Raw genomic sequence first — 72,089 nt, 5'->3', positions numbered from 1 at the left:
GCAGCAGCCGTTTCCCTCCCCCCTCAACACCTTAGAGGGTGTATTTATAGGACAAGGGGGGGGGGGGGGGGGGGGGGGGGGGGGGGGAAGAGGAGAGCTCCACCACGTGGCCACTGCATGGCTTCCCCCCTCCTCATGCAGCCCACAACTCCACCAAGCCCATCCCCCCACACTTCCTCTCCTCCAGCCGTGCATCGGCTGGGGGAAAGGGATAAATATAAAAAAAATTGCTTTAATAATATCCATTTTGCCCCTCCCAAGAGGTTGTTTACGTGTGATTTGTGGATTTGAACCCTTGGGCTTGCTTTGCCAATGCGGAGGTCTCCATTTCTCGCGTGCAGGTCACAGATTACACTGCCGGAAATTCCAATATGAAAGATAACCTTTGTACGAGGTTTACGCAGTGTGCGGAAAGTCAATATTCACGAGTGGGAATATTACACCTCTTCTTCTTCAGGCGATGAAAAAAACGCAAACCAACCCCCCCCCCCCCCCCCCTTACGTTTTTGGATTTTGGGCTTCCCAAAGGGAGCCCCAAAGGTTCACACCCTTTGGTCTCTCCTAAAGTCCATTCTCACACTTGCCATTTTGGCCTTTGGCCTTCCGGGCACTCCCTTTTCCATGTTTCATGTCCGATTCTTGGTCTGAAAAATCCTGGGCATCCATCTTGAAGTCTTCCACTGCTACGCATCTCCCAAGGTCTTGTCTCACATGCCAAAAAATTATGAAAATTCCCTGACCACCATCAAGTGGCTCTTTTAAGCACTTTTCGAGCATTGCCACTTAAAATGGTACTGATTGCCACCGCCACCTTCGACGAAGTCTATTTTTAAGAACTTCTCGGTATTAAAAATCATCTGTCAAATGCATATAGTCCAACATAACAATGTCTATACCTCCACCATTTTTAATTTATGTGACTTGGAAAATTTATACAATTTTAGAAGATTAGGTAGCCTTATAGCATGCAAGGTGAAGCAAATGTGAAGTGTGAGAAATTGTTACCTTTCATGCTATCATCATTTATGAGAAAGGGTCTCATAGTAATGAGTTTTCAAATATGTGTGGATAATCATGAAAGATTATGTCTTTCAAGGAAGTCGATTAGTAATGTGTATATGTGTATGTGACTATGAGAAAGGTAGGGGAACACAAAAAGTGATAAACAGGTGTGGCTATGTGTCCATGTATTTTGAGATGTCAAGCATTCCAGCCATCATTTTAGCATTCTATCAAGCCACTCCACTTCTTAGTCACATTAGAGTTCTTGAATGATCTCCAAGGAGAGCGAGGATGTGCCATTTGGGTTCGTTTCTCCAATCACGCGGGCTTGGAGGAAAATGTTCTTCCACTCCACCAGTTACACTCTGCTCTTGATATCATCACCAAATTCCATTTGTGCATGTTGGCATGCCTGGAGCCTTTGTCCATGCTCCCAAAGAGTGATGTCCTTTTACCACACCTGCTTGAAGTGGGAAGTATTGGCCTCCTTAAGGTGATCCACTTGGGCTATGAGGTCCTACTGGTGTTGCTCTTACCTCGTCAAGAACCCATTGATGAATTGAAATGATTGGTGGGCCATCTCCTAGCTAATGAGCTCAAATGAGATCAACATAAGTTATTGGGACAAGTTGGCACAAGCTAGCGAGGGGGGACATAGTTGTAGAGGAGGTGCCGCTAGACTGATGAGAAGAGAAGTGAGAGTGGTGGACTTGTTGTTATCAGTGGTCTCCTCCTCCCACTGTCTCTTTAGCCCTTTGACTTGAGGAGGGAAACTTTGGTAGAGAGGCTAGTGGTAGAGGTGGATTTCTTGGGGAACCTAGGAGGCTAGACTTCATGGGGTGGCGGGTCTTGTTTGGCAGGGGCTCATGCACAATGGTGCTAGTGGTAGTGGGCTCCTCCTTTTTGAGGACTTAATCTTTCGCACTCTCCATGGCATCCTTAGCAAGGTTGTAGGTAAGTTCTAGGGTGGTTCTTGTCTTGTGATGAGAATAGAGATCATCAACCACGATTAGTAAGGAAACTGGGCAGGCAAGGTTAACAAGGGTGGATGGGAGAAAGAGTAGGGTGAAGTGGTGGCTACACATCACCTTGATAGTCCTGATGGAGGACGTCATGTGTGATAGGTGGTTTGACTCGATGAAGAGGTAATCTAAAAGGACATGGAGCCAAATGATAGGGGTATCAAAAGGGGATAAGAAGAGAGAGGCTACCTTCTTGGAGGTGTTAAATGCCTTAGCCTATAAGTACAAAACCTTGAGCAAGAACTTGAGGATGTCAAGTTTTTATTTTGAGGATGTCAAGTTTTTATCAAAAGGGGATAAGAAGAGAGAGGCTACCTTCTTGGAGGTGTTAAATGCCTTAGCCTATAGGTACAAAAACTTGAGCAAGAACTTGAGGATATCAAGTTTTTATTTTCGGTCACTCACAAGGTTTTTTGGCTAGTACTCCTTGCTAAGGATGGGACCAAATATGTCCTCCATGGTGGCGGTGGGGAGAGTTGGCAGATTGACTTCACCCTAGGTGGGCAAGTAGAGCATCTTCTGTACTCTCTTTGCAGAGAGCTTATATATGTGGCCATGTATATTAATGGTGGAGCTTTCTAGAAGGTTCTCTAGGATGCTTTGGGTTTTGAGGTGAACTAGGCTATCATTCCATGGGAGATCGGTGAATTTGGTGAGCAATAGGGAGTCGATCCAAGCTTGGGCATTAGTAAGAGCTATAGGGCTAATGGGTATGACCTCTTCAATAGTGAGTTGAAAGGATGTCACGGCAAGGCGAAGCTCAAGGAATTCCTGATATGTATACCCTTTATATCATGTGCATTAAAGGCCTATTTATAAATATCCTTATCTTTGAATTTTTCATAAAATATAACCCTCTTCTATTCAATCTGTACGTAACCCCTTTATGTATGTAAAAAATGTATAAAAATGGTATTTTAAAAATCCCTTAATATGTTCATTCCACATGATACATATATATAATATGATTGATCTCCTCCGGAGGAGAAGGAAGGAGGGCAAAAGACAAAGAATACGAGAAGAGAGGTGCACAGAAATGTTGGGTAAGAAATAAGGGTGCTCAAGAGGAGATTCTTTCTTAGAAGATGACGTGGATAATGCAAAAGGATAATGGTCAATGCTTGTGCACAATATTAGCAAAATAGTCCATGAGAAGACATGATTAGGATGGGTTTTTCAACATACCATGGCCTTATCAAGCATATGAGCTAATAAATGGGGGTTCATGAATGAGTGCCACATCAACAATGGTGGGGACTTTAGAGAGCCATTCAATCTGGAGGCAGGCAACCAATGGGGAAGGAATGCTGGAATTTGAAAGAAAATGAGGGATGAGGGGATTTGATTTATGGGACCTAAAATGGGCCAGCACTGGCTATAGCACTAGCCGTACCTCTGACATACACAAGACAACCCCGTAGCCTCATAGTCAGGAGCATCTATAGGACACATTGCCTTGCCATCATACATACAGTTTTCATTTGTATCCTGTTTATAGTCCAACCCTTAACCTTCTCAGACTCCTCAGAGGGAGACCCTACACATTTCGGTGTAATACACCATGTAGAACCACATAGGAGCCACCCCTCGACTGATTTCCACGGCCCCACTACGACCCTCCTACACCTTGGGGATTGGTCCCTCGATGCATCGCTAACACATAAAAAAAAGACTCAGCTCTTGGTACCAATATTATATCATTCCAGGAATGTACTGGTCCTCACTTACTTGTCCCCTTGGACCCACCGTCCAGACCTACAGCTTGGGTGCCTTACTCTCTCCAGCATGAGTCATTTATAATACAACCAATTTTTATGCATACCAGGAATAGATACCATGTGTATATGATTCATGCAATGGTGGATGCTTTATTGTGCACAAACAATTAAAATCAGCCCATGTGTCGTGCAAAAATATCCCTTTTAATGAATTTCCGCTAATACGCAATGCTTCGTTGTAGGAACCTAGCACGAAGGCAAACCTTGTGCTGCTAGATCCATTATTTTCAAATAAATTGCATCCTAAATTTTATGCATAAAGAGAACAATCAGACTTTGTATTATTTCAGCATTTAAATGATTGTATAACATCATCCTCCCCCTCACCGTTTAAATTTTGCTGCAGGTGCATAGGTGTAGAGGTTCTTTTAAGTCATTTTTTGTATGTAAAAGCAATAAATATGCACTTTAACACAAAGTATAAGGGCCAAAATAAGGCTTAACCTCATGCTTCAATCTCCCTTAGACATTCACATACATAGATCTTATTTTCCCAATTTTTTCAAATGCAAGAAACCCATTTTTCTCCATTTTTTCTTATTTTTCCAATTTATTCTTAATAAAAAATAGGTATTTTCTAGTTTTTTTTAAATGGCTAATCATTGGAACTAAAACTCATCATTTTCTCTTATTTTATCGCACTCAAAATCAAAGAAACTATCAATTTCCATCAACATTAGTATTTTTTCGGGTTTTGAAAATTTATAATTGCTCTAAATCAATACGGGTTCTATATAACAGTGATTGCAACCCTCAAACATAATGCAAGAAACATTCAAATAAAATTTTAGCCCATGTGCACACCATTTAGACCATGAACGATCAAAATCAAGCAAAATTCTTTCATAAAATAGAGCATACCACCTTTTTGCGTGTTTCGGGTTTTCTGAATATTTCATTGGGACTATGTATCGACTAAGGATGCTCCTAATTCTCTTCTTGATTCTTGCCACATGAAGTGCCTCTTAAGGGGAGAGAGAGGGAGGAGAGATAAAGATTGGTTTTTGATCTCCACAACCGGGCAGCCATTCCACATGCGGTCTGGAGCGATGAGGAGTGAAGATTGAATGTAGATCAGCCATCTGGTCAGTTGGGAGGGTTGTTTGCAGCCCCCATAGCCTATCCTCCATCCAATAAAAAAATGGCACCTTCTCAGACTGCGCTGAAAAAAATGGATGCCCCCCTCAACAATTTTGATTTTTTTGGGCTCCCCCAAAAGGTATGACTCTTTGGACCCCCCTAAAGTCTATTCCCACTTGGCCTTTGGTCCTTGGCCTCCTAGGCACTCCCATTTCCTTGTCCAGTGCCGAAATTAAATTCTAAAAAATCATCGCAGTCTATCTTGAAGTCCTGCAATGCCGGGTGTCTCCCAGGGTCTTGTCTGATACGCTAAAAAATTACGAAAACTCACCAAATGTTGTTTAATGGGTCTTTTAAGCACTTTCGGGCATTGCCGCTTAAAATCATACTGATTGCCACCAGCACCTTTGATGAAGTCTATTTTTTCCCAAAAATTCAGAATTTGTGGCTATTTTTAAGTACTTCTCGGCATAAAAAATCATCTACCATTGGTGACCACGGGATAGGGTGACTCAGCCCGTCGAATCCCACGAACAAATCTGCACATAAACACAACCACAAAGTGCATCAAGCTGATACAAAATAGATACACAAAAAAACACAACACAGCTCTCATCCTACCCCCTTGTCAAAACCAAGGCATGAAATACATGAGGAGTAGGTCCAGCATAATTTGACAGAAATCCCAATGCTAGTCACTAAGCAATTGCTCCAACATATCCAAGCTAAAAAGAACTATCAAAGATGTCATCCTAAGTGGCAGTCTGAACTAACTACCTAAATAAGGACAACTCAACTAGGAGCTTCTACTAGGTGAGAACTCCTATAGCCTGATCAAGAAATAGTTTCTTTTAGCACATTTCCCTTTTAGCCTCTTATTTTCCATACTCGGGCATGTAAAAATGAGGGAGCTAAGCATAGTGACCCAATGAGAATATGGCATCGGCCTCAGGTTTTATCTCAGTACCCAAGAACCTACCAAGCCCTCTTAAGGCAACACTATTCCTTTTCTAATGGTCTGTAACGTGTCCACCTGTTCACTTGCAAGACACATCTTAGCAGTCCATCGGAAAGAGAGTCTAGAAAGCACCGCCCGGCACTTCCACGGAATGTCACGGGGTATGCGATCTAGGTCCTCACGAGTCTGCCACAAAGTGGAAGCATTTCAGCCGTTCCCACTTAGGACCGACCTGAATCAAGGTTTTCCTAGTGGTCAAATTCCTAGAATGGCAGCTAGCTTCGAGCCCCAGGCGAACTACTTTACGCAGAAATGTCAGGGTCGAAGTGGATTCATGCTGCACTTGGTTCAAGGAGAATGGGAAACAAGAGGGATGCAAAGCTCGACCTCTCTGCCCATAAGGCATAGTCCCATTTCATTCCCCTAAAACATCATAAATCGGGGTTCTAGTATCCTAGACTCTAGGCCAACGTTCCTTGCCATTCATTTCTTCTGAGAAAAGTTCCCTACTGTCGATTTCGTTTGAGAAAAGTTCCCGACCAACCGGGACCACCCATCCGTAGGACGGACCTATGGCCACATCCACCGCACTTTCCTCATGGTTGCTTTAGTTGTCTAATTACCTACCACATTTAGTTGGACACACATAAAACAGCTTCCTTAATTAGCCAATTAATCACTGGTTCCTTCACGTAATCTTAGCACTTGACATAGAAAAACAGTGTCAAACAAGTTCCTTTTCAACATGTTATCTTATTAATTAGTCTTTGAAATACATCATAATAATCCAGCCCATAGGCTAATCCATAATCCTGTTCGAAGGCAATCCATCAATCCACGGGGATTACTAATCCAATATTCCACCCGTAGACTAGTATGCGAGCCTCAAGATCCAATCCCGAGTCACGTCAGCCTCTTGTGCAGGGCCTGGAAGATAAGGGATTTACGGCCAGAGCCCCCCTCGCACCCAAGCATCCTCTTGCTCCAAGTAGCGCCCAACAGAGAGATCTCTTGTGACGAGTTCAGTCCACGTTCCCGACGTGGCTAACAACCCCCTTGGTTAGGGTCATGCAAACAATCGGGGGTAACTGATGCTGACTCTCCCTCCAAGCCTTAAACCTGAAGCATTATTTATTTTTTCATCCTTAGATTCTTTGAGCAAAGAAATGCAAATAGTGCTCCTAACTTATACAAACACCAACAATCCAGTGGTCGTTCTATTTGGCCAACTGCTAAGGTGTGAATCCATCTCTCCGAATGCATCTAGCATTCGATCCGGGATCAATTGTGACTTGGAAAGATCCCCAAGGGTTTGTTTGTTTACCCTTTTATCCTTGGGTTAGGGTCATACCCTGTCAACCCAAATTAACCAACACCTTAGGTTTCTTAAGGTAAGATAGTAAATCCTAGCGACCATGTCGCTCTAACTTGATTGATCCTTTGCTTACTGAGCAATACATAACTTCCCTTAACTTGGCAAATCAGCCCAAGGAAGGTGATGTAATAGGATGTCTACTCATCCTCTTGCAAGTTAGACTTGCACTAGAACCTGCTAACCTTGTTCCAAGGAGTCGCAAATCTATCTTGTGATTAAACCACAAATCCATGCAACGTTGCAACTTGTTGCACAAGTATCACACCTAACTCATGGGATCATTTCACCCATCAAATGGTGTTTCTTGTTCAAGGAATTTGTTTAGTCAAGATGTAGGGTTTGGGGTGTCTTCTTACCCAACCCAACCCTAATTGTACCAGGTCCTAGAGTTTCTAAACTCAATCGGAGTTTTAGCATTAGGTCGATTGATCCTTAGGGTAGAAACCCTAGATCATTAGTGTATGGGCATCTGATTAATCCCAAACATTCCGTGAATGTGGGTAGGACCTTTGGGTTTGAAGGTCTCGACTTGGCTTCCAAGTGCGATACTAGGCAGAATTTCTAATGAGCTAAGCCCTAGCTAGCACTTGAGGTGTTCATCGTATCGACTAGTTATGCTTTTAGGAATCCCTTGAGGGTTATAACATTACAAGTGGTTTAGCTAAACTGGTCTACTTGTCTTGCATCAAGGAAAAATCCTTTCTTAGAGATGCTAAGCTTGTTCTAAATGTGTAAATAGTTTCAATACATCATGTCATTACGTGTAAATATGCAATTTGTTACCTCTATGTACTATAAGGTGTTCATCATATCGACTAGTTATTCTTTTCTTGCTAAAGTCATGATGAATGACAATTTGGAGAATAACTTGTATAAAACCTACAAGGATCAAGGAACTATGCCTACAACCTTTTGTTTAATGCAATTGAATTTCATGCTTTGATATGACACACAACCTTTTCTAAATGCAACTTCGATGAATGAAATTTACGCATGATGAATATGTAACATGCAACCCTTTTCTAGATACAACATCATTAATAAAGTTCATGCAAGACTAATGTTGACTTAATCCATTTGCATGCAACATGCAAGTCCATGGTTTCATTTCCATTGTATGCAATTTTTCAGACAACATCAAATGGATGTTAATGATTTTTCCTCATGCGAATCACAACAAGGAAGTTATTGCCTAAATGCAATATATGCTTATTCTTTCCATGGCCAATCAAAGATGCACTTAACAATTTCATCTTTTAACCCTAAGCAATATGCATTTATGCTTGTCACTTTGAAATGCACGAAAAGGCAACATGCTACTAAGCTCGTAAGATGGATAAGTAATTTACATTCATAGCTTTGAAAATGCATGCCATGCACAAGTTTTCATAGATCGTCCAAGGTAATAAACTCCCAAATGTATTTTTAACTAGGCTACGTGAATTTGAACATGAGTAAATGCTTTCTTCCCATGAAATTTATCGTGCTTAATGCATTTCTTTTACGTGGAATTAAACTTGTAGAACCTGGGCTTGAGGCCTCCTGGGGATGTCCATGTGTATGCTCAGGTTTGAGACCTCTGCGCATGCGCCTTGCGACTTTAGCTTTGGAGCCATCGTAGACGTAGAGGATTTGGACTCCGGGTTTTGTCCTCACCCTTTACGCGATCTCTAAATTCCCTCCAAGCTTTGGCAAACAGCCTCAAAATTTGTTTACTTCTCCCTTACGCAAGAATACCCCTTTACAGGGTGTGGGTTTTAAGACCCCGAAAACGCTCGTGGAAACCGGGCTTATGGGAGCCCAAACTTAGAAGCTTCTAAGAAGCTTATGCTCTTCCAAAGATTATGTGGGAGGAGGGATGTAATGATTGGAAGGGGGAAAGATTGAGGACGAGGGGGGAGATTGAATTGATGAGGTGGTAGCAGGCGGCAGTTCTGGGCGTGGCGGCATTTGTCACAGACAAAACGACAATCTTTTTTCTCCTCTCTCTGATCATGCCTCCCCCCCCAAGGCTAAGGGGGAGGTTATATAATGTAAGGGAGGGGGGAAGATCCACCATGTGGAGGCATTTGTGCCTCCCCTCCCTCATGCATCCACACCGCACTCCTCCTTAACTCACTTCTCCACACACCCCCTCTCCCCCTGCCATGCATCGGCTGAGGGGAGGGGTAAATAATAAAAAAAGTTGCATGACTTTAATCATTTATCCTTTTGCCTTTATGTAAGGGGTGTTTCTTGTACAACTTGTAGTTTTTAAGCATCGGCCTCATTTGCACAATGCGGATGGGCTCATTATTGCGTGTGTGGGGTGAGGACTTTGTCACTATCATTATTTCGTTGCGGGAGATGACTTTGCACGGCTTTTGCGCGGGCGTGTGGTGATCACAGTTCTTTAATATTTTGAGTGGAAATATTACATGCTCACTTTTATTTTCACTCCAACCTTCTTATATTCTTTGTTTTTCAATTAGATACCACCCCTTGGAAGACAAGGCATTGGCCTCGAGTCTTGTCTCATCCCCATGAACCTACCATGCCTTCGCAAGGCGATAAACAACAGCTCAAGGATTGTTCTTTCTTTCCTTTTCTATTCTTATAGGGGTTAGAGCCCCTTTTTGCACACCTACGTATATTCATATATTGTCTTTCAAATATTTAAGGTTTTGCCTCTTTACATCGTTATTTTAGTAGGCTTCTCTAACTGCCTCACAACTAACAAGAACTCCTAGAATGGCCACCTAGGAGGTCAACAGAACAGGGTCACTAGAGTTGCCTTCTAAAAGAGGTCTTTCAATGCCTGACAATGCCTTTGTAGGAGGCAATGACTACTCAGACCTCCCCCAGATATACAGAGCCTAAACCTGGGACTTCATGCCTCGAGTTCCGGTCCCCAACAAACAAAAGAATGTAACACTTACATGCATATATATCATTAATTGCTAAAGGAAAAATACTCGAAAGGGGACAAAACCACCTAGAATGGCCACAAGAAGCTCCTTCACAGCAATAGCTCCCTCTAGCAACTTTGTTAACCTATATGATGCAATCACTACAACAAAAAACCATTAAGTGTACCTGCACCAAACAGACATAGGGCCCTCTTGGCCTAAAGAAATGGCACACTCCACTGCAAATTACCTGGCCCTATTGGCCTAAAGAAATGGATCATTAAAACCTTAAAACAATTGGCCCTCTTGGCCTAAATAAATCAAGCAAACCAGCTCATATAGATCCCTCCTTGGAAGAAGGAAGATATACAAAATACGTTCCATTCCAAGGGGAAAAATAGGGCTCTCATCCCTAAACTAAATGCATCAAGTTGTGACCCATACCTCCTACATATATAGCAATAGGCATATGCCTAACATGTCATCTCATCAACCTATGGGTCCATGATAATAGTGGTAGATGGGTCTCGGCCACTCTTCGCATTACCCATATCAACCATCGCCTTCCACATAACACGTGGTCTGATAACATTCCCCACAAGCGACCAGGTCCCAACGTCTCGTTATCAATAGCAACATCTAAACTAGGACCACACTTGAAGAAGAGGTCCTCTTTATTACCAAAATTGGCTAAGTAATCCGCAAATTGATTCCAATAACGTGGAATGAGCTAAAGAGATACACTCTCAAATTCATCAAGTAGGGTTATAGTAGTTCAATGATATATACAAAGGATGGGATTTCGGATTGTATATGTCCCATTGAGTTGATTTAAGATTAGCTGGGAATCCCCCTTTACCAACAACCACTGAATACCACCATTCTTGGCAATATTTTGTCCCATAATCAAGGCTTTATACTCGTCCATGTTGTTAGTCAATCCTACATCGAGATAAATAGCTAATTTCATTGCAACCCTACGTTGGGGATCTCGGATAACTACTCCAACACTCCCTTTTCTATTAGGCCCCCGGGACGCTCCGTCAAAGTATAAAGCATACATCCATAATGGGTTTATATAGCCTGCCATCAAGAAATATTATGATAGTCAAAATTCAACATATTGAGAGGTTGAACTAATGGCTCAAACCCACCTTCTTCATTAAACTCAACATAGATGCTTGTCAAAATTTGTAAACAATGATGGCAGAAAACCCCCACACAAAGGTACCATCTTCTTGCTCAATCACTTGTATCCCTTGATCCACCAGATAAGCTTCCCCTAATGATGTCTTTTCTCGAGATATGGGTGCTCCAAATAAGGGATTAACTACCCCATCAACTAGTTTAAGCTCTCCTGCAGGTCTCAAATCAACCCCAACATAGACCTACAATGCATTTAGTGCATTAGCATACTCAGAAATAATAAGGTTTAATATTATTAAGGTTAACCTTATTCTTAAATTGCACTCCCTGTAGATTAGCTAATAAAGCCGTGGACTTATTTTTACCTAACCAAACTATCTTATAAGGGCCATCCCATCTAGGTTCCAGTTTTCCTGGAAATAGCTCCCTATGTGCATTGTAGTATAGAACTAACTGCCCTTTCTTAAAGGTATATTTCTTCTCTTTTAGATCATGTAACCGCTTCATCCAACGTTTAGCCACCTCCTGGTGAAACAAACTCTGCAATTTAAGTTCATCCAAGTGTGCTATAGTCGTAAACTACTCAAATAGAACATTTTTATCACCCAAAGAATGATTGATTACGAATCTTATGGTCTGCAACTAAATTTCCAAGGGAAAAACACACTCCTCCCCATAAACTAATTTGAATAGGGTATGGCTAGTGGCTCGCTTAAATGTTGTGTTATACGCCCATACCACCACGTATAATTTTGTATCCAATCCCGCTTCTTTTCAGAGACTATTTTGGATAGGATATGCACAAGTTGCTTATTGGTACTTTCAACTTGTCCATTGGCTTGCGGATTTTAGGGGGTCATCTTATTATGTTTAATTTTCCATACTTTAGTCAGGCTTTTAATCACCTTGTGTAAAAAATGGGTTCCACGGTCCGATGGATGACCACTAATATCTAGCTCTTAAAACCTTCTACGCCTTCAACCACCGCCAAACTGTCAAGTTGCTGCCGTCGACGCTAAGTGCTGATGTTGAGCCCACTTGCCGCCATCAAGCCACTCCCATTCATCGTCATCCAGTCCCTTCATTATTACCCCCTCCCTCTTCCACGTGGATGCTGCCTGTAGCCAGAAGCTTACTAGAAGTTTCTTTTAAGAAGATTCTAAGGGGCTTCCTTAAACCCCCTTCCCACTAATCCCCCATAAGTCCATTCCTACCCTCGGGATTTTGAAGAGAAGAAGAAGAAGCTCATAAAGCCTCCTTTCCCGCAAGACCCATTCGTACGAGGCTTTCTGCAAACTAGCTTCAAATCCCACAAGCCATCCGTAAATCCATTCCTAGACACCTTGGGTTTTCCCTAAAGAAGCTTATAAAGCCTCCTTTTCTGCAAGCACCATTCGTAAGAGCCTTTCTGCAAAACCCCTCGCAAAGCTCCAAATCCCATACACCCAAATCCCATAGGCTCAAGTCTCACAAGCCTGGCCTTTTTAAGATCTGAAGTCCCATGAAGGTATCTCCTGTGTACGAGGGAGAAGGGAAAGATCTTGAGGCTGCATACCAAGGTGAGTAAATTCTAGACCGCGAAGGCAAACTGGAAGCCGAAATCACGCCTAAGATGGCCCCTAAAAAGTCACAAGGCACGCCTGCAGGAGGTTCATCTCCTAGTATTCACGTGGATATTTTCCCAAGCCCACAAGTTCAAGATTTTTTTCTATTTTGATTTCATGTAGAACTATTGCGTTATGCATGATATGTTCATGGAATAGGATGCACCTATGCATGTCAAATCCACCTAGTTAAATGCAATTGGAAATAAATTGGCTATTTGAACATTTACAAGAATTAGCTCAAGATATGAAAATTGGTCATTGGTACTTTTAATTGAATGAACGAAAGAAAAACATAAGGTGTCTATGCATTTTTAAGACCTTATCAGTAAGTTGCCTTTTGGTCATTTCAAAGTGACGAGCCTAGGACAACTGTTGCCTATTATTATAAGGTTGAAATTATTAAAGTACACCTTTGACTAGGCATGGAAAGATTAATGGCATGTCACATTTTTAGACAAATCTTCTTTGTAATGATTCATTAAGGAAGTCATTATCAACCATAGGAAATAGCAAAGCATGGAAATGATTCTAAGGGCTGCATGAAATAGGTTAACTCTAGCTTCAATTGGCATGAATTTCATTTAACTACGTTGTAGTTAGGAAAGGATTGCATGTTGCACATTCGTCGTATGCAAGAATTTCATTCATCAAGAGTTGTATTTAGGGAAAGGCTGCATGGTTCATTTAAGCATGAAATCCTAAAAGCTTAGAAAAAGAATTGTGAGCATGATCCTTGAATGTAAGACCTAGTAGGTGCAATGGAAGTTGTGTCGCAATGTAACATGCATTTTTGTCTTAACAAGAAAAGTTAGGGTTATTGCAAATCTAGTCGTACATAGAAGCAATGAATCGCGTGCTTACGTGAATTGTGACATAATGCAACTAGTCTTCTCCTTTTAGATCAAGTTAACATCTCTAAGAATGGTTCGTCCTTGTCACAAGACAAGTAGATCGAATTACCTAAATCACCTAACCCGCAAGGGATTTGCATAGGATGGTTCAAGTGATACGATAAATATCCCATGTGCTAACTAGGGTTTAGCACGATAAGGACTCAACCTAGCTTTGCACGTGTTTCCAAGTCGAAACCCTCATACCCAAAGATCCTATCCACATTCACGGAATGTAGGGACAATTGGACGCGCATGCTAATAATGATCTAGGGTTTCTACCCTAAGGATCAATCGACCAGGTGTTAAAACCCAATTTGAGTTTGGAATCCCTAGGACCGGCCTAGTGCAAATCAGGATTGGATTGGGTAAGAAGACACCCTAAACCCCACTCCTTGTCCAATCATAATCCCTTGACCAGAAAAAACCATTCAAAGGGTGAAATAATCCCTTGGAATAGATGCGACACTTGTGCAACAAGTTGCAACGTCGCATGGTCTTGTGGTTTGGTCACAAGAAAGATTTGCCATTCCTTGGAATGAGGCTGGCAAATTCTTGCACAAGTTTAACTTGCAAGAGGATGAGTAGCCGTCCTGCTACACCACCTTTCTTGGGGAAAGATTGCCAAGATAAGGAAAATTAGGTATTTGCTTGGAAGCAAAGGATCAATCAACAATTTGGAGCGACATGGTCGCTAGGAGTTATTGTTAATGTATGAAACCTAAGGTATTAGTTAAGTTGGGTGGTTAATAGAAAGGGAATGGCCCTAACCCAAGCACAAAAGGGAGAACAAAAACTTGGGGATCTTGCCAAGTTGCAATTGATCCTGGATTGAATGTTGGATGCATTTGGAGAGAAGGATTCACTCCTTATCATTTGGCCAAATAAATGACCACTGGAATTGATTGTGCTTGTAACAGTTTAGAGATAACTGTTTGCATTGTTTGCTCAAGGAACTAAATGATGGAAAGTTATTTAATGCTTCAGTTGAAGGCCTAAAGGGAGAGGCAGCTTTAGTTACCTCCGACTATTTGCCTGACCCTAACTAAGGGGGTTGTTAGCCGCAGCGGGAATGTGGACCGAACCTGTCATGTGAGGTGTCTCCATTGAGCACTACTTGGAGCATGAGGACGCTTGGGTGCCAGGGGGGCTTTGACCGTAAATCCCTTGCCTTTCGGGCCCTGCACAAGAGGCCAACGTAACTCGGGATTGGATCTCGAAGCCCGCATACTAGTCTATGGGCGGAATCTTGGATTAGTAATCCCTGTGGATTGCTGGATAGCCTTTGGGCGGATTATGGATTGCCTTCAAGCGGATTATGGATTAGCCTGCTGGCTGGACTTTATGGATGTATTCCAAAGATAAATAAGATAACCTATTGTAAAGGAATTTGTTTCACATTTCTTCTCTATGTCAAGTGCTAAGATTACGTGAAGGAACCAATGTCTAACTGACTAATTAATGAAGCTGCTTGATGCATGTCCAATTAAATGTGGTAGGTAATTAGTGTGGTGGATGTCGCTATGGGTGGTCTCGGTTGGCCGAGAACTTTTCTCAATCAAAATGGACCGCAAGGATGCTCTTCTCAAAGGAAATGAACAGCAAGGGCACTGACCTAGAGTTTAGGTTACTATAATACCGATTTCAGTACAAGATATAGACATTATACTGACGTTTAAAGCGACAAAAATGCAAATAACAAAATTTGCCCCCGTCGTCGCAAAAAGCATCATTATTGGTGACGCCATAGAACAGTTGGTATCACCATCGCTATCAATGTCAGTATTGGCATCGGTATCAGCGTCGGTATTGGCGTCGGTATCAGCATCGCATTTGCGATACTGATGTCGTCGCCAATACTACCGCTGATAGTGACGGTTTGCGACGTATATAACGATGCCAATAACGATGCGAGCAGTAAAATTTGCGATGCTAATAGCGACGGTAACAAGGAATTTATTTATTTTTGGCAAGGCAGCTTGCCATGCTACATATAGCACTGTGTGCCTTATGAGAGCCATACAAAATAGTTTCTGCACTGTGTACAATGTGCTTGCAAACAAAAAATGTATACTGAAATCATAACACTGATACATGAAATAAATACATGATCGCATAATAAGCGATTGGTACAATCATGACAAGATATCATTAATACATAGAAAATGTCTACATAGATCAGGCGACTAAAAAAAAAGGTGTGTGAGCTCCAGGGATCCAAGAATGAGCTATATATCCTCGTCCTCCGAAAGCTCGTCCCACCGCAAAGGAGCATCGAACGGACTCTACAGAAAAAGAAACAACACATCAGTCCACCATACAATAATGCATTCAAATATCTCATGGTAACTACGAACAAGAAAGATGAGTGACTTACAGGGCCGCCGCGTCTATACAATCGGTCGATCAATGAAGTGAGACCATGTCTCTTTGCATATCGAGTCTCAAGGCCAGTCACATCGCGATTTGTAATGGAGTGCTGCAAAGAAAAAAAATGCTAACTGTTAGAAACATGATTGTCAGTACAAAGAATATCTAAAAAAAAACAAGCAAAACAAAAGAAAAACTTACAAAGTCCTTCAAATATGTCCTGTGGCCGCCACTCCCAAGATGATGAACAACTCTGGCCTCGAGTCGTGCCCTCGCTGCCTCGCGCTATTGACTCCAACGTCCTGGAGAATCTGTAGCCTCCTCCCTCAGTCAGCACCAGTGGTCTGTATCGAACCACTCGGGCTTTGCAACCCCACTCTTGATTGCCTTGCATGCATCGGATCGTCTATGTGACATGTATGCACGCATGCAATCCATCATCCAGCCCGTAGAGAATCTATCTACTGAGGCTGGCATCGGAAACTCCTCGTGCAAGGATGCTACTATATAGTCCTTGCTCCCCTCCAGTATGTTCTTCCAATCATCCAAGACGTTGTGCCGAAAAACTTGTTGCCACAACTCTCTCATGCAAGCCATCACCCTCCTCCCCTCATCATTCATGATGATGGCTCCTGACCAACTATGGACTAGATATCCATAACCCCCTGGAGGCTTCCTAAGATGGGTCCTCTCCCATTTGCCTCCATGCTCCTAGGCATATCCAAGAGACCCCTGTACATCCGGTGTACCAACCAGGGTAATATCTCTTGGAGTGGCACCCACAGGGGTGCCACCTGCGCTGACGGCTGAGCAAAAGCTGGAGTAACTGGAGTAGACATCTCCATAGGTCTGACAAATCCCTGAGGTGATGCAGCTCCAGCTGAACGATGAGACGGAGACACCATGTCCCTGCCTCCATAGCATCCACCTAAGCCTGAGCCACGCTCCCTGGAAGGGCCACGAGAGCGAGGAGTTGCACATGTATCCCGTGTCGACCGCGGACTCACTACCTATGTATCTCTGCAGCATTCCCTTGATCTCAATGCACTCCCTCCCTCTGGCCCAAGTCGTGAGCATCAAGCTCTTCTACTCGAAGCCGAAACATCCGATCGTACTGAAGTAGATCTAGTAGAGCGCCCTGACAAAGACCGAGACAGCTCTTGGACTGCCATCTCTCTGAATCTCGTGATCTGGAGGCTGGAGACATGCGTATGAAGATGTCATGTAACTCCTCATCGCTCATCCCTCGACTCATCCTAAAAATGTCACCTGCACAGATAAAAAATGATGTTAGAATAATCAATTTAAATCATACATAGCATAGTAATATAAATCATTTAAAAAAAATCTCACTCAAAATGCATATCTTATGTACCCTTATAAGCTATTGGTCAACAAATTGAGTAAGTGGATACTCCAAGTATGAAGTATCCTATGGTCCCATGTTAATCTCCTGACACAACTCCGCATACACTGGAAGGTCGATAGACATGTCACCACAAAAGAATGAGTCCACCTCATTCTCAAAGAATTCTTGGACTCCTATATTTCCATCATTGTTAGCTGATGCTGACTCCAAGCTTTCGATAGCCTCCACCCCTTGCAATATCGACCCCTCTATTTGCATATTATCTTTATCTATGCTCGAAACATCACTTTGATCATATACTCTCACACTTCCGGGAGTTGAAGGTATAACATACCACCATCAAGGTTGTCGAGGGTTTGGATAGAAGATTACTTGTTCACAAACATGTACAAGAGAGTTCAAACTATTGTGACATAAACCATGTCGTAATACAATTAGCAAGCAAATGAGTCCACGCACTTGTTCATAATGGGCCGGCAACACAAAGGTGTCGCGCAAATCCGTCCATTTTTTTTCGGAATCTATTTCGAGAAATCCAGATGGACCTCATCGAACTGTTGCTCGTGCTCCTCCAAGTACCACTTTGAACCACTGCACATTGAATAGTATCATGGAGAAGCTATAGTAATCCACCGTAACAATACTTTGCAAGTTCCCAAAATACTCCATCTCATCCACAACCGTGTTTGGATTTGTTGCTCATCGCTGGCTCTCTTGCTTGAACCTTTCCATGATACCACAGTCCATTGTGGAGCCCATTTTGTCAATACGCTCCATGCAAAATTGTCGTCCGGGCGACCACACTGCACTATATATTTTGTACTATACATTGAAACACTCAAATTAGATGTCGCATATAAAATTTAGATACGACAGATTCTAAACCCCTCATTACCTTTGGACTACATCCCCTCGAGAATTCCCACTCCTCCATTGAGACCTCTGTCCTGGACCTCTGTCCCTTCGCGAGACGCTGCGGTCAAAGCTCCATGCAAGCATCACCTTGACATGAACCACAACATCTCCTCCATGCCTTTGGGATATCGAATTAGTCGATGACGCTGAAGCCTATTGATTATGGAGCTAGTGATGATATAGACAAGATCAAGACATCAGGCTGTTTTAGAACAGTTTTTATCATGCCTAATTTTAAAAATTAAGCTATCTACATGGGCTTAAAGTACTCTTCAAGAGCTCTGTTTTGATATATGGTACGCCTCATTCGGACACTTATACTAGAAGTTATGGCAGATTTGGTCTAGCAGGGTCTGTTTACACAGCAAGCTGTCTACTTCATTTTGAGATTATCTATTGAAGATTTTATGGCTCAATATACTTTCGAAGTATTCCAGATCATGTATATAGCTAAGGCCTACTCTTGTTCTTTAATTTTCGTCCATATGGTTGGTCATACTTCATTCATTTTCCCATTTGTAAAGTTATAAAAATAGAGTAGTACTATGTTCTATCCATCCTTTTCTAGTCTTTCAGGTTTGTTTTTTAGGACAAATTTTTTTGGGAAGGGATGGATTGTAAGAAGCTGGGAATAAGGACTTAGTGTAAATAATATTAATATTATGCCATGTCACACTATCATTGGTATAAAAGGAGAGGACATGTAATTTTTCATATATTTTGACACAGTAATACAATTATTGTCCTTTTCTCCCATTTTGCTCACAACTTCCATGGCTTCTCTCTCTTTCATCTCTTTCTCTCTCCGAATCTAGTCTTACTCTCTCCTCCTCACTCTTCTCTCCCTTCATGCAGTCTTTCTCTCTTTTGAAGTCTTCTCTCTCCTCTTTCGCTCTCCCTAGTTCACTCTCTGACAATCCACAACAACATTCTCCTTACCTAACTTGTACTTGATCTCGAAGTCATACTCCTACAAGACTTCAATCCATCATCATTGCCTCATATTTAGATCGGGTTTAGTAAAGATCCATTTGAGACTTTTATGGTCAGTGACAAAGATAAACTTGTTGCCAAGAAAATTTAGTAAAGATCCACTTGAGACTTGTATGGTTGGTGACTAAGGTAAACTTGATGCCAAACAAATAGTGTTTCAATTGGGTTTAGTAAAGATCCATTTGAGACTTTTATGATCGGTGACTAAGGTAAACTTGCTACCAAAGCATCTCCATAGTTTGAGAGCATGAATTGCAGCAATTAGCTCCAAATCATGGGTACCATAGTTCTCCTCACCAATCTTCAACTTTTAAAAGATTAGGCTATTGGATGGCCTTCTTGCATAAGCACAACCTAATGCAAAAGAGCTTGCATCAATGACAACTTCAAATGTTTTGTTCAAGTCAGATAGTTTTAGAATAGGAGTTATGGTCAACTCTTTTTAAGCTTCTCAAAGCTAGACTTTTCAATGGAAGTCCATATAATGGCAATTTGCTTCTTGAGGAAGTCAGTCAAGGATGCGGCAATTAGGGCATAATCTTTGATAAAAATCTTGTATCACCTTGTCAAGCCACTCGTAAAACTTTGGACTTCCTTAAATATCATTGGGGATGCCCATTCTTGTACATCTTTAACCTTGGCAGGGTCTACAACAATCCCTTTATGATAGACTATAAAGGTACTCAATTTTTCTCTTATAGAAGGTGCATTTCTTCTTCTCTTGGCATAAATCTTATGTGTCTTCATTGTTTTAGGGACAACTCTAAGTTACGATTCATAAGCTTTTTCGTCCTTTAATTAGGTCAAGTTATCATCAAAGAAGACACAAAGAAACTCATCAAGATAGGGTTGATAAATGTTCTGTATCAGTCTATTAAAGATTGCGATGCATTGGTTAATCCAAAAGACATTACAATGAGCTAATAATTGCCATACCTTATATTAAATGTAATTTGTGGAACATCTTCTTCTTTAATATTATTGGGACCTAAAATTGGCCCGACACTTGCTCTCTAGCACTAGCCAGGCCTCTAAGACACACAAGACACCCCACACAGCCTCCCGGCCAAGAGCGTCTAAGGCTCACACTATACTAAACCCTAATATCGATTTTACATTTGTAATAGGACACAATCCAACGTTTACCTTCCCTTCTCCTTAGAGGGAGATCCCATAACATATAGGTACAATACCTCGTATCACATACACAGGATGCAACCCCTCAGCTGAAACACTGCAGCCTCACTGCAACTCTCCTACATCAAGGGGATTGTCCCCATGATGCACTGCTCAACATAAAGAACAAGCGTACAAGCTCCATTCTTTGATTTATCGAGCGATCTAGGAGTTGATATTTCCTAAGTGAACTTACCCCAAGGAACCACTCGTCTAACCTAAGCAATGACTTCCTCACACTCTCAATGTTGGTCAATGTTTAACATACATGTCCTATGCATCCAGGAGATTATGACATGTGACATGCAAAATGAAAAGGTGGATGCCTATTTTGCACAAACATTTTATTTTAAAACAAATCAGCAAAGTGGAGTGTAAAAATCAATCCTTCAATGATTTCCAATCTATTCGTTATTGCTACATTGCTAGAGACTAGCACCAAGTTACCTCGTGCTACTAGCCTCTTAAAACTTAAAGATTATCATCCTATATGATGTGCACAAACAAAATATCAGACTTTACTTCATTTTTCGCACTTAAACACTTCCATGATCCTTCTTTTTCCCCTACCGCTTATGTGTTGCATCGTTGCATAGGTGTAGGGTATATTTTTTGTCATTTTCAATGTATAAAGCAATAAAAACGCACTAAGACATACGAAAAAGGGTGAGCTGAGGCTATACCTCATGCCTCAACCTTGCCAAACATGCACGGATATTATCCATATTTTTCCACATTTTTATATCTCAAAAATCCTAATTTTTCTATTTTCACTATTTATTTATCAAGAAAATAGAGCATTTACTAGTTTCTCTGATTTTTTTGATTATGAAAACTGAGAATCACTCATTTTCCACATTTTATCCCTCATACATCATTTTTATCTAATCCAAAATTACAAAAAACCCCATTTTCTTTGTAAAAATGCATGTTTTTCAGGTTTTAAGTATATAGTTATGACCATAAATTATTACAGTTTTTGCATTTTCCCATGTGCAACCCTCAAACATGATGCAAGCAAGGCTTAAACAAATTTCTAGCCCATGTGCACATTTTTTTCCCATCCGAAACATGCAAAATCCCTTTTTTCCTTTGTAAAATGCGGTTTTCAGGTTTTAGAAAATTATTTTCAGCATTATGGCATTATGTATTCTAATTTTTCTAACATAGAATCATCAAACATACAACAAAAAACATTCTTACCAATTTTCATCCAATATGAACATCATTTGGCCAACCAAACCTCAAAAAGAAACATTTTTTCTTTATAAAATAGAATTATCGATTTTTTAATGGTTGTGGGTTTCTAAAACCAGATTTGGGACAACAAAATTGTGCACCATTAATGCTCAGCCCATCTCCAATCATCCATCTCCAACCCCAAATTGACTCGGAAGTGATCCGATACCATGCCGGACAAGCATTCACCACCCGGGCTTCATCTCCCTTCACATGTAGGAACTGCCACTTGCAGGAGAGAGAGGGAGGAGAGAGAAATACTAAAAATGGATTTCTCATTTCTCAATCATATGACATGTGCTTACAATGAAAACAGAGAGCGCTCTGTGTGGATCAGTAATCCATCTTCATCTCTCTCACCCAGCCCAGCATCGGAGAGGCACCAATCATCGGAGCATCATGGAAAAATGTGCCCCCTTATGTCTCAACAGTTTCACAAGTTTTTTCCCTTTTTAATCCTTCATTAAGATTTAAAGATTAAAATAATCATTTCAGCCTTTCCTATTCACATTGCCTAACATATGGATTTTTCGATTTTGAAGGCCCAAACAAACTCCAATTTGCAGTCTGATTGGACAAGCGGCTTCATGGCGTCGAACTCCATCAATGTGGTCTCTCCCATGCACTCTATGGCTTCCCGATCTGTAGCTGCTTTATAATATCAAACCTTGCGAGGATTAAATGGGGGGTCAAACGACCTCCGATCGACTATCCAAGACGCGTTGGATTCCTGACGTTGAAATGCATCTAGAAAAACTCCAGCTCTGCCGTCCGCCACCGTTTGATTTTTCATGAAAATTGGCTCTTTAATACCTAACGGCTCCAAAAACAAGCTCCAGCGCTTCAAGAACGAGTCCAAATCGGGTCCTAAAATCCAGCTCTCATTGGTGACCACAGGATAGGATGACTCAGCCCATCGAATCCCACGAATGAATCTACACATGCATAATCATAAAGAGCATCAAGTTGATACAAAATAGATACACCACAAAAGACATCACAGCTCTCACGCTATCCCGTGTCAAAACCAAGGCATGAAATCCACGAGGAGTGGACCTAGCATAATCTGATAAAAAGCCCAAAGCTAGTCATTAACCAATTGTTCCAACACAGCCAAGCTAAAAAGAACTATCAGAGAGGTCATCCTAAGTGGTGGTCTGAACTACCTACCTAACTGAGGACAACTCAACTAGGAGCTCCTCCTAGGCGAGGACTCCTATAGCCTGATCAATAAATATTGTCTTTTAGCACATTGTGCTTTTAGGCCTTTATTTTCCATACTCGGGCATGTAAAAAGGAGGGAGCTGAGCGTAGTGACCCAAGGAGAACAGGGCATCGGCCTCACGTATTGTCTCGGTACCCAAGAACCTACCAAGCCATCGCAATGTGAGACTTAATCCTTTTCTTACGCTCACTTTATTTTTGCTCCAACCTTCCTTAGTTTTCTTTGCTTTTCAACTAGTTGCCACCCCTAGGAAGACAAGGTATCAACCTCGGGTCTTGTCTCTTCCCCAGGAACCTACCAAGCCTTCGCAAGGCGATGAAGAATTGCTCAATGATTTTTCTTTCTTTCCTTTTCTATTCTTATAGGGGTTAAAACCCCTTTTTATACACCTCTGTATATTTTTATTCTTCAGCTATTCAGGATTTTGCTTCTTTGCATCATTATTTTTTCTGGTAGGCTTTTCTAACTGCCTCACAACTAATAGAAACTCCTAGAACGGTCGCCTATCAAGTCAACAGAACATGATCACTAGGACTGCCATCTAAAACAGGTCTTTTAGTGCCTGACAATGCCTTTGCATCAGGAGGCAATAACTACTCAAACCTCCCACAGACATACAAAACCTAAACATGGGACTTCATGCTTTGATTGCTGCTCCCCAATAAGAAAAGAAATCCCTCACAAGTACACAGACACATATAGTATAAAAACAAGGTAGTCATAAAGGAAAGATATCACCTGGATTGGACCACAAGAAGCACCGATGCAGCAAAGGCTCCCCCCCCAGGTTCCATGTAATCTGTCTAGCACAAAACTACAACAAAAATCGTTAACTGCACCCACACTAAACCTACAAATGGCCCTCTTGGCCTAAAATGGATAGATCATTCTAATCCATGCAATACATGGTCTTCTTGGCATATACACCACATCCTATCAAACTAAACAAGTTACCAGAGATACCATAAAATATGATGACTAGCCTTATGCTACTCATGCGAGTCAGCTAAAGGCTTGATCTGGTCCCTTTTTAGATCCACTAGCCCAAGCCTTTCTACTGATATCTCAGTAATAATGGCCATCTCTTCTTGGGTACTATAAGCTGAATGAATGACATCATTAGGTTGATATAACTCATCTTATTGGTCGTCATTCAAATGGATCACTTGTCCCAACTTTCCAGTAACTCCTCCTACAGGGAGAATCATGGATTTATGATCATTCAACTCTTCTCTAATTGGACCCTTACATATGTCAATGATATGATCCAAACTAAACAGAGCTTCGAACCTAGACCCATCACATAGATGCATCTTAGGGCAGTCCCTATTGTCAGATGTAGCATTATGGCCTTTAGTCGCATCCTCTTGGGAATCCATCAAAGCATGTCCACATGCAATTCTTGGCCCTTCATTTGATACACCAACTATACATTTAGAAATTTGGGTTCTCCAAACCCATCTCATATACCTTTTTATATTCTTATACTGCCTCATTTTCCCACATTGGTCTAATGGACTCAAAACGTACTTATTGCTATAGCTAGATGGCCTTACATCCTTATGACTACAATCAACCATAGGGGAACCTTTGGCATCATGCATCTTCCTCATACAAGATGTCTTTACTTTCCTTTGTCCACTCTGCTGCTTATTCATAGAAACCATGGTTTTACTAAAAGGAACAACATCTACTTGCAACCATGATTCATATGTAAATTGGAAAGGTCTCTCAGGAGCCTTACTAGGAGCACAACTAGGGCCACACATAGCACACTTATCCATACTCATAGGCTCGATGGTCCTATCAATGCCGCCATCCCAACTACCTCTCATGGAACTATTGCAAGCCTTGATGGGACTTACTAGGTGTGGATCTTTTTATGCCCAAGAGGCATCCTATCACTACTCATAGGATTGCCACTTTGTACTTGGAGATTTTGACCACCAAGATCTCCCACTAAGGTTGTCTTGGTATTAGCGAAAGGATTTTCTCTTTGCAAAATTGGTTGGATATTTAGATGCACTTGCAACGAGCAGGGGAAACTCCAAAATTTTTCCCAACATCTTCGAATATACTACTCATAGTCAATTGCATGCCTCTTGGCCTCATTTAATGACTTAGGATCTCGCATCCTCACTTGGATTTGCATATTAATCTCTAAGGCACTCATAAAGAGCTCACATAGCACATCCTTAGGCAACATAATAGCTCTTCTTGGCCAAAGTCTCAGGATATCGTCAAAGGCTCTAGCATATTCTTTAGCAAAAGGGTAAGACTCTTGTCTTACCTGCATAATTTTCCCTAAGACCTAGGTCATAGGCACCTTCTTTTCATATTCATCTAAAAATTTATCATGCAGCTCCTTGAATGATTTATTCAACCCTCTTGGGAGGCTCCAATACCATTTTCTAGGTCTCTCCCTTCAGGGTACTTGAGAATACGAGCATCTGATGAATATTATTGAACCCACTTACAAGGCAAGTTAGGCCGTATTCTTTTAAGTGCACCATTGGATCCTCATTTACCAGCTCATGAAAATTTGGGAGATCCCTATAAGGGGGAGGCCATTTATTCCTCTCCTTTGGGATTAGAACTAGGTCATTAAAATCTTCATAAGCATGACCTCGCTCCAATGGCTTAGGGTCCCTAACCTCTTTTGTTTCCACCTTTAGTGGTGTAGGAAGGTTAATATCATCCTTGCCATCCCATTTTGCCAACTCACAGAATGGTCTAAAGAGTCCTGTGGCTCTTAGCATGTCATTCCGATCCTTTCTTAGATGATCTTCCATATCTTGCCCCTTCCTAGGCAATTCCATGATGGCTTTATCTAGGAGCTTCTACCCCTCATCAAAAGAAAACTTATCCTTAGCACTTAGGACCTAGGGACCATGCCTTTTAAGTAACAGTTTTCCCTTTACATCTAGGGATTCTAACATCCTTATGATACCTAAAATTTTGGCACGATGCCCCACCACATGGGATGTTTCAACCATAACTACACTCCACTGTATGTCCAATTTTTCCCATGGCACTACGGCTTTAGCGCAATCACTTGTTGATGCCATGACTACCATAGCTTCCAACATACTTGTTCCATGCCCTCTAGGTTCATGGATGGTTATACATGATTTCTCTTGGGTAGAGACCACACCAAGGCGAACCTCGGCCCAAACCATCACATTTGAGGATGGCTAACCACTAAGTGGTTACTCTTCTCATCACCTAAATTATCTTCTGTAGAGGAGTCATGCTCTACATAAATAACTAAGTCCATCAATAAGTTTTGTATAGGGAAAGCCAAGGTTTTCCATCCTTAAACAAACCCCATTTTATGGTTATCTTAGCACACTCCTAATGGAAATTATAAACTTAGGTCCCTTTACAACCTAGATTCGAAAGCCGCCACTTATAGGCAACTCCCGAAAAATGTACTACCTGTCGGGACCTCAAATGGGCCCGACACTGGCTCACTAGCACTAGCCGGACCTCTAAGACACACAAGACACCCCACACGGCCTCACAGCCAGGAGCGTCTAAGGCTCACACTACACTAAACCCTAATATCGATTTTGCATTTGTAATAGGACACAATCCAATGTTTGTCTCCCCTTCTCCTCAGAGGCAACCCCTCGACTAAAACATCGTGGCCTCACTGCAGCTCTCCTACATTAAGGGGATTGGCCCCAAGATGCACTACCCAACATAAAGAGCAAGCATACAAGCTCCACTCTTTGATTTATCGAACGATCCAGCAGTTGATATTTGTTCAATGAACTTACCCCAAGGAACCACTCATCTAACCTACAGCAAGGACTTCCTCACACTCTCAACATTGGTGAATGTTTAGCATACATGTGCTATGCATCCAAGAGATTATACCATGTGGCATGCAAAATGAAAAGGTGGATGCCTATTGTGCACAAACATTTTATTTTAAAACAAACCAGCAAAGTGGAGTGTAAAAATCAATCCTTCAATGATTTCCAATCTATTCGTTATTGATGCGTCGCTAGAGACTAGCACCAAGTTACCTTATGCTACTAGCCTCTTAAAACTTAAATGATTATCGTCCTATATGATGTGTACAAACAAAAGATCACACTTTACTTCATTTTCCGCACTTAAACACTTCCATGACCCTTCTTTTTTCCCTATCACTTATGTGTTGCATCGTTGCATAGGTGTAGGGCTTTATTTTTTGTCATTTTCAATGTATAAAGTAATAAAATGCACTAAGACATATAAATAAGGGTGAGCTAAGGCTATACCTCATGCCTCAACCTTGCCAAACATGCACGGACAATATCCATATTTCTTTGCATTTTTATATCTCAAAAATCCCAATTTTCTCCTTTTTTACTATTTTCACTATTTATTTATCAAGAAAATAGAGAATTTATTGGTTTCTCTAATTTTTTTGATTATAAAAACTGAGAACCACTCATTTTCCACATTTTATCCCTCATACATCATTTTTATCTAACCCAAATTTACAAAAAACCCCATTTTCTTTGTAAAATGCATGTTTTTCGAATTTTAAGTAAATAGTTATGACCATAAATTATTACAGGTTCTGTGTTTTCTCATGTGCAACCCTCAAACATGATGCAAGCAAGGCTCAAACAAATTTCCCACCCATGTGCACATTTTTTTCCCATCCAAAATACGCAAAATCTCATTTTTCCTTTGTAAAATGTGGTTTTCGGGTTTTAGAAAATTATTTTCAGAATTATGGCATTATGTATTCTAATTTTCTGACATAGAATCATCAAACATATAACAAACAACATTCCTACCAATTTTCATCCAATATGAACATCATTTGGCCAACCAAACCTCAAAAAGAAGCATTTTTCCTCTATAAAATAGAATTATCGATTTTTAAATGGTTGCAGGTTTCTAAAACCGGATTTAAGAAAAAAAAAGTGTCCACCATTAATGCTCAACCCATCTTCAATCATCCATCTCCAACCCCAAATTGACTCGGAAGCAATCCGATACCATTCCGGACAAGCTTTCACCACTCGGGCTTTATCTCCCTTCACACGTAGGAACTGCCCCTTGCAGGAGAGAGAGGAAGGAGAGAGAAAGACTAAAAAATTGGATTTCTCATTTCTCAATCATATGACACATGCTTACAATCAAAACGGAGAGCACTCTTTGTGGATCAATAATCCATCTTCATCTCTCTTACCCGGCCAACAACAGAGAGGCACCAATCATCGGAGCGTCATGGAAAAATAATTTTTTGTGAAGCTCAAGGAATGCCAAATGTAAAGGGGTGTAATTTGGAGAGAGTGAGTCTTATGTTAATGAATCATGCAATGGCCTAGGTTAATGACATCACATTTATTCCTCACTTGAGTACGCAATCAGAAAATGAATTTTGGTAGCTAGCTGCACTTGAAATCCCTAAGGAGAAACACAATGTTCTCTTTTTTGGATCTTTCAAAAATTATTTATCTTGATGTTATTTCTAGACAAGCAAGTGGTGAGAAGTTGTATGTAGAAGGAGTTTGAGAATTTAATGCGGTTGCCTCTACACTCACTACACCCCGAAAGGATCAAAGGTACGTCGGCTAGGTGAGAGATAGACATAGGTGTTCACTTAAAACACTTGAAATAATAAGCGGTCTGTGGGTCTTGGTGGTTGAGCATGAGTTTGATTGATGACCCTGAATAAGAAGATTTGAGTTCAACATCAACTCAAACATAGCCTTTACATAGTTTGTTTTCTCACTGTCATTACTTGTGTCTCTTGACGCACTGTAATCTGCTCTTCCACTAATAAACCTGAGAATTCTAAAGTTGATTTGCTGTTGCTCCAGTCATCTAACATGAGCAAAGACTCTCCATCAGCTCGCTTCAAAGGAGTTGGGTTTCACACCTATCAAACCCACATCAAACTCATCCTGATGAAGAAGGGCCTCTAGGAGGGCCATTACCACTGGAAAAGAAAAGAAGCCTCATGATGCAGACCTTGCAATCACTTGGCAAAAGAACAATGATAAGGATCAGGCCATTATCAAATTGGAGCTAGACGACAGCTATATTCACCATGTGGATAACTGTGATACTTCACAGGATACATGGAAGAGACTTGACACTTTTGTTTGGTGCACAGTCTAAGTCATCAAAGTATGGTCTCTTTATTGAGTTTTTCAGGCTTGAAATGAAGTCTAGCACATCGCCTGCCACACATCTAAATTACATGGAAGGACTTTTAACCCAACTTGTAGGAATCAACATTAAAATGGAAGAAGATGTTTGTATCGGTGTTCTACTTAAAAGTTTGCCTCCAAAATATAATAATGTATCAACAACTCTAATCAATGTGCCAAACCCTGAACTTGTTGATATCTAGACATCATTGTTAGAGGAGGAAAAGAAGCTAAAAAATAAGGAAGAACCAAGCACCTCTAGAGATGAACATGCATTATATTTTGGCAACAAGTACAAAGGCAAGAAGGACTAGCTTTTCTGTAACTCTGCAAAAGGACCGGACATACCAAGAAGTTTTGCCACACCAGAAAGAGGTCCCAAAAGGCCTATCTAGTTGCAATTAAAGAAGAAGAAGAAAATGGAGCAAAAGAAGAAGAAGAAGAAGAAGAAGAAGAAGACCACCAGGAGAAGGACAAACCTCATCAGTCCTTCTATTCAGATAGACTTTTTTTGCCTTGTATTGCCTAGCCCTAATTCTTTGGACATAAACTTGTAAACTCCTTAGTTGGCCTTGTATTACAGCCTTTATACGCTTTGTGAGGCCCTTCTTACAACCTCTGGATGTCCACCATGTTTGTGGTACCCACACTTAGCCTTTTTTGCACCAGCCTTTGGTGTTTTGCCATGTCTATGGTGTGCCCACACTTTGCAGGTGTTGCTCTCACTAAAGCGTCTACACACTTTGTACTTCTAGTTGTGATTGAGGAGGGGTGTTGAGGTATTTTCAATCACACCTACTTTAGTCTCTTTGTAAGGAGTAGTGAGGGCTCAAGTCCAAAATCCCATATGCATAGTAGGAGAAGTGCTAATATTCAATTCCTATAAAGTATTGTACTTGCACTCTTTTCTAATGTAATGATAGTACTCTTTTCTTTCCAGTTAAGTGTCTATGTCACTGTCCACACAAAGATTGTGTTTATGAGTCCAAGTCTCAATCTTGGAACCTAATTCACTTGTGTGACAATTTGTCTTGTTAGGGTCAATGTCTTCATGAGTTTTTTCTTCCTCTTTCAACCTCCATAGCTTCCGCATCTGTCATGCTCTAGATCCTACATATTTAACAATTAGGCTATTATAGCCTTAAGAGTCAACAATACAGCCTATCCATTGCAACAATGGGTGCCCCAAACTAACATAATGTGCTTGTAGAATTCAACTAAGGACAAAGATAAGACATGGCTAGCTAGAAGCTGAAGGTGATAGTAGCTTGTATAACTAGCTATAACATGCAAGGAAAGAGCCTAAAACATTTGACCAATTTAAATCTGAACCTAGGATAAAATTATAATTAGGGTGTATGCACTAGGAAATTAGAAACAAGTATGGAAAATGGGAGGAGACTAGGCCCACCCCTAGATAACTATGCCTTTTGAGGGAATAAAATGTGAAAGAGCATAGAACTAATTTTGTTTTGTTGAGCTAAAGTAAACACAATGTGATTTTGTGCAAGCATCAAAATCTTCTCAACCTTCAAGCATCTAAAATGTTAAAGTTGTTGGAGCCTCCCTAGTCATTAAAGTTTTCATAGCCTCCCTAGTCCCCATATGGGACTCCAACTCATTCTCATTTGTTTCTAGCTCCCATAGCCTTTGTATGCCACCCGTCCATGTCAAGATACAAAAGTAATACAACTCAGTAGGCTACATAGTTGTAGATTTGTGTGCTATTTCTTGACAATGACAGGGGAAGAGTTCAAGCTAGAAAATTCCACAGAGTGATCGGATAGATATTGAAAACCATGTAAAGTTCTAACCTCTAGGGGATTTATCAAATACTCCACTATTATATCAAGTTGAAATCAATGCTTATTCCATGAGATATCAAAAGAGATTAATACATCTCTAAACAAATAGGAAATTAGAAAGAAATAAAAGATCCAAAAAATATGTGGCTTATCAAATACTCATCTTCAATGTCAAGTTGGAAATGATGATATTTCTTTAAATAAGTCAAGATAATCAATAACATGGTCAAAATCTTGTTGAAATCATCACGAGAGTAGATTTCGTGTGAATCTAGGTCCTTTAAGCCCTTAGGATCAAGAGAGAGTGGAGCCCTCTCAACCAATTTGGTGCTTATTACAAATATCTATTCTTTTCTTTCTTGTCAACTAGTATCTATGCAACCATTACCTTGATGTAATGGGCTAACGACTTTCCATTCTCATTGAGAAAATCTCATTTATGTCTTTGTACACTTGCAATTATTCTATATATCATTTGAATTTGTTGCAAGTACAAGAGGTACTAGCCTGGATCGATATTCTATGGATGACAGAAAAAGGTTGGTCTTGAACTATAGCCTATAGTTGTTTCTAAGTGACTCACTCAAAGTAGAGGCTTTGTTACATTCTTTGTCTTATCCTTCTTACACTTATCAAGGATTAATGCCAATTTTAAGAAGGCCAATAAAAAGAAACATAACAATATTTTTTTCTCTAAGTGAGTCACTAAAAAACAATCTGGTTGTAGATCAAGGAGGACCTCTATCATGGAGCATATAGCCATTGTATTTGAAATATGTGTTTTTCCTTATGTTTAATAATATGTAGTGTAGAGCTTCCACATCATCCATTGAAATTTTAAGTCTTGAGCTACCATATTCATAGCAAAGTACATATTTTCTACCACATATTCATTTGTATAAAAGTATAAATAATATTTCATAAAAATAAATTGTTTCATATGAAATACTAGTGATTATACAAAAAGATGTTATTTAGATATTATGGTTGTATTGAATGCATTTTTAAAATGTATATGATATTGTCATCATATAAGTACAACCTAAGGTTAGAACACCATAATTATTAAACTTGAAAAATGAGTGTTACTAGCTCACATAATCATTCTATATTGATACTGGTATTATATAAACCACCATAGAATGAAAGAGTTGTTGAACTCACCATAGCCTTCCTTTGATACAAGTCTTGACTATTCTTGGGTCTATTTCAAATCCCACTTAGGTCTTTAATAGCCACTCAAATTGACCAGGGTGGTATATTGTCTCTTTCTTATTAGCTCACCTAGCCAATGCAATTCCAAACACACGTATCGCTAATGACCTACATCTATTCATCCCTAGATCACACATGGATCCTTCTAGTAAAAAACATGAGTTTCCACAGATTCATGTTTCTAACATGGTTTTCTATTTTTATTATATCCATATCATTGTACCCATAGTATATGAAGAATCACTAATGGAGACACTCAATAGATTACTCAATAAATGTAGAGGTATAGGGATGTAAATATGATACTAAAGAATCTAGCTAAATGTAATTGAGATAGTTATCATCAATTTTGATTGTTTTCTCCTAGTTCTAAGCCTTGGCTAATATTTCACATGCCTCCACTTTGTGTACCCATAGATGCGAGGTTGTAGATGTTTCCAAGTATGGTTGCCATGTGAGATTTCTTGTCTACATGACATAGTATACATCACGCACCCACATCAATGTCTATACTGCCATTAATTTCTTTGTTCCATATGTTTAAAATTTTTCTTCCATTGGGTTCCATAATTATACACTTTACTTATGACATTTGGAAGTAAGGATTCAACAATGACTTGGAAGATATACCATCTATCATGTGGTTAGGTCAAACATCCTCACTATGTATTCATTATTGTGACATCTACTTACTTATTCTAGTATGATCCTCTAGATAGAATTAAGCCTCCATAATCAAAATGTATTTTTGTTAAGAATTCTTTAATAGCATATCACAATCGATACATTTTGTGAGCTTTACCATTATTTTTCTCATGTTATATGCTTCTCTAAACTAGCTATAAATACTTTGACAATTTAAGTATTTCTTGGAAGTGGCCCAATAAGACATAACAATTGATAGATTTCATTATGGGCTTTCTTTTCCATGTGAGGAGCTATAATGCCTATATGCCCTTCAAATATTCAAATCTCACTTAAACTGGTATCAAAAGGGGTTACGATATACCAAAATGTTCTTGTTCTTGATGAATAGGGGCATTTTTAAGCACCCTATGTTCTTCTTGTAGGGAGATTATTCAAGGGCCATAAATTATTTGAAGTTAATCTCTTTCACCTCATTGTATATTTACAAGGATGTTAAACCTTTTGAGCTTTACAAGAATGCTAAACATTTGGAGTCCCAATCATTATCATAATTTAATAAAATGGTAACACTATTCCGTTTGAGATGAGGTACTTCAGTTTTGGTTAATTCAATTTTGAAATTTGAAGAAGTATATCTTGATGGTGATAGTGTTTATAATTTTCAAGGTTAATCTTTTAGTAAAGGTTAAGCTTTTTGTGGTTGATGTTGATTTATATTAACTAAATTTTGCCATGCTTTTCACACATTTTTCAAATATTATGATGTTATAATCCCCATGTTACAATAATGAGTTTGAAGAAACCTTTCTAGATCTATTTTTAAAAACAATAAATAGAAAATGAAGAAAATATGAAGAAATCTTCAAGTCCACTCCATATATAATTGGTAGATACAATTTTAAAAATTACATGAAAATGATGATTGCAAGGGCATGAAATATGTGGTGAATTGCATGCACTTATGAGTTTTCTGGGCTTATTTATGAAAAGCAATACTTTTCAAGTTGGTGGGGCTCACACTTTCAATAGGTCCTTCCCATAATTTTTCAGCAATAATACGATAAGCTGCACTAGTTGGATGAACATAATCCCAAAAGATGTGATTTGAGGCATTTTCACATACTTGATGAAGCAAAGGTAAGCATGGTGTAGCCCCATTAAAGTCTCCCAACCCACAACATGCCGAGGTAACATCTACAAATCCTGATGAATAAAACAAATCAATAGAATGATGAAGTTGTTCAATATGATCTTCATTATAACTTGACCAACAAACCATCTAAAATTTCTATACTCAATAAATATTTTGTTGATGAGATAATATAGTACTAGATGCTCACCATATTGTGAAGGGTGTCTTATTGCTTGTAAAGCGACATCATAAGTATTAAAGTAGAGGAGTACGGCATCAGAAAAGTTATGCTTTTGTAGTTCTGTTATGGTACCCAATAATGCATTGTTATATCGTTGAATTGCTTTATTTAATAAGGATAAGCAATTGCCATTTCCCTTGATTCGCATTGATGGGATACAACCCAAAATAGGAACTCCAAATATTACAATTCTACGTGCACCAAGATAATATAGAGTCTACATACACAACCACAAAATAGTAAGAACAAAGCTTGAAAACGTAATGTTAGAGCTTTTGAAAAGGCTTTAGGTTTATCTATATCATAATACATAGTGTGTGTGCATGTGTGTGTGCGCACGTGCGTGCGTGCGTGCGTGCGCGTGTGTGTGTGTGTGTGTGTGTGTGTGTGCAACTTAGATAAGTTACATTGTTCAAGAGGTGAGAAAATGGCCATAACTCTAGCACAACTCTAAAAATCCTTAGGGATTTTTCTTATGTGTACTAATGCAAGTTTTTGTGATTTTATTTACAAGCTTAATTCATAGCCTATCTTGTAGGAGGTCAACATCAAGGAGAAACTAAAGCTCATGTATTTGGTCATATTCCATTGCAAACCACAAGTTTGGAAAAGTGAGCTACTAAAATCCTACCATGTAGATATGATTGTAGATAAAATTATGAAAACTAGATGTAGTTGGTCATATTCAATTGCAAACCCTATGTTTGGGACAATGAGCTACTAAGATTTTACCATGTAGATATAGGTGTAGATACATATAGCTACTACAAAATTATGAAAAATAGATGCTTGCTCTGCAAGCAATTGTGTTGAAAATAGAAAGCACATCCACTCAGTGGTTCTTCATAAAAAGTCCTTACTTTTTTGAAGGTTTGTAAGATTATGAATTTGACCTACTAGTATGCTACTATTGGGCTACAAATAAGAGACGTGATTCCATGAGAAGTAAATTGCACTTCGACAAAGGTAGTATTCTCAAACATGTACTTGCTAGGAGTTAGATTTTCTTCTGTGACTCTCAAAGGTAGTATTCTCAAACATGTTTTCTCAAATCATGAAACAAGCCTTCCTCCTTGGAGAGGGTGGTACAATAATTGACAAGCCATTTCCAGCCAGTAAAAGAGACCCTCCCTTTTGATAACTAAAGTGAGTAGATGACCAATGAGTATTCTGTGATTACTAGTGCCATTGTATTGCAACCATGGATTGGAAGTTCCTAAGGATGAGTCTACAAGGGACCTAGTGATCCCTAAATTAAATTAGGTTTAAAAATAAATGCATTGTGATGTCATAATGAAGTGACTATACATAGTTAAGAGTTGCACCTTTCTAAAGGGAAAGATTTATGGATATGAATAGGCTTGAAATGCATTATCTTGACTTGCAACCTAAGAAAAATTTGAGATTGCTATTTATTTATTATTTCTCAAGTCATCATACTCTTTAAAGGATTATGTTGGCAAGTTTATTGACCCTTGTGGGATATCTAAGGGTGTTATTTAAGTTGTATTGTGTCTTGTAGAGATGTTAAACTTGCCATAGGAAAAGATCAGCTTTCTTAGTTTAAAGATGGGATCTTTTGTCTTGTTTTTGTTTGAACCCCAAATATCCCCATATAAGGAGAGTTGTCCTCACTTTAAGACTTTCAGAAAAGGATTTGATACATGGTTGAATCACCTCCATGACCACACCATGGAAAAAAGATGTTGGTGAAGGCAAGAACTTGAAAGGGCACTACTCAATATATTAGCCAAAGAGCGAGGGGTTTCAAGACGACCATGGAGCATTGGTTTACTCCTACATTAGCTTGTGAGTTAGGGAAGCTCTGGATATTGCATGTTGGGCCTAGGATGGAGTTGGAAAACATTCATGGCCTAATGTCTATAGATGTTGGAAGACCCTATTCTAGATAAAGGGTGGATTGTGTTTTGTGTCCATGGATCTTGGACACGGGTATCCAAATGCTTTAGATATGGGTTCCCCTATAAGGGACGAAAGACTGGATTAGCACTACAGCTTAGAGAAGGTGTAGATAAATACATTATCACTATTGTTTTCTAAAGATTGTTGGATTTTGTGTTCAAGTTTATGCCTAAATTATGTGCATGTCTTAAATGGGAAGCTAAACGACAAAAAGGGATAGAATGCTAGATTACCATTATAGCTTGGAGAAGGTGTAGATAAATACATTGTTGCTATTGTTTTCTAACGATTGTTGGATGTTATCTTCATGTTTATGCGTAAATTATATTAAAAAACCTTATGTTCACATACTAATTACCAAAGTTGTTTTTATGTGTCAAAATAAAGATGGTAGATAAGTAAACAACTAAGCAATTCTTTCTTAAATGGGAAGATGGAGGGCACATTTTGGATGAATTTTTCCTATGGTAAGGTGGTCTTAGTAAGTCAGTATATTTTCCACAAAATGTTATGTCAATTAATTAGGAAGAGTTGACACATGACTAACCTAGGAAGATCAATTTTAGAACCATCCTTGTGTTGTTTTAGAGGGATGGGATGAGACTTTGCCTCATGGGCAGAGGGGTTGATATGCTAGCTCCCCCTTGTTTCTCACCCTCTTTGAACCAAGTATGACTGGATCTGCTTCATCTCAAGTTGATTTTCACAAGTAGCTACTCATCAATCGATGCTAGATAAACCGTTAGGCAACCATAGTATTGTTTAAGAGCTTTAAATTCAAGTCAATCCTTGTGGGTATGGAGCAAAGCTTCCCTTGCAAGGTAGACTCAAGCAAGCCTAAAAAACAGTATCCATGATATTCCAAGGGAGTTTTGGATGGTGTTTATTAGGATTGTCTCTTGATAGGCTACCCAAAAGGTGTTGTTAAGGGAGCAATTGATAGGCATGTTAGAAGTTAGAATACATTCTGCATTATGAATGATTGTGTGCATGCACCAAATGGTAAGAGCATCTTAGGAAATATTAGCATGTCTTTGAAACATGTAGATATTAAGAGTTTCACTCAACATGTCATAGCATCATATCCAAGTTTATACTTGCTATATGGCTCTTGTCTTTTACAAATTACAAGAAGATCAAAGTTTCAAGGGGTGGGATATTGTCATATTTTATCTTAGGTTAACTTCACCTAAGATTAATGTCATCTCAATGGATATGGAGTGCCAATACTCACATAAAAAATTGAAAAGGATGCTCTGCAATATATTTATCCTATGTAGCTCATCCCATTAATGTTTCAACTTCACTTGCACATTGCTACATCTAAATACAATATTGGAGATTATCCTTAGATAGCCAAGACAACACCAAATGGATGATTGTGTCATCTTCAATGGAAAATGGTTGGTAGAATCTAAAGTTAATTGCAATTGAGTGGGAGGGCCTAGCCACAATCTAAATGAAATAGAAATTATGTTCTTATCTCTCCTTGGTATTTATCTTGACCATCCACTCTCCTTGCTCTTGTAAATAAGCCATGATATATGGGTGATACTTGAAATGAATGAGAAATCACTGTGTTGTTACTAGAATTCAATTTTTAATAATTTTTTTGAGTTGCAAACTTGATGGGATATCACTTTGTAATGTCCCATCATTTTCTTGCTAACCTAGACTCCTTTTTTATGCTAGCCCAAATTCCAATGGTTTTAACAACTACTTGCAAAATAATCGCTAGATGAATGTGTTAATTGTTGTATGGATAAAATCTTATATGGCAATAGAATTCCTCATCCCTAGCCTTAGAATAACTACGCAAGGGAAAATTGTGATTGAATTCTTGGACGTCAAGGTTAGAGAATCTGAATGGTTAAATGTAACTATTCCACCATCAAACCATGGGCTTAATATTGACAAGATTCAAAGGAAGTAGTGATTTGATAGACATGTTACATGTATATTTAAATTGGTGGCATAGTACTATTAACTCCATTAAGGGTCACAATGGACATAAAAAAGGCTTGGTAGGATAGGGATGCATGTTAGGAATATCCCACAAATGAGCAATGAGGAAACAACAATAGAGGATAGCATTCCTATGCACTCACCTAGTCGCATTGGCATCCACAAACACCTATGTTTGTGTCTGCATTCACACCAACATTTCTTTGTACTAGCTTTTTTGGATTTGTGTTTGCATTTAGTACCATTATTGCATGTGTGTAATCATTCTTTTGTGTGTGTGTGTGTGTGTGTGTGTGTGTGTGTGTGCGTGCGTGGGTGTGTGTGTGTGTGTGTGTGTGTGTGTGTGTGTGTGTGTGTGTGTGTGTGTGTGTGTGTGTGTGTGTGTGTGTGTGTGTGTGTGTGTGTGTGTGTGTGTGTGTGTGTGTGTGTGTGTGTGTGTGTGTGTGTGTGTGTGTGTGTGTGGGTGTGTGTGTGTGCGTGCGTGCGTGCGTGCGTGCGTGCGTGGGTGTGTGTGTGTGTGTGTGTGTGTGTGTGTGTGTGTGTGTGTGTGTGTGTGTGTGTGTGTGTGTGTGTGTGTGTGTGTGTGTGTGTGTGTGTGTGTGTGTGTGTGTGTGTGTGTGTGTGTGTGTGTGTGTGTGTGTGTGTGTGTGTGTGTGTGTGTGTGTGTGTGTGTGTGTGTGTGTGTGTGTGTGTGTGTGTGTGTGTGTGTGTGTGTGTGTGTGTGTGTGTGTGTGTGTGTGTGTGTGTGTGTGTGTGTGTGTGTGTGTGTGTGTGTGTGTGTGTGTGTGTGTGTGTGTGTGTGTGTGTGTGTGTGTGTGTGTGTGTGTGTGTGTGTGTGTGTGTGTGTGTGTGTGTGTGTGTGTGTGTGTGTGTGTGTGTGTGTGTGTGTGTGTGTGTGTGTGTGTGTGTGTGTGTGTGTGTGTGTGTGTGTGTGTGTGTGTGTGTGTGTGTGTTATCATACAATTGCTATTTGCACTTTTGTGGGAGCACCCCTGTAGTCAACGCCTCCCTCTCTCTCCCTCTTGGTAACTCCCCTTTCCCTTATTTAAAAATCCTTGTCAATTTTTGCTTAAATGATGGCCATGCCATGTGCATATTGTTAGAAGTCTAGCAAGTAAAGTAAACTACATGTGATGCCCTTTTTAAAAATTTCTTCTTACTATAAAAGGGGGTTACTTTATTTACAAGAAAATGGTCTAGTTATTACTTGGAATAAATCGAGAGGGGCCCCATAGAGCTCTTGTAGCTTGATTTAAATGGTTCAATCTGTCACTATAGGAACACACAATCCCCCCCCCCCCCAAAAAAAAGGCTACAACTCATCCAAAAAAAAAAAACCATGTGAGCTATCCACATATGGGTTTCCAATAGAAAAAAGTTTTTCTAAAGAGTTTTTCATTTCCGAAAGGAAATTGAGGACACATAGGAAATTTTGGAAAACCCCCTACTCCAAAGAAAATATTAAAATACATTGATTTTCCCTAAATTCAAGATGGTGGAGGTGGACCTTGAATCCTTCTACCAAAAATGAGAAAGGTTTTCATTTGGAGAAACACTTGTGGGAGGATTTCTCAATAGGAAGGGGAGGGGGGGGGGAGGTGGGGGGGGGGGAGGGGGGGGGGGTTTAGACAACAAGGAACCCCCCCCCCCCCCCCAATGTGACAGGGGGTTTCTAGTTTTTTTTTTTAAACCTTTAATAAACCCCCAAAAAAAGCCCCCCCATGAGAATAGCTACTTGATTTTAAGATTGGTTACACATCACTTCTCTAATCTGTAGTCCACATATATGTCAATGGAAAATGCCCTTTTTTTTAGAACATATATTTTGGCAACAAGAAGTCTCTTATCCACTCCCCTTTACACACAATGCAACAAACAATTTTTCACATGTGGGCTTGTATCTAATGGTTTTCACGCTTTGTCTAACTACCAAAGCATACTCTAGCTTCTTCTTTTTTCACTAGTGGAATTCATTCATGGCACTATCAAAAAGATACAAAGTCTTATGGGAGTAGTGCATTTCCCTTGCCCAAAATAATGGAAAGAATGAGTAAGTAATGTAGTAAATGAACCAAGAATGTCAAAAGGAACCTCTGCCACCTGACATGTAAAAGCAAGGTTTTCATGGATTCTTTAATGTATTTGTGGGTAGCCTTCACCCTATGAGTAACCACTCTAAATTTCATTGCCTTTCTTGAGCCTATACACCCAAATGATGTGCACAAGTGCCATTAGATAGATAATGGTTGCTTTTGATCAAAATTAGAGATGTTTTTTTTGAGCTACAATGGTAGCTCTAATATTTTTTTATGTGGTAGTGTTTTAAAAAATATTAGTAGCAAACCTACTTATATTGATTCTTCTATGCTTGTATCTTCCATCAAAAGATAGAAAGGGTTAGTTATTTGATCTTCAAGGGCTTGCTAGACCTTTATGAGTTGTTAGATTTTGAACTTTTCAACAAGTATGATGGGTAAAATTCAATGGTAGATCATCTCTTTTAAACTAGCCCTAGCTATCTTGCACCTTCTCTCTTTTTAATATGTAAGCATTCTCTGTACATATTGAGAATTATGCCTATATTTTGATGTTTGTTGAAGATATATGAGCATCAATGCATTGATGCCTCCAATCCACGTGCAATCTTTTTTGCATAATTTTTAATATAAATAAATTCTATAAAACATCAATCACCTTAAGAAGACTCACAAGATCTTCACATTACATGATTAATAATTGTCATAAAAGTTACCAACCCATCCAAGCCTTTTATTGAGTAATATTTGCTCCATTGAACCCTTTGGCAAGCCTTCATTTGTCTAAAGGCACATCAAAATTCTTGCTTATCCTTGTATTTTATAATTTTGTATCCTTAGGACTTGAAAAGCTTCTACATGACCAGATACAGCTTCACCATTGTGCAAACTCAAGAAGTGAGTCCTAAATCTAGTATTATGTGTGTATCTACATCCAGAATGATGCACCTATTTATAGTTTGAAGGTTTGCTTCCTTTATGGAACACATACGGTAGTACTATATTGACCACAACCTAAGAGAACATTATGTGTATCCATATCATCAACATTGAATAGTAGCAACTAAAATTGAATGCATAGAAAAAACCAACAAGGGAGGAAAAGACCACATCATTTTGAACCAATTTTAACATGCATCAAGTAGAGTAGACTTTGATCAAAAGATAAGTCAATCAAGAACCATCAAATATGTTTGAACATGTGATCCAACATACAAAGGATTTGGTTGAGACATTGGAGGGCATGTAGATTGAGATCTTATGGCCATAATAAGAGATTGCATGCATCACATCCCAAATCATTTCATTGAAGTCACTATCAATTGAATTGAAACAATGGGTACAATATGCAATTGAATAGGAACATTGAAGACCATACTTGGCTCTTCATGAGGCATCAAAGAACTGATGCCCATACTAGTGACGTAAACCAATAGTGCTAATACATCACTCAGTTGAATTTCTCAAGTCACAAAGCCTAAGAAAGACCATTAAAAATTGGGGCTTAATTACAACTAATCAAAGTATCAAAGGGTAGTCTAAGCATTGGTTCAAGTAGTTTGTGAGTCTATTCCATGAAAGAACAATGAAGCTCAAAGGAATTTAGTTTCTATAGGAAAGAGTGTAAGAATGTTCATGAAATCTTCATTTATTGTGATATTTGTTTATAGGAAAGGTTAAAACTTACAAGTGTGACAACATTTAATGTTGCAACTATGATGCATTACTCCTCCTAAGAGGGGCTCCATTCACAATGACACCTTTGTCCACCTCCCAACTTACAAGTTTCTTTTCTTGTTTGAAAAGTGGAAATATAAATATTTTTAAAGGTAAAAAAGAGAAGAGTTAACACTTAAATAAGATCTTTGCCCCATAACTTATGGTTTTAGTACCACAATCATGGCCTTCTAGCCTAATAGTTACATGCATCAGACAAATAGTGGTACTTTGTGTTGGGGTGCTCTATTTTCTTTGTTTCCATGCACATGGTTGTTTATAGAATATTAGAGAGCATCAGCCTCAATAGCTTTGCTTTCAACCCATTTGAGATACTTGTAAGGCTTTCTCTTGTGGGTTGATGTTGTCAGACTTCAGGAGGTTAGCAAGTGGATCCAACTTTCTAGGTTCATCACTTGGGAATGAGATGTCTACTTTAGCTTTTCTTACTAGTTCTTGTTCCACTTGTTTTCTTAAGATTTTATCTCAATCCATCTTGCATTATTAAAAAACATCAAATGTAAACCCATGCCATGGGATCCACATATTCATTATTGAATATTATTTTATTCTTGCAAATCCAAATATTCCAAAGGTAAAAACTTCTCATCTAATTCTAGATGGCTAGAGATAATCCGTAGCATGTAATTCCCTTCTTGAAGATCGTGCAATCTAAAGGATTTTGGACACGATCTATAGAAAAATGAAAGCGATTAAACTAGATATACTCTAGGTTACTCCATGGTAAGGCAAAGTTGTGGTTTGGGAAGAGGACTAAATTTAGGTGTTTATACTTGAATCAAGCTTGCAAAAGGCTTCTATTTTGATTAGAAGAATCCTTAGCTTTCAATTTTATGCGGCTAAAGTTGATTGTATGGGATGAAGGCGTTTCCACCTCTAGTCCTCTTCACAATCCATTTGGATACCATTCTATTGGCCATTTCATTAAGGTGGGAGAGCCCAAGTATTATTCTCTCCAAACCATAAGAAATTTCTAGATAAGCTCTCTTGTTATTTCAATTCTTAAGTAGGGGTTCTCCAACAAGATATGTAGTAGATGGTAGCTAGGATTATTATACTATAGCGCTAGTTGCTGGATTGAATTGGAGCCCCTTCCATTTCTTTAATTTTTCTCTTTAGTCTCCCAATCATATTTGTCTTTGAGTCACCACAAACCACTTTGGTATGTCTAGAAGTCTAAAGATTTTACCTTCCGCTATGACATTGTATCCTTCTGTAAGTGAACACCTTGAAGGGTCTTTGTTTATGTTATAATGCCCATATTTGAAGGGTTAACCACTAACCTTGAAGCTTTACAAAAGTTTCCAAATAATTCCAAAATGAGTGAATTGAAAGTGCTTACGTTTTTACCACACCATTCCTATCATCAATAAATTCATTTAATACCATATCTAAATTGCAAAGCGGCAGTACCCTTGCCTAATATATCTTCTTAAGGAAAAGTGACAAGTATTTCACTAGCTATTCTAACAAAGGCATTACTAATAAGAAATCCCATAAATTTCATAAATATTTTGCCAAGTAACACTATACTAGGAATTTTGGGAATTCTCATATAGTTTGGAAATTCTCAATATAGTTAATATTTGGCCATATGATCAAATACTGTCCCCTTCTTGAAAGTGAAGTCTACCCTAATTACTATATAGATTGTCTTTCCAAGTCCCACTTTGAAGCATGGGTTAAGATTTAGCCACATGGTCAAATCTTTATCCCTTATTTGAAAGTGAAACTTGGAATATTCCCAAATTCTCTAATATGGTGATAAGTCCCATATCTTGTAATAATGGAAAGATAAATTTCCAATCAAGTCTCTCTCATATGCTTTAGTAAAGCTAATGTTTAAAGCAATAAAATATTGTTTAGTTTTCTAGGTGTATTCAAGCCCCTCCCACAAGACAATTATGGAGTCCAAGATACAACTTCCTTACATGAATCCATATGTTTCCTTTATTATCCAACCATCTAAGTGGTTTGTTGGGCTTCTTACTAGTGCCTTAGTGAGTACTCTATAAGCTGAATTGAGGTCCCCATTTAATTAGGATGTCCTTTTTATCTCCTTTCTAAGTTATTTTGTGTAGAGATTTATTTTAGGTACATTAGCTTGGCGCTTTTTGAATCAAATGGTAAATTTCTAGGATCAATATGGGTGAGCTTAAACTAGCCCAAAGGAGGTCATGGGGTTGGCCACAAAATTTCACAAGTAATAGTTTTATCATGACAAAGTCTTAGCACGACTTCTTTGATGAGGGAGGATGTTTAGGAGTGCATCTAGACTCTACTCACTAGGGGAATAGGTCACTCCCTCTTGGCAACCTTTGTAGAGAAGGGGTTGCTCTAGGTGTTTCAAATGTAAGTGAAGAAAAAGTGCAAATGCAAGGATGGCCTCTCCGAGGCCTTCTTTCTCATTTTCTAGGAGGAAGTGATTATTTTTCTACTTACAACTTTTTAGGAGATCATCAACTCAAGGTGGATGCCTCTTAGTCTCTATGACAAAGTAGTTTGTCTCAAGAGGATTGGTTAGCTTAGCCCATGGTACCCCATTAATCTTCTATCATGGTGACCTACAAGGCATTAAGAAAGATGACTCAAGTAGCAAACTTTGCCTATTGTGTGAGAGAGTATCTTCGAAAATATATTTATCTTTTTTTAGGCCATGGAGTGGAACAAGAGGTCTAGGTAGGAAAATAATATTTGGTTCTTCTAGAATCTAAGAAAATGTCTTGATTGGGACATCCTACCATGTATTATGATTCCCTTTGCAATGAATTAGCAAGATGATCATACAATGGTGAAAGGCAAAGGTGTTCTAGTTTGAGAGATCAATTATGAGGTAGGTATGTCCATTGGCTCCATAATTTTTTCTAATATTTGTGGAGGCAATGTCCTATTTCTCCATTAGGAATCCATGGGCTTACAAGCTTCAACATCCTTGTAATGATCAAGACAAAGTTTAATGGCTTGGAGTATGCAAATAGGATACAACTTGCATGTTGAGGATGAAGTAGTGATGTGGAAGAGGGTAGATTAGGTCTAATGGTATTTTTACTATTACTTGGGAATAAGAATAAAAAATGCGGTGCAAGCTTTTTGGTTCATTATAGGTTGGGGACCTTTCCTAGACTTCAAATAATATAGTCGAGGGTAGTTGACCAAGTAAATTCAGTTCCAAGTGGCCCTCAAATTTCAAATACCCATCATTTTGGAGTCAAAAACTCCATTCAATGAAAGATTATGCATTGGAGCACGATATGCATTTCTTTAGTAGGAAAATTCTTTCTTTTCAACTTGCCTTTCTAATGACACCCTAGTACATTTATTTCCATTGGTATTTCTTGTAAACATGTACAACTATGTTGCTATGTTCAAATAATTCTATGCTCTAGATTATAAGCATCTAGGATTCTTGAGCTTAAGTGCAATGTCAAACCATAATCCCATACAAACAAATGGTATCTTGAGAATCATTGACTTCAAGTATGAGATGTAGGCTCTACTTGGAAAGTTGGTGGTTTGGGGCCTCATATTAGGTGAAAACATTCTTCTCAAAGTAATTAGATATTATCATTTAGGTGGACCTTCACCATATTATTCATTAGTCTTCATGACCCCTCTTTCTTGTGAAAAACTTTGCACATATGGCAATGCTTATGTAAGATATTGGAGTAGATACCTACAAGTTGTTAGGAGGAGATTACTAATAAGTTTTTCATATGCAATGGGCATGTCAAAGATAGAGAGAGCTTGAAATTTGCAATGTGTAAGCATATTTAATGGGTAGTGTGTGATTCTAGCATTGATAGCTACATTAGAATGTCGAGGGATATGCATTGGTGATTGATGAGTGATTGATGTACTATCCACATGTCAACAATGTCGAGGGATATGCATATCCACATGCCACATGCCAACAATCACCAATGCATATCCACATGCATTCTAACATTGCTAGCTACATTAGAATGTCGAGGGAAATCCATTGGTAGAATAGAAGCACTATCCACATGCCAACAATGGAATACTCATGGGTATTAACACTACCAAATAAAGGTTCTCTATGCGCTTACATGCTTTTTCATGGGAAGCACATGAGGGCCTTCTGTTTTCTGTTTTTTGGAAGGTGAAAGTGTAGGCTCTAACTCTTCTTAATCTTTTTCTCAATGGCCTACCAAGAACACTCATTTGTGTACCATCTCCTTAACAACTTAGTTCATGGATTCTTCTTACTACCTTACTATTTTTCCATAAAAGGTTGGAATTTCTTTGTTTGGACTCTTTAGTTTGGGTCTACTTTTCTCCTTCCACCTTGAAGGACTAGTGCAAGCATTGATTCCAAACTTTACTAGTGGTAGTCTTGACACATTGCTTCAGGTCTTGCTTGCATCTACTTCTTCTTTTACTTATTTCTCAATCAATAAATTGATGTTTTAGTATGGGGGCTGATCCATAGCGAGTGATACTTTGGATAACAACCATGATTCATATGATTCTAGCTTATTACCCTTGCAAGAAGGTTTCTCTATTGGAATCTAAGAAATACCTTTACTATGAATATTTCGAGTACTTTGCCTCTCTATCTACTATTAAGATATATGTCTAATTTATATCTCAATCATCTTTACACTCGAAACACTCCTTTTGAGCGCCATTCATTACCCCTTGAGTTGACATCTAGATTGGGCACCCTAAATAGCCAAAGCATCTCTCTCTCTCTCTCTCTCTCTCTCTCTCTCTCTCTCTCTCTCTCTCTCTCTCTCTCTCTCTCTCTCTCTCTCTCTCTCTCTCTCTCTCTCTCTCTCTCTCTCTCTCTCTCTCTCTCTCTCTCTCTCTCTCTCTCTCTCTCTCTCTCTCTCTCTCTCTCTCTCTCTCTCTCTCTCTCTCTCTCTCTCTCTCTCTCTCTCTCTCTCTCTCTCTCTCTCTCTCTCTCTCTCTCTCTCAATTATCTCTTACCAACACATCAAAAAATGGTATGGTAGCAAGAGCAAAAAAATTCCAAGTCTAAGGCCCTTATACTTTTTTTAAAAAGGTATTATAACCTTTATTTAAATGTCATTTGGCTTAATGGGCATAATCATTGATTAAGAGGAAGAGGATGAGTCAGATGAATATCATAGGATGACATTCCCTTTCACTCTGTTTCTCTAGCTATCTCCTCTTGATGGTTTTCAAACAATGAATGATGTGTTATTAGTTTTGAGTTCACTTCCCTTCATATGAAAGTAATTCCAAGAAAAAATATATTTGAGCTACATAAGGAGCTCGATGTATTATGCTTCATCCTTATGCTTTTATTGACATGAATGCACATAGACTTGGATGCCTCCCATATATTGGCTACATTTTGGACAATTATTTTAGTTGGACCATCGTATGCTTCTTTGTCTAATCTTAAGGGGTCCATGATGGCTTGAGGTACTATTGGCAAATGTTCTTCTTATCTCAACAAGCCAACTAAGAATCAATTAGCAAGGGTTTAGAGGCTATATGTTCCTATCATAGATTAGAGAGACAAATTTATTCCACCAAGGTATCAATTTGGATGTCATTTCAATAAGTTGGTTAAAAAAAGGAGTTTTATCACTAAATTGAAACCTAATATCAATGGATCCTTTGCTTCCTAACAAATCATCCAATTGAGAGTGGATTCCTACAAAAACAAATCTTGATAGTTGTTTATGTCATATCTTTCTAAGCAAGATTCCATCCAATCCAATGAGTTGCATTAAAGTAGAATGGATTCTAGGGCTATTCTAACTGTTTTCATCCCATATTTGTGTTTTCTCTCACTTTGCCATCTCAAGCACACGATCTCAACACTTAAATGTGGTTACATACATTACAAACTCCTCTTTGGTTAAAGCTAGAAAAATGTGTAAATGTGTTAAGAGTTTCATGGTCCGTCTTGTCAAACAAGTATTATTCACTTTCACCCACACATACAAGGTGCAAGAGATGACAAGCATGGGCACATCCTTTTGTAGATTAAATGGTTGTTGCCAATGTAGTCCCTAGCCTCACCAATTGGGATTCAATTATAATTATAAATCATGTAAAAACATGAAAATCCAGTGATAGCTCTAATCAAAATTTAACTATGGGCCCATTTTGAAAGCTTTGACCATCAAACAATAGAACTATAATTACATTGAGAATCAAATTGGCATGTCTACACACATGCACCCATGTGCAATTACCTTCACTTGACCACTATGGAATTTTATACCATGTTTATGCAAGAAAACTTAATCACAATGATATTGATTGTAAATCAACATGTATTGAAGTAAATATGTTGAATATAAAACTTTGTGAAAATATGATGTGTTGATTGCAAAGAATATGAATGTTTTGAATAACATAATAAGAAACTACTTACTTGTATTTGGGTAACAAATTTTGATAGTAGACTTTCTTGAAAGGATTTGGAAAAGTAAGTCTCCTTGTTTGGTGAATTAATAAGAATTGAAAGAGCACGATAATGTTGCAAAAAGTCATCACTTCCTGTTATGATGACATAAACAGACTTTGAGATCAAGAGTGAAGCTTCTTCATTCCCAAGCTTTTGAATGAGTTGTTCTTTCACTTCATTGAATTTATCTATTTGTTGTGACAAGGATATGTATTGTCCCTGTAAAATCAACCCATAAATATGAGTTTTCATATAGCACATGTCAACCATTACATAGTCAAGCTTTATAAAACATGATTGAGAAATCATTTTAATTTCTTTAATAAAAATACAATCCCAACAATGTAAAGAGCTCCGCCAAAGAGTTGTGTGGTCTTACCAACTAATCCTAATAGTTTGAGGTTTGCTAGACACTAAATTACATGTTAATTGTTTAGTCATTGAAATTAGACAAATTAAGATCCAAAAGATGTTAATGTCACATTGCAAAGTTGCACATAGAAATTAAAAATAGGGAGATATTTATGTTCTCATTGAGTTTAAATTTTGGAAAATTTTTCCGAGTATAAGCTTTGTAGGTGTCAAAAGATGATGCTTTGTTCTCAATCTTGCATATTGAAGAATGTCTTCTTGAGTATATAATAGGCACTTTAGAGCACATTCTTGTCCCTCTATGTCCTATCCTTTGTTCCTTTTATGAAGATGTTGAAAAATCTATCAGTTGTTTTGATGCATCCACACTATTTAAGCAATATTCCAATAAGCAATTAAGAATGAGTTGTCCACCTTTATCTTTAGCTATTTTCACCTCAACTCACACAACATGCAAAAAACCCAAATACATTTTAGAATTCTTACCAATATAGTAGTGAGCTAGTAGGAAAAAATGGTACTACTGATCTAGATGAACCTCAAAACAATAAATTTGTTTAGGATGGCTTCTATTAAGTTTTTTATAGGACAGATTCATGTGAGTGTTGATCATGATTATATCAATGTGAAATTTTGTCAATATTTTGTTTCCTTTACCTCACTTGAATGGTAGTGCAATGACCTTTACCATTTAATTTTCTTATAATCCAATAGCATTTCTTGGAAATTTTCGTGATATTGATGCATCATTTTACCTTTGTTTTGAGTATGCATGTTTTATGTGCAACTTTAAATTGTTGGATAGTAGCATTTTCTAATATAGGCATGCATTGTCATGTTTGTCTATTGTACTTACTAGATGGTTTGTAATCTCTTAGAGCATTTAAAGCACATACACACCTAAGGTTTTATTATTTTCTCACATAAAATTTGTCATCCTTTACACTAGAAGTAAGAATGTCTCCTCCTTGAGCTAGTCATTATAAACCCTAGTTTGACATCCATCTAGCTAGTAGATAGGTCATTTTAAGACTAGTTATGGAATTGATAACTCTAAACAAAGAGTAGATGGAAAGTGACACGAACCAGAAGAGCATCTATTATATCTCTTTCTAACAATATCATGAATAAGAAATGAATAACCCTAAAGGGCGAAAGAGAAATAACTCGGGTGCTTATATTATGAAAGGTTGAAGTTTCTTCTACTCCAATTCTATCAGGATCTAGGCTTGACACTCTTCCACATTGGTATAAATATGAGATCAAGAGAGTAGAATCATCAAGCCTTGATGACCTTCCCATAAAGATCTTCCTCTTTGTCATCACTAAAATGGAGGTAGAACAAATTAATATGGTCTTGGTACAACTATCTCATTATACAAATTGGTATGGTCTTGGTACAACTACCTCATTATGCAATCATGCACAGTGCAACATATTCCACTTTTGTTGAAATCTTGGAGGCTTATTATACCTATGTACCCCCTATGCATGTCACTTACAATGTGAGAGTGGTCCCCCTCAAGATTAAGTTCAAATTATGTTTTCTTCTAAGTAATTGCTTATTCTCCTAAAGCCAAGTTTAGACTATGTTTTTCTAAGAACCACTCAAATACCACTATCTATGGCAGCAACATTATGCTTTATCAAGAAGGCCTTTGTCTACACTTTCATACCTTGAAGAATATCTCAAGAGCTTCACAACCCTCAAGTGGCATCTAAAAAATGCACTTCTTTTGAGTCCCTTTCTTCATAACTCTCTTATAATTTGAAGAAAATTTAATATGTTTTGTTGGAAAATCATCACAAATGAATTTTTAAGGTTGAGAATGTGTTCCATCTTGTTTGAGGATGCAAATGGAGTGGTTCTCCCTAGAGGAAAATTCAAGATTCCATTGTTGAACCATGACAAAAGCACATAGAGATAAGCATTTGTTAGGTGTAAAGGAAGGATTAGTTGATTCTTGAAATATCATTACTAGTTTCTCTCTTAGACAAACATAGACCCTTAGAGATAAAAGTTTTATTTCAAGGTTACCCTATGATTATAGCTAAAGTTGGTTATCATTTTTCCTCTTACTCTGATAGCATTATTAAGAAGATTCAAACTATTAAGAAAGGTGGGCCCATGTATGTATCCTTGTCTAAGCTTAAGTGCTCCTTCAGAGCTTGATTATCCTTTGAGATGTAAATATTTATATTCATGTTACTTTATCTCATTCCAAGATTAGATCATTTTTTCTTCCCATATAACATCCTAAATGGATATATATCAATGCGATGGTGATAGGATGCAAGTAGGATGCATTGTATGCAAATTTTACTACTTGAAGATATTGGATCCACTATAATGACATTCTGCATGACCACAATCTACTTGATATTACTAAATAGTTGATTTACAGCCTTTGTATAACCATTTTTCTGAGTGTACTAAGTTGTACCAGAGCAAAGATGAGTCCTTTCTATCAGGACAAGGTTGAGCATGTATTCCATCTCTTTTGGTCATGCAAATGGAGTGCTTAGTGAATTAAAGGCCCATGTGCCTACATGCCCTTGTACAAAAATTAATGCCCAAGAGTGGGTATACAGAAGTAAGTGTCATTCATTATTTTTGAGATTGTGGATAGTAAGGGAGTGATGTAGTTCAACATTCTACCAACCTAATATGCGCATCTCTCTCTCTACAAGCATACAAAGGAGGAGCTTAAGATCATGTGGCATCTCAAGCATAGGGTTAAAGTTAGAGCTCAAGGAGTTTAAAAAGCATGTAGGAACTCGAGTGTGGAGGTTGAGCTTGAGCTTGATGAGAGTTAAATTGTAACTTTGGATATGTCTAATGCCACCATTTCTTTTAAAACTAGTGAGAGCAACAATGTGCCAAGGTGACTACCCTCTTACTTTTGCTCCTTCTTCTCTATAGACAATTTCCATAATCTAGGTTATGAGCTCCATAAAACATGCCCTTTTAGCTATATCTTCAGTGTCTATCATCACCATTAAGCAAGATAGTAAACATGGTTGCTTCTTGAAGGTTGAGGACTTTTTCTTTAAGCCATGGGGTATAGTACATGCAGTGTTGCTCATTACTTGGCCTATACTAAGGCTATATTGGGGTTCACATTCCTTAATAGGCTTTGCACTATAACTTTTATGATAATCTCTATGAAAATAAGATGTTATTTATTTATTTCTTTCTATGGATTTTTGTAATATATTTGTTTCATGATTCATGACTTGTTGCATGAGGTATCACGTGTAGCACTAGTCCCATTATGCCACATAGATAGATAGCAAGAAACTTGTGTATTTTATATTATGGTGAGTAGATTATTAGATGGAGTTCTATAGAATAATTATTTTGAGTGGTGTGAATTTTAATGTGGAAGAACTAACTATGTTTGGGTGCTTCTCTAACATAGAACTATTGTATTTTTGGGTGCTCTCTAGCACTTGATTATTGTATAAGCCCACCTACAATTTATTTATTTGGTTGTAACTTTTATGCAATGCCCAAAGGGCCAGATAATTCTTTTTGTGAAGCTTAGAAAGGCTATGGGTGCATGTGTAAATATCTTATTACATATCAACTTTGGCATAGCTATTGAAGGAGAAGACCTCAAGTGCATAAAGTGCAATTTTGATATTTTGATATTAGCTATTTCTAAACTTGAAAGACCTATATGAATATTGGAAACATTGGAAAACATTTTTACCACATGAGAATAAGGCCATTTTTTATGGAAAAGCTAAGGCATGTTGCAAATTTCTCTAGATGCCCATTTTCCTTTTCTCCTTAGAAGAAAATTGTTACTTCATATTTGATCGAATAAAGAAAAATGGAGCAAATTAAGGTTCTTTCTAGTGATTTGTGATTGGTCCACTTTAAAGAGCTTGGTTCCTTGTGTGCTAGCTTATTGGTTCAAATCTTCATATTTTTAATATCCAATCAAATGCAAAGTTGGGTGATGTTTAAATGGCACATAAAATATTCGCATGCAAACAAATGTTTTGGCCAATGCACATGTGACACATCATGAAGCTTCCCTACATGCTACAAATGTCCAAACAAATGTGAAGCTAGCCTAATGCCCAAAATGTGACAAGTGAATCAAGTTCACTTGTGATGTGCAAAGGTAGTGGTTAGAGGACTAAAGGTAATGGTGAGAGGATTTGAGTAGCCATGGTAGTGAGATGAAGATTAAAACCATGCATTAGGGTAGGGCTTCGTTGTCGCTAGCTGTGATACTAGCATAGAGGAGAACCTCAAGTGTCGATGACAAAATGTATGTATTATATGAAAATTTTACTCATAGAAGATACTAGATCCATTGAAGACATTCATGCTCACAATCTCCAAGGTATTGTAGAAGACTTGATTTATCCTCTCTATATACACATTTGTATGAGGGTGCTAATTGTAGCAAAGCAAATATGAGTTCATAGACACTAGAAAGAATGTCTAGAATTTTTTACTAAATTCTAAATCTCCAAGGTATTGTAGAAAACTTGATTTATCCTCTCTATATACACATTTGTATGAGGGTGCTAATTGTAGCAAAGCAAATATGAGTTCTTAGACACTAGAAAGATGTCTAGATTTTTTAACTAAATTCTAAATCATGATCCATTGGGCATGCCATGAATTCTAAATATCTTTCCATGAATATATGAGCTATATGAAATGGTGTAAATGCCTTCCTCATTGGAATGCTATGTACCATTTAGTGAGCATTTAGTGAGCATATGCATGACTATTGGAATGTGGTGTAACCTTCTTATATTATTGTAAGAAGACTAGTGACAAGTTTCATGCTAATAATTTTGATATGGAGGATATCTAAACTTTGAAGCTTTTCCAAACTTCTTAAGCCTTTAATATTTAATATTGTGGTACGAGAGACATTGAGATACATCGCAACTGATATAAATGTCCCTTGAATTCTAGGAAATGATAGTTTCTTCTTAAGACATTCTACACAAAAAATTTCTTCTAAAGACATTTAACAATAATATTGCATAGCCTTGGTATCCTTATACTACTAATGTGATTTGATATTAATACTAGATTTTCTTTCTTAGTCTAAAGATCAAGATATGCATAACTTGTACTTAAACTAGAAACCTACATATTTAAGGGCATAAACTTTGAGTTTGGCTTGTATTTTTCCTATAGATCCATTTCATTGAACTTCAATTACTTGCTTCTAAGACTAAATATCATGAACTATTTGTTATTTTTATTAGATCAAGGTAGGATATCTAAGCATCAATATTAGCAAAAAGTAGGGAATGAAATATTGCTTCCCTTTTCTTCATCCTCCTTCTCTCTCTTTCATAAATGTATAACTTCTTGTAGAAAACCTTGATAAGGATAAAGTTTTATGGGATATACCAATTGGAGAAAATGGTTCATGATAGCCTTTGAGCCATTTAGGGCCAGAATCTAGACTATTTTTAGCACCCTAAAGTCATTACAGCAATTGGAGAAAATGGTTCATGACACCTTTTGAGGCATTTAGGGCTAGAATCTAGACCATTTTCAACACCCTAAGATCATTATATGGCAATCACATAGATTTTCCTCAATCATGCGACGGTCACATCTATTCTCAACTTAGTAACTTCCCAATTCCTCATGTACATGCAAAATGTCTATTTGGACTATACAGACTAGGGTTATAATCACATTAGTCATCCAATACTTGTTCTCTTTTGGAAATCTTATTATAAATCTAATTAGATTGTTTGCACCCTACTTGAAATTTCTCACAATCGACATGCCTAACCTACATTATCACGATGACCTCCAAAACATTCTTAGAGAATGGATGTTGATTTTCTCCAGTAGACATAATAAATGGCTCATTGAATAACCCCAAATGACATCCTCATTAGTTGCATTTGGTGGATTGCTTAAACTAACTTTCTTCATTGGTTGCATTATCAATGGTTACCCATTCAATAGTTTTAAGTAATGTTATCCTTGTTTGATTCTTCCATGTGAACACGAAAAAATGAATAATAAAATTGCATTAACTAAGTTTTCCTTTGTAGTTCTTCCTTTTTCCCTTTCATTTATTTCAATCAAGTATGAATTTTCACCTAGAGAGATAGAGAGAGAGAGAGATAATTACATATATCTCCCCTGTGGAGTCAAATATTCCAGATCCTGCTGATGCGAAACACACCCCTTGAATAAGATTGTCTCCAGCTGTTAGGAAGGGTGGCACGAATGGAAGTCCAAGGTATTTGGCTGCAAAATGTGTTTACTTGAGTTACATTAACATTGGTGTACCTTTTTATTGAAACACTTTACAATGTAAAAGAATCCAAGCTTTTAAGAACTTGGCAATGAGGGAAGGAAAAAAGTGTGATCTAGCTTCTCCCTATCATGAAAAGTCTTTTCTATTTGCCATTGTAGGGAACTTTGTGTTATCTCCTTGTAGTAGTGTGAACATCGGGAGCTCCCCTAAAGGGAGTTATCCCACTACTAGCTTCTTAATGGGGGCAGGGGGAATTCCAAGCAACCATTATGGGGTCGACTCCACTAGAGAAGGGTAGGTATGTGGTAGATCCCTTGTGGAAACTCATGATGTTGTGAGAGCTCTCAAAGTGTGAGATGCGAGAAGTTGTTTGTTTGAAGTGCATCTAGTGAGTAATTAGGAGTATCAATAATCATTTGTGAAAGAAAGGAAGGATTTGGTCACCTATATAGTCCACTATCAAGGGCCCGTCTGAGAATCGTCCAGTGGGGATGCTATCCATGAAATTCTCGCCATAAGGGGAGAAGTCGGCTCGGGCTAAGGTGAGAAGCACATTGTTGTTGCCTGTGTCGGCGATGGAGTCCCCGAACACGAACAAGGCAGGGACGTTGGTTAGCTGCCGGGGAGGGGCAGCTGCAGCAGCGAGAGAGCTTCTTGTATCGATCAAGGAGATGGCGCAGAAGAAGAGGAGGAGGAGGAGGAGGAGGAGGAGGGGGGAGGAGGAGGAGGAGGAGGAGGAGGAGGAGGAGAAGGTGCAGGCCACCCTCATCATCACCATCATCATGTAATTTGGTGGCCTGTGCACACCCCCCCGCCCCCCTCCCGGATATGAAGGCCAGCTTTGAGGAGAAGAAACCCAGAGAGAGAGAGAGAGTCTGTTTGCAAGGCGACACGACACTCACGTACGTCAACACAAAAGCCTGGCCTCTTCACGTGAATCTCTTTGCCAGCATGCTCTGCCGTCCCCCCCCTCCATGTAGCCATGCAATGCTTTCCCTAGGAACCAACAAACAATCACATCCATGCATGCCCCCATACCAAACTCATAGACTCCCACATACACATACACATACACAAATGCATACCCATACATATCTCCATACCTGCACAGGGCATGCACCCATGCATGAAAGAAGCATGTGCATGCATATATATATATATATATATGCATACATGTGCATGCTAATTTAATCTTAATCATTGTACCCCTCTTGTTTATGCATTAAGCATGTGTGCAGCTAGCTATACACACATCCATATACCATTGTATATGCCTATTTCTACAGACAACCAAGGACATTCCTTTCAAAATAGTTTACAAGTGAAACTTTCAATCATGGATGTCAAAACCACTCTTAGAGTCGAACAATAATTGCATGTTTTCTTTATAACTCAATGTCCATGACAAAAGTTTATGAGAATCAATATAAAAACCCCTTCAATTTGAAATTGTACTTTTTTCCCAAACATTATATACCTATGTAGCATAGCCTTTTTTTAAGGTCAATCATTTTAGCCTTACTTAGAATGTTAACTAGCATTTTAGGGTAGTTTCTTCATTCAAGGTAAGTCTTTCCATTTGATTCATGTTAGGTCTAATAATATTCTTTTTTTAAAGGAACGTATGGCTTCACAAGCAATGAGATGTACTCTTTATAATAACATTCAATTGATATGATATGGCACTTTTGGGAATTCCTTATCTTTTGAACTTTCTCCTTGCAAAATGCAACCTCATCTTGAACATTGCCAATGGATCTACCCATCATAAAAAATTGGCACACTCTTATTGCTAGGCTTGTAATTTGCCACAAATGTAATTGCAAGGTACCTATGTGGCCTAGAGCTTATTTACTCCATATTTCACTATATTTCAAATAACATGTGCATAAAAAGAAATTGGAGTTTAATGGGGCTTTCTAATGTTATTAGATGGAAAAATCAAATTTAAGTCTCAATTAAAGCATATGAATTTTTTTTTTTAAATAGCTCTGAGAATGTTATTGGAGATATTGAAAAAATAGATTACTTTTACTAAATGATCATTCTCCTAATTAGATTGCAAGCTTGATTTGTTTTTTGCATGATTTACAATACTAAAAGTTTCTTCTTTTTGTTTAAAGACATCCCAAAGGTTCCCATGAAAATATGGGTTGCTTGAGAGTCACACACACACACACGCGCACGCGCGCGCGCACACACTTGCACACACACACACACACGCATGCACGCACGCACACACACACACACACACACATAGATTCTATAACATCACGTAGATGCATAGTTGCAAACTTGTTCTTTAATAATCTACCCTAAAACAAAAGGCTCAACTCAAAAATGTCACTATAAGTAATTCTACTATAATATGTAAGACAAGGTTTAGGCAAAATATGCATACATATGTGAGTATGTAGAGAGAGAGAGAGAGAGAGAGAGAGAGAGAGAGAGAGAGAGAGAGAGAGAGAGAGAGAGAGAGAGAGAGAGAGAGAGAGAGAGAGAGAGAGAGAGAGAGAGAGAGAGAGAGAGAGAGAGTGTGTGTGTGTGTGTGTGTGTGTGTGTGTGTGTGTGTGTTTTCAATATCTCATCTTAGGTGATATGTTATATATAAGAAGATGATTATACAATGATGATATGTATCTCTAAACACATAAATCATGATGTATGTAGATAGAGAGAGAGAGAGAGACTAATATGGCATCACATAGATCTACAAGCTATAATTTCTTCTTAAATCATCCACTCTATAGTATAAGGCATAGCTCGCAATTCTTTGTATTCATGTCTCAAATAATGTACTCCAACACATAAAGACCCAATTCACAAGTGTCTTAGGTAAGGTACTCCAAACACAAAGACCCAATACAAAATTGTTTTTAAGGGTGTTGTAGACAGACCTTACCCAAACCTTGAGTTTGACTAGGAATACTTACAACATGGCTAAGGTAAGTTCCATAGAGAGTTCTTATAACATAAACCTTTAGCCTTGATCTCAAAACTATGTGTTTCATTCTTCTACCAACCAAATGGTAAGTAGCACAAAGCTTCCCTTTATGAAAAGTATATTCCTATCTTGAGGGTCCACAAGCAAAGATGCACAATTATTTGAATGTACAAGGCTTTGGATCCCGAAATGACCACAAGCATGGTCCCCAATAAGTTGAATGTACTAAATTTCAAAAGTGTATCCCTATATAATTGGTCCATAAACTTGGCCCACAATAGTCTACTAGCCTACAAAAAATGCCAAATTTACAACACTCAATGATGACACAACTCTATACCAAAGTTCGTGTTGCTTAAGAGATGACATTTAATCAATAGAGATTCCATTTTAATACCAACTAAAATATTCCTCTATATATACTATATTCATCAATTTTCTCAGCATAGCTTAAAGATTTGATTATGAGATCATATAATATATGTATAACTAACACCATAAATACGTAGAAAATGTATTGTGATGTATGCTACACAAGGAAGCATATTACCTTGTTACTTTAAAACTTCTGTTCATTTACTTGTTTCAAGTATTGTTGTTTTGAACAAGAAATATAGATTCCTTATTTATTATTTATTCATTCCATTTAGTTTCCATACCTTCAAGGAAGACTTCGAATCTTTAACTCGTGATATTTATCTCTATATTCTAGTGGTTTTATTTTTATGCATAGATCTTGAAGTTATTTCAACACAAAATTGTAGGAAGTGGACAAATCCCTTTCATCACTATATGTGCTTACTTATTAAACTAATTTAAGTCCCTCAAATCATTCTCTTATCATATCTCAACTTAAAGAAAGCACCATTAAAGTACTTAGCTAATCTTGTTCTCATGCCTAAATCTTTGTGTATACTTCATGTATTCCTACATGAAGACACAACCTTAGATAAGATAGTTATGGCTTAAAGAAGCATGGGTATTAATAATCAAGTAATGTATGCATTCACTCCATCCATCTAAATCAATGATACTCCTAATCATGAATATCTACCACATATTTAGGTATTTAATGAAATGGTCAAATCTCACACCTTGATATTTATGTATACTCCATAATTTTTATACATGAAGCCACAACCTTATATGAGGTAGTTATGGCTTAAAGAAGTATGGAATAGTAATAATCAAGCAATACATGAATTCACTAAAAGATATATATTTTTAATTATGAATATTTCCACTTGTATGGGTATTTATGAAACGGTCACATCAGCCTTTGAATTGGGTAGAAGCACATTAGGACAACTCCTTCAACCTTAGAATAGATAAAAAGAAGAAGCATTTTGGATCCCACATTGATTATTCAAGTGTTGCAAATTTAATGCAAATTACTAACCGTGGTATCAAGCCTTAATTAGAAATCCATTAGCTTCTTATGTGGCTTATGTATGTCACAACCATCAATAAAAGGGGTGCAATCCTTGTCACTCTTTATCTGTAAGACCATTATACATCCAAATTAGTATAACAAAACTTTTTATGGACCTCTCATATGGCCATATCATCTAACCATCAAAATAAGGGGTGCAAGTCTTGTCACTCTTTACATCTAAGGCAATTGCACATGCAAATTAGTACCAAAACTTTTTTTTAGTCACGTATGAAAGTCTCCTCAAGAGGGGTAGCATGTCACATATCCTAAAGAAATATCCCATGACCCTCAATGGTTTAAATTAAACTAACTAGAGCCTTTCCAATGATAAGACTCCTGAAGTTATAAAAAGATAATCCAACATCCATGTTTACAATCCCCAATGTGAATAAATCATACTAACATATGTGAAACTTGATCAAAACAAGACAATATTCCCACATGGGGTTGAGACTTAAGAGTGGTAAGTATAACCAAGTTCAATTGGCTATAGATTTTCACATATCTTGCATGGGAGGTAGGGTGATAAGATCTTATAGCAATGCTCCAAGATCCATAATTAAGTAGGACTAGTGGCATGAAAAGTGTATAAAACTACACCAATGGGAAACCAAGTCTTAAAAACTCTTATGAGACCACCCAACACAAAACCAATCGACTTAGAGACATGGAATTACCCACCACCTAAAAACCATTGACTAAATTTCTCACACTAAGAATGTTACCACAAGGGACTAACACAAGGGAATAAGTTCCTTAAATGGTTCTCCTCCATATCGTGTGTTATCAAAGGGATGAATGCCTTAAACAATTGTCCTTTTGTGAAAACACATGCTCTCAAGGGGATTAGTGCCATAAATGGTTCTCCCCTATGCAGTGACTTGACATGCCTATGTATACTATCTAGGGATGGATTCTCTTTACTGTAAACTTTGATGATACCACTAATAGGTGCTTCCATGAAGTCCACATCAACATATCAATATATCATTACAAGTTTTGTGGAATCCAAAAAAAAAAACTGTGTAGAAATAGTGGATACAGAAGTTAAACTTTTGTTGTTATATTTGGTTGTTAGTTTTGAGTACTTCCTCCCAAGGTACTCCACTTGAATCATGGGCACTTTATCACCCACAACTTTTGAGTGGGGATAATTTCTTAACATTCTAAAAGTCCTTTTGTTCTTTTTACATATTTTTTCTACGCTTTTCCTTGACTACCAAAAATTATTATAACTTGTTCATATGTTAATTGCAAAGATGATTTCTTTAATGTTGTAAACAATTCATGAGAACCCTCTTTCAGATCATTTATGATTGAGCTTCTTGATCACAAACCCTCTATTGCAATACTTCTTGCAAACTTTCCTATTCTTGAGCAATTTTCTAAGTTTCTTGAGCATTATATTCACTTCATTTATGATGTGTGAGTAGATGGTGGATCAAGCCTTTTATATCATTCTTGACGAACTTTATCTTGCTATTAAGGTGCAAGGATTAGTACCAGCATCTCTATAGGTTAAAATGTTAGATCAATGAAGACTTCAACCTCTATGGGTTATCAATAATCATTTGATTAAATTATTTGGTATTAGGACTAGAGTGAGTTCTTTTGTTCTTAGAATGGAGGGATTAGCTAACCATATCAAATGTTATTGGGAAGATATGGTTTAGATTATCCAAGCTATAGCAAGATTAGGGAATAGAAATTATGGCAATCCCACATGGCCTTAATGAGGTAAAACTTTCAATAGCAAATCAAGTTATTTTGAAGCCTAAATTTAGACCTCTAATGGCACAAACCATTCATGTAGCTCCTGAAACATAAGATGATGAGATAGAATAGTTTCTTCAAGCTACTTGATCTATCATTCTTATATTGAAGGTGTATGTGGATTAAATTTTAGCTAAATACAATGTGTTAGCTATAAATCTTGCACCGGAAACTAGCAATCTCATGTAGGAAACTAACAATCTTATGTAGAAAATTAGTAATTATGTGCAAAAAACCAATGATTTGTCACAAAAACTATACGTCTCAAATAGGAATCCAAGAAGTTTGGTCAATAACTAGCAATTTTTCATGAGAATAATAGGGAAATTGAGAACGAGAAAGCTTTGGATAAGGCTAGCTAACATTGAGATAGAGTTGAATGGTTTGAGTATATAATGAACAAGTCTACTAGAGTAATTTAAAGGCGATGTATAGCAAGTTAATTTGGATCCATGGATAGTTCTAAACCCATCTAGATAAGCATTTATAGATGAGGAGTATGCTTAGAAATTTTGAGATTTGCAAAGAATTCCAACACATATTGGCTTGGGAGTTTACCAATATGAAGGGTTTTGATCCAAAGGCATATCAACATAGGATCGATCTTAAAGAAAATGTATTATTCAAAAGGGATATAGGATGAACCCAAACTATTCAAATCAAATCAAGGAGAATCTTGTCAAATTTATCAAGGTTTCATTGATCAAGCCAATTAATGAAGTTCCATTATTAGTTATCTGCTATTGTAGTTGTATCCAAGAAGAATGGCAAGATTACAATATTTATGGACTATAGGGAGCTCAATGTAGCCACAATTTTACTAAATTTTTTTCCATTCCATTTCTTGATTCTTTACTGAATGATATGCTTGGTTATGAAATGTATAGTTTTCTAGATGGTTTCTTAGGTAGATTTGAATTGCTGCAAAAGATATGGACAAGACTACTTTTATTTGTTAGTATAGTCATGAATTTTGGTCTTAAGAATGATCCTCTAAAGTTTCAAGGAGCAGCACATAAAGCCTTTGACCTTTACCTCATTACATTTATGAGTGTTTTTATTAATGACTTTTGTGTATCTGGTAAGAAAGTTGATCATCTAAAGCACTTTAATTTGGCCTATATTTTGAAAGGTGTTGACAATTTGTCATATCTTTGAATCAATTCATGTTTTTGTTTACTACTAAAAGAGGAGTGTTACTTGGAACTATTATTTCTAAAAAGGGAATGGTCATAGATACCCCTCATATTTGAATACAAAAAGATGTAGCTCCTACAATGCTTCAAGAGATTATGAGATTTGTGGGCCAAATTAAATGGTATAATAGATATTTAAGGCACCTTGTTCATATATGTACTCCCTTGACTACCTTAACTAAGAAAGGTGTTAGGTTGTTTAAAGAAAAATTCAACATAAGGAATTTGGTATTGTTGAAGAAGATACTAACTATTTCTCAAATTATGCAACCCCCTTAATGGGATTTGCATCTTCATGTGTTTGTGGATGCTTACATAGTTTTTGGAGTTGTCTTGATACAAGAAAAGGTTGAATAATTGTTTAGAGTTATATACTATACATGTAGAAGGTTAGGAATTACACAATTATTAAAAGAGATGCATTTTGAATTGTGATTACTTTGCATAAATTAGGCATTCCTTGCTAGGGTAATTTGATCATCTTTCATGTGGATCATTGAGCTCTCATGTATCTCATCAACAAGCATCAACTTACAAGAAGACTTACTAGATGGATAGTCTTTTTGGAAGAATTTGATTGTAAAATTGTGCACACTCCTAGTAAAAAGCATGCTATTCTAGATTTGTTGAGTAGGATTCATACTGTAGGTACTGTATAAGGAGTCAATGATCAACTATCCAAGGGAGATTTGTTTGCAATTTAGCTATATGAATCAGATTCTTACTATGATCAAATGTTGAATTTCCTTGTGGATGGAATTATATTAGAAACCTTTTCAAGGGATGAAAGAATAAGGTTAGCTTTGAGGACCAAAAGAATTCAAGTTATTATGGCCAAATATTGAGAAGGTGTGTTCCTGAACTAAAGCATAATAAGTTCTTCTCATATTTATTGTGTATTCTCCTATTATTGTGCTATGATTTCTACATGGTAGTAGAGCCTAGGGGACTCTAAGGAGTAAAGAGTACACGCGAGAGGCAAGGGTATCAATAGCAAAGAGGATAAATATTGTTTGGTGCATCATGTAGGCGCATCACGTGCTACTCTGTTGGTATACCGATAATTCAAATAATGAGGATTCATCCACCAACCTTTAGTGAAGGAAAGTTAGATTGTACAAACTATTACTTTGTGGAAGTTTAAATTTACAACTATCCTTGATTCATATGAGCTTTTGGAAAGGGTGTTGGGGACTGACCCAGAACCACAACACCCACCCCTAACCCATCAAATTGGAGTGTCATGATTTCTCGAAATGCAAATCTTATGTGATTTTGGAAATAAAGGAATACATATGCACTATGTGGCTTAGTTACAAGCTATTCTATTAGTGTTTTGACCTTGATTTAGCATACAACCAAGGCATTAGAGGCTTGGAACATATTGAGGAGTTAGTATGAAATATAAAATCAAACAACAATTTAGAGCTTGGAGAATCAACTAGCAGCAGAGAAGTTTGCTGAAGGAGAGACAACTAAAGCATTCATCACTCGAATCAAGAATTTGTGTGACCAAATGGTTGGCAATAGGATACAAAAGGCTAGTGAGGAGATAGCTAGGAGGTGTCTTTGGATTTGTCTACAAAAGTTTTAATGGATGTTAGATATGCTCAATGCCCCACCCTCGTAAGGTACCACCAATGGTCCATGGTGCTCTAAGTTGTAAGGGCCCCATTATGAGGAGAAACCATGTGTGAGCACAGACATTGAGTGGGTCCTTACTTTTATGTCAGATGAAGTCTATATGATCGGATGGCAAAAAGGTGACCTTTATGGATCTAGCCTTTGGGTTGGATAGAGTATTATGTTGGTAGCAACTCGAGGCACGATTCATCAAGTTGCGAGGTGTGCGAGTTATCAAGGGCCCTTGTTTTGGGATGCAAGGGGACACAAAAGGGGCCCCTAGCTAGGAGGTCTCAAGGGGTCAACGGTGTCGTGCTGCTACGCAGTCACAGTGTGAAAAACTCTAGAATGCATTCTCATTCAGCTTTCTTATTGATCTAGAGAGCCAATGTCATATTAGTCATTAATGTTAGTATTTATGGTGTGGATGGTTCAAAAATATTAGATTTTTTGACAAGTTTAGCCAATTTTTGATATTTTAGATATTATCTCTTGTAAGATTCCATAAAACTGTAGACAACTTCTAGATTAGGATGACATGTAAAAGAAAGCAGGTAGCTTTCCGCCATTTTGAGAGAATTTTATGTAAAAAGAGAGATTGGTGAAATCGCGTGATCGTTGTTTTCAGGTAGTGAACAACACTCCAAAGTGGGGGATGAAGGAGTGGTCTGGCACAATTCTGGCCAGGTGTCCTCGTATTTCACCCCCCTTTCGGAGCCAATGGAGGCATCAGATTGGCTATCTAAGCAGCATAGAGGAAGGTATTATTTTATGCATGTTTTTGTCTACAAGAGATTTATCTTCTCATAATGCAAAAATAAACTGATAGGCTTCACCTCTATGAGTATTCTTCTACATCTTCTATTTCTTTGAGCCCCTTCTCTTCCGTCTACTCCTCTCCTCCCTGAATCTCCCTTCACCTTGCTGTCTCTTACCCCCATTGTAGACTTTCGACCCCAAACGCTTCGACAGTGTGAACCTAACATGAAAGTCAATAACAAGTGTGTAAAGATGGGGCTGGATCAAGTGGTGGTGATGCTTTACAACACATGAATGTTTTGTTGCAGCAACAACAACAATAGCAGTTTTTGTTAAACAGCAGATGCAAACTCAGCAAGAAGCAGAAAGAATTGATTCCTTAGTTGTGAATACATTGCAGGCAGTGGGAAAAGAATTGATGCAATTTAAGGGTCAAATGTTTTGGCCTTCATCGCATTGTATGAAGAAAAGATGTTGTTACATGGGGTACTGCAGTATGCATGGAGTCGATATTTCTCTCATTTGGCCATGCATGCTTTGCATGATCGGACTAATGAGTTACATAGAAGAGATGCTGATTGGGCAGATTTTAAGAAAGCTTTAAGAGAAGAGTTTTTCTTGGAAGATGCAGGATTGGTAACTAAAAAGACATTTACAGATTGGATTGAAAAGCCTTATAAAGGGTTGGTTGATACAACTTTGCTCGGTGAATTTGAAAGTCGATATGCATAGTTGGATGCCAATGAGCAACAATCATTGGAGAGTCAGAAAATTGATTTGTTTCTGAAGGTTGTAGATTCTATCTTGCATGAGAAGCTGATTGATTGTTTAGAAGATGCCTCTTTTGAAATGGGTCTAAAATCAAATTGGGCTAATGTAACTGAAGCAATGCGTATGTTGGTAAAGAGAGAGCAGATGAAATTAAGGTGGGGTATAGGCACCACACCTGCTAGTGCTTAGAAGGGGCATGAAATTGCAACCAAGGCGCTTGTAGCTATGGCAGAACAATCGGGTATACCTGTTGGTCCAGCTCTTAAAGGCGATGCTATGGATGAATTAATCAAAGTCATGCATGATTTGAAGCTGAATTTGATAGAAATCTATGCAAAGGTCAAAAATCTGGATGCGAAGGTAGAAGAGAAGGGTCACGCAATAGCCCAAAGGCCGCAGAGAAGGATAAAATAGGAGATGCATTTGGTGTGACAGTTTACAGCATGAAAAGAGATATTGTACAGCCTACCATGAAGCAGAACCAAAAAGGTTAGTCTTTTGGAAAGATGGAAAAATACATACAACAGAAACTAGTTTTCTAATAGAACCAAATTTCAAAAGTGGTGGCATGAAAAAGAGGTTGGAAGATATGGCTGCAAGGACAGCATTTGTTGCCATAGATGCAGCCACATATGGGTTGAGAATTGAAAGGACTGTTGAATCTCATAAAGGAGACATGACTAAAGCAAAATTTCCTGTTTGGATGCAAGCATTAGATTGCATGGAAAAGGGAAAAGCAACGAAGTCTGAAATGGCTGATGCACATCAAAGTATACGAGGGAGAATAGGATGGAGTGCACCAATGGATTCATTTTCAGCCTATGCTTATTTAGCTAACACTCACAATCAAGAAGCTCTTATGGAAGAAAAGAGAAGAAGACATGAGGACACTATTGGTCCTTCTTCTTCAAGCCCATCTAAACACATAATACAAAGTAAAATGGAGCAGCAGAAAGAGGCTAAAAAAGCCATACCTAAGCATGTTATGGAGGATGCATCTCAAGAAAAGAAACAAGTAGGAAAGAAAAGGGGTAAGCATCCCAATTACAGGTTACAATCAGATCTTGAGACTGCCACAAACCTTAAAAAAGTCTTGGAAGATCACATACTTGGCAGTAGAGTGGAATTCACACTTGGCAAAGTTATTGGAATCGCAAAGCATGAATTTCATGATGCAATCATTGATATCCTGAAACGAAAAAGACAGTTTGATGGTGAAATTTTGCAAGCAATGATGCAAGTTGACAAAGACATAGAAAAACATCTTCAAAGGGAATATGATTATGCATGGCATGCTATTTTGGAATATGCTGATGCTGAAAATGGGCTAAATGGGAGTATAGATAGCAAGCATTGATGCAGGTTGACAAAGACATAGAAAAACAATGGGAGTATAGATAACAAGCTTGTGACTGAAAATGGTATTATGGGCAGCATTAAGCATAGAGAGAAGGCTGTGTATAATGGGGATGTCCATCAACAAGCACATGAAGAAGAAGATGCTCATTTTATTCCAAGGAGTCATTATTCACGAACGCATTGGGCTTGTGCTACAACAGAGACAATTGTTAAAGTAGGAGAAAGAGAGACTCCTTGCATAGCTTTCTTGGATCATGGTTCCAAAACAGTAAATATGTAGTTGTGCACACTCGGTGTGGTGGTTGTTAGAAGATAGGCATAGGAACCCACTATAAGCAAGGGTGTGTGAGGGAAAATGGGTGTGAATATCCTGAAGGATAGGGGAAACCCTAACCCTAGCTAGGCAGAGGCTATATAAACAGCCTATGGGTCACTATCAAGTGTAAGATAGAGTGTACCCAAGTTGTACCTTGAGCAACTTAGTAAACATGATTTTGTTCTTGTACTTTGAGCTCCTATCTCCCTCTTGTGTACACTTTCTCTACTCTACAACTCTAGTTTTCCACACATGGTATCAGAGCCTCCTCTGATCTTTCAGCTTCCTCAAACCTCAACCTCACTAAGTGCACAAGAAAATCTTCATCTCTCTCATCTTGGACCTTGAAACTCCATAGCCAACATGACTCCCTGACCTTGGAGGACCTGGGGAAGCCAAATGAGATCATTTCAGTTCCTGGCTTCAACTAAGAACCCCTTCCCTGACACAAGGAGACCGCTCTTGGAACTTCAAAGGACAACATTCTGCAGCGTGGTAGGTGCCATTGAAGAAAACGTCAAATTGGCACAGTTCTGGATAGGCGGGCAGTTTGTACAGCAACGCGGCCTATAGTAGGCACAATAATGGCAGCAACCATGGGGTTTTGATAGCCCCCCAAGTGGGCTATCTTCACCCAAGAGGGTTCCCAAAAATTCTTCCTCTGTTGGTCCCACAGAGTCAAACCCTAACTATGGGTTTCATGGCAGCCATAGCCATAAGCTTGAAAGCTTGACCTTCTTGTGTTTTTCCATCTTCTACTATCACTAACAATGATTTTAATCACTAAGTTATCTCTTCTAGAGTCATTTACTAATCTCAAACTCCATTTCAGAGGTTCTTTCACTTGGTAGGGCTTCACCAAGCTCATCAAGACTGACATCTACCATCCCTAGAAGCATAAATTAAGAGGTGAGTTCTTGTAAGCGCTAAAGCATATTGTTCAATCATTTCGCTGCTAGTATTTACACAATTTGAGCTTTTTCATCAGAAAATTAAAACAATTAAGTGCTCTACTTCATTTTGTAAGGCTATGTGTACAACAATAAACACATAGACCATCCTATCCTAAACTTGTGTTGCTTGTTGCATATCATGTCTAGTTTCTTTCAAATATCTTGGTTAATGAAATCAGAAAGATATGTGTCATTGTACTCTCCTTGGAGTCATTAGCAACAAGGTAAAAATACTAAAATCTTCCTTAAAATTGAATTCTTTAGCTTGGAATATAGATCAGGAGAAGACTTAGGAAAATTCATTTCTCCATGAAGGGACTCATGGCACAGCTTGCCTCAGTACAAGCCCCAATACATGAAGAGGATGCTATTGCTATTCTCCTAAAAGTTGTAAGAAAGGTGTTTCCTACCCTTGTAACCACTCTACCAACATTCCAAATCCTACCTTGGCAAGTACCATCCAATCATGTTTGGATGAAGAAAAGAGGAACCACAAAGAAGGTAGCACCAGTCAGGCATCTTCAACTTCCCGTGATCAAGTTTTGGTATGTCATACAATTCTCACTAAATGTTCTTTTTGTAAGAAAAAATGGCATATTGTAAACAACTCTTGGAAGAAGTATCCTAAAAAGATGAAATGTAACAAATGCAAGAAGACAGAGCATATCACTAGTAAATGCCCCAACATTCTTGAAGCACCCAAAGAACTAGTGGCCAACTATGCCTCCAATCCATCTAATGATCAACTTTTATGAGTCTCTAAACCATCTACATATAAACACTCTTGTAGCGTGATCTATAAAGGCGTCCCATTTGTTTGAGGGGGGGACATTTTATATGCCTTGTAATTCAATGCCACCCTGGCATTGGGGGGGGTGTTAGAAGATAGGCATAGGAACCCACTGTAAGCAAGGGTGTATGAGGAAAGATGGGTGTGAATAGCCTAAAGGACAAGGAAAACCCTAACCCTAGCTAAGCAGAGACTATATAAAGAGCCTATGGATCACTATCAAGTGTGAGATTGAGTGTACCCAAGTTGTACCTTGAGAAACTTAGTAAACAAGATTTTGTTCTTGTACTTTGAGCTCCTATCTCCCTCTTGTGCACACTTTCTCTACTGTAACTCTGGTTTTCCATATAGTGGTGAGTTTTTCTGTTATCAATGGAGTATAATCTAGTTAATGCATTTTCAAAAAATGATTGAACCATCAATTTTATAAATCGGAATCTGGTGAAACTTCAGCCACATGCCGGCATCATAAAAACTCATGGATATTAAAAAATTGGCCCCATCAAAAGTCTCTGGGACACCTTTTCGAAGGCTCGTGTTGTCAGAGTGATTTTTGTCGAAAGGTCGTATCCACTGGGGGTCAAAGATAGAAGGAAGTAGAGATAAGAGATGGAAGAGAAGAAAAAGAATAGACAAGAGATAAACATGACAAAGACAAAGCACAATGAATCAAATCAATATGTATTGATAGAACCTAGAATCCCTTATCTGGCACTACTCAGAAGCACTCTCCAAGCATTAGATCTCCTGAAGCTCCCTCATAGACCAAAAACATGGATCAAAATAATAGCCTCCTCTCCACTATGCTCAGAACCCAAATCTGATGGCTCCGTTGGCTTCGAAAGGAGGATAAAACCGCAAGACACCTACTCATGGATCTCCCAGATCACTTCTTCTTCTTCTTCCAATTCAAAGTGCAGTTTTCAACCTGTCAACTGCGATCATGATGTGCGCAATTTTGCCAATCTTTCTTTTTTATGAAAAATCCTATAACTTGCTGAAAAAGAAACGCTTTTTGCAAGCCATCCTAATCTAGAAGCTTTCCTAACTTTTTAAGATTTTTTTAACAATAAATAATATCAAAAATAGGCTAAAATTGTCCAGATTTCTAGTATTTTTGGACCATCTATGCCACGGACACTAGCACTAATGACTCTAATCACATTGACTCTCTACATCTTTTCACATTGTGCCCGCGTAGTCGCACGACAACATTTGGGGCCCTGATTCTGGGGATTCAGGGCCCCAGACACCAGCCTCCAAACAAGTGTCCCAGAGACTTCTGATGAGGCAAAAAAAAATTCGGGTTGTTGATGTACCCTAGAGGAGTCCACACGTAAAATTTCACATCAATCAGATCATTGGTTATATTTTTCCAAAGCTTGGATTCATTAATTCAGGTTTAAGGGTTTTTTTGAAAGTTTTGCTATAAGTTTTCCAAAGCCCGGAGACACCCCCTAGAAATCCTATGCACATGCCACCTCCCCCAGCTCCACCATCATGCCAACATCGCAAGCGTCAATGGAAGCCATGCATAGTGGCTCTTCATGAGATCCGCCACTACCAGAAGACCACACACCCCCTGATACCAAAGGCTCCATTCCAAAAGCTAGTGCATGAGATTATGGACGGCATACTCATTAAGAACAGTAGGAGGCACTTCCTAGATGGAACACGCTTGCAACAACCGATCGCTCGACTACCCAAGCCCTCCTTGCACTACAGGAAGCTACCGAACCTTACATCATTGACTTGTTTGAAGACTTGGTCTATGCAACTATACATGCAAGGAGAGTCACCGTCACCAATAGGGATCTGTGGATAGTGAGGTTCTTCTGATGTGATGGAAGGATAGTCCTCGCGGAGATCAACATCAATAGGGATGTAATACCAAAATATATATGGAATATAGCTTCCAAAGAGATTTTTTAAAACCCTGGTTATAATGGATCCCATGTAAAATGCTATGAATAAGAATGCAAATTTTTTTATGTTACTTATTTTTTTTATTCGCTTGTTATTTGTTTTATTTGTGTCTTTGAGTTATCGTAACATATGTTCGAATGAATATGTGTTGCACACGAACTCAATAAAGCACTACATATTAAATTAAGGGTACAAATCGTGTTGCATATAAATCCGATAAATAAACGTAGCATTCAAGTAAAAATAATAATAAACGATGTGTATAACAAACTATATTGCATGCAAATCCAACAAATATCTGTTCTCATTACTTCAAGAGAAGATTACAAAATACATTACATTGGTGATGAGATATCATTTGGCACTAGGTACATCTACTCTCTCCTAGGCTACTTTGAGCTAAACTCCCCATGGTCAGAAGAGCTATTCTTGATCATAGGCAGCAACATATTTTGCCCTAGTAGTTCATGCCTAATGACATTGGGGTCGTCAATACTAGCAGCCATTCCACGAGCCACCATGGAAAAATTTGGCCCAGACCTAGTACTAGAGAATAAGTAGAGAAGCTTCGAATGTCGAAGCAACACTACTTTCTCCAAGATAGAGTTCATTGGGATGGTCTTGAAGGGCCCATCCTTCATTAATGCCCTCAACTTCAAGAAGTTCTCGGTAAAATCCGGAGAGCATGTCTTATGAAATACAAAAATGTCGCTCACAAGCTGGTCGCTATACTCCTTCAATACCGAGTCCTGCACCCTTCCATGGCTACCAGATCGGCCACCTTGTCTAGATGAAAATTCATCTATATAGACAATGTTCTGCATCACACAAGTTCAATGTCAAACTCACTATGTCAGATTCATTATGCATGGAGTGTGCTAAAGATATATACATTGAATTCGCGCAAAAATTTACCAACAGGACCTCTAGCCTACGTCGGCCAAGATTGCTTTGGGAGCTTGATCCCAGCAAAATTTTATGTGCACACTCCCAATGCCCTAGAGGCCCTCCTAGTAAATTTATATGCAAATCCAATTCCGATAGCATTAATCTAATAATATTACCTTCTCGGCATCATCTATCTGTTGCTGCAATGGAGCATCCACTTCTGCTCTTGCAACTGGTCCACCCTCGTCTCTCTCTTAGGAAGGTGCTACGTAGTCGAGTCGAGGTCCAAAAATGTTTTCTTGCAACCGCTCGAACTCCTCATCTGAGATCTCATACTGTGGCGCCGCATTCTCAATCTGCTCTTGGATGCTCACAATGGCAAAGATGTCATCGACACTCGTGCCATCATA

At 38.3% G+C, this 72,089-nt stretch overlaps 1 protein-coding gene across 1 annotated transcript; it reads right to left on the bottom strand.

Annotated features, from left to right (window-relative positions):
* Positions 1-33,716: 33,716 nt before the first annotated feature.
* LOC148017472 (GDSL esterase/lipase At3g53100-like) lies at positions 33,717-55,792 on the bottom strand. Its single transcript, XM_087662433.1, has 5 exons — positions 55,391-55,792; positions 54,818-54,936; positions 48,276-48,527; positions 34,206-34,455; positions 33,717-34,068 (listed from the first exon to the last, which is right to left on the bottom strand). The coding sequence occupies exons 1-5, from the start codon at positions 55,728-55,730 to the stop codon at positions 33,842-33,844; spliced, it is 1,188 nt and encodes a 395-aa protein (XP_087518559.1). The 5' UTR covers positions 55,731-55,792; the 3' UTR covers positions 33,717-33,841.
* Positions 55,793-72,089: the final 16,297 nt, after the last annotated feature.

Source organism: Lygodium microphyllum, chromosome 22 (assembly GCF_053477565.2).
Source record: "Lygodium microphyllum isolate KBCC chromosome 22, Lygodium_microphyllum_v1.1.10, whole genome shotgun sequence".
NCBI classification, from domain to species: Eukaryota; Viridiplantae; Streptophyta; class Polypodiopsida; order Schizaeales; family Lygodiaceae; genus Lygodium; species Lygodium microphyllum.
Note: the sequence above shows the minus strand (reverse complement) of the source record. Positions and strands in the feature narration are given on the sequence as shown.

Bases quoted from the DNA above. Each gene is read 5' to 3' on its own strand.
- LOC148017472 (XM_087662433.1), bottom strand. From the start codon at position 55,730: ATGATGATGGTGATGATGAGGGTGGCCTGCACCTTCTCCTCCTCCTCC. The intron at 48,528-54,817 runs GTAATTATCTCT...TTGATTTTACAG, and splicing joins ACTCCACAGGGGAGATATAT to GGACAATACATATCCTTGTC. The intron at 34,456-48,275 runs GTAAGTAGTTTC...TTGTGTATGTAG, and splicing joins AATTTGTTACCCAAATACAA to ACTCTATATTATCTTGGTGC.